The 72,089-nt window shown below is 42.7% G+C and overlaps 1 protein-coding gene across 1 annotated transcript; it reads right to left on the reverse strand.

Moving 5' to 3' along the window:
* Window positions 1-11,921: 11,921 nt before the first annotated feature.
* Window positions 11,922-42,455, reverse strand: LOC128733001 (octopamine receptor beta-2R-like). Its single transcript, XM_053826522.1, has 6 exons — window positions 41,905-42,455; window positions 27,578-27,676; window positions 27,134-27,232; window positions 26,748-26,869; window positions 12,311-12,779; window positions 11,922-12,240 (listed from the first exon to the last, which is right to left on the reverse strand). Exons 1-6 carry the CDS (start codon window positions 42,453-42,455, stop codon window positions 11,922-11,924), a joined length of 1,659 nt encoding a protein of 552 aa, XP_053682497.1.
* Window positions 42,456-72,089: the final 29,634 nt, after the last annotated feature.

The following is a 72,089-nucleotide window of genomic DNA, read 5'->3' on the forward strand; positions in this document are numbered from 1 at the left end:
ATTTTACTAAATATTAAGATATTTAACAGCACGTTTCTTTTTAATTAAGACAACCAGTTTCGTTACGAGAAGCAAATATATTACACACGCTTGTCAACTGCGGTAAGATAATTTCTCGTTCAGACTGATGCAGTCAATAAATCGGTCAACATTTCACGGCACTATTTTACTTCCCCGTTTCTTGCTCAGTCAACCATAACATAAACCATTCCGGGTAACAAAATAAACAGTGAAAATCTGAAGTGAGTTAATTTGCGGCTCCATCATTTTCGCCAGTGTCGATTCTAAACAAATATTTATGTTTATATCGGGTGAAGATGCCATCCATCGCAGTTGTGTAAAACCCCAACAGCAATCCAGTCATCAACATCAGCATCATCATCATCATCATCATCATCATCTACACCATCATCATCTGTCACGGGGACAAGTGACCTAGTTCAGCGCGCCGAGAATCGACAGTCCAAGTGCAATTCACATATTTCAAAAACATATTAATAATCGTTGACTTTACTAAACCCACATTCGACTGCTCTCCAGAGTTCGTCCCTTCCAGCCCATACCTACCCCTGCTGACGAAAGATTCGCTACACTTGTTTTCCCATTTCGTGCGCTTTGATGCCTTTTAATTAGTCAGGCATGTTTCGGTACGGCAATTTCATGACATCGTTACCGATTTGGCTTGACTTCTGGTTATATACGGTCACCGGCAGCTGCACACTACCGACCGCCTTGGCATACTCCATTGGTTTTTGGTCCGGTTTATTAGTGATTTCCCACCATTTCACGCCTGTATTCAAATGCGTGCTCCGCAGGTGCCGTTTTGATTTCAGCCTAGACCACACTCTGATTTATTTAGCCACGAAAGTAATGGTTGTTATTCGACATATAGAGCAAATAATGTTTTCTTTTTGTGTATTGGCAGGATTTCAAATCATTTTCCAATGTGTCGAGCAAAGCAAGTCAAATTTTAACGGCGTGCAAAAATACGCTCGATCTGAGTCGTTTAAAATTGCACTACTTAGAGCAAACGCATCTTGGAGCTGGTCGCTGTGTAAATATCGAGTGATTTATTACTATCTTATCCTCTGTTTGTCTCAGGCACGTGCAACGCGCGTAACGGTGTAGGTTCCCCTCTTCGACGGAAATACCAGCAGAGTCAAACATAAAGCTGTCACGTTTTGCTACAACATGGAATTGGTCTACCAGGCACTAGGTGCAGTCCAATACCAAATAAAAATTCCACTACAGAGTTTAACTATAGACGTGAAGAAGCTATTGGCACAAATCGTTAAGCAGTCGCCTTCATTCGACTAAGTCTAGGGCCGCTTGTCGCCAATTTATCTAGCGACTCAAATGTCACAAATCGTCTTCGACCTTGTTGAGCCATCTCGCATGTTGAGGTCCTCTGTTCGTCGTTACGACGTTCAGGTTGTTGAAGATACAGGTTTTGAACGCGTTATTATCCGGCATTCGTGTGACATATCCAGCCCATTGTAGCCCGTTCATTTTCACTAGATGTGCATTGCACATCTTCCCAATTAGAGCCTTTAGTTCGTGATTCATTCAAGCTTCGTCAGTTTTCGCTTTTATTTCATATTCCATCAAAGATCGCCAACAGCACTTCTCGCTTGAACACGACAATGGCGCGTATGGCCTCCATGATCAGTGTCACGGCTTCAAGGCTATAAAGAACTACCGATCTAGTAAGGGTTTTCTACATCTCCTTACACGTGTTGTTACCCGCGATGCTGCAAAAATATAAACTCATCTACTACTTATCGATGAAAAGCACACATTTGACCTTCTATTTTTCATGTACTTGGTCTTTGACGCATTTATAGTACGCATCCAACGCAACATTCTGGTAACGGAAAAGGCAAACAGTAGATGGTCGTGTGTTATCCGACTTCATAGAAGACGCTTACACTTCCATTACAGCAATTGCATCTCCTAGTCGACGTCGTCGTCGTCATCTTCGTTACCAGAGAAACAGTCATCTTCATTCAACTCAGTCTAGAGCTACTCGTCGTTAATTTCCCAGATGGCTCAATTGTCCCAAATCGACTTCGCCTTCGAAGCATCATCACCCGAGGTTGCTGCACATGCAGTGTACTGCAAGGCGTTTAGTGAAGTCGATTCTTAGCTGCTTTAAGTCATCTTCTATCTTATTTACCGTGCGTACTCTAACAGCAGCAGCACGCATCAACCAACGTGGGCGGAGTTTGAACCGTTGTCGTTGGCCTCTATTGATGTTTCTGCCAGGGACTGAAACGGTTGACACTTTTTCTATATAATTACAAGCTTGCAATGCCATGGTAAGCTCTTAACCAATACCATCGCTCCGCACTGGCTGTGTATCGACATCTATCCAGGGGTCTTGCACTCAGTGCACCCCTTTTGCTTATTTAACTGTAACACTTCAACTAAGCAAAACTCGAAAATATTACGTATGGGGCATTTGTAGAGTCAAATATTAACTATAAGATTGCTGAGCTAAGTATTGCTCTATCTTATGTATTAATGGCGCACTGCTAGCTCACACTGGGTGGTGCACCAAGAGCGCTTTCTGCGCAGCACTCAGTGTGAACTGGGAGTGCGCCGTAAATACATGAGATGGATTATAATTGACTCTAAAAATGCCTCATACATAACATTTTCGAATTTTGCTTCGCTGAGGTGTTATGGTTAAATAAGCAAAATAGGTGCACTGAGTGCAGGACAGCCCTGTGTCTATCTATTGTAAGTGTCGAAACATGACCGAATATGTACATGATAGTAAGCAAACAATCTTTTATGTGCGATGATCAGTCACACAAAATGTCATTCGTCGCTTTTTGCTTACAGTTCTAGCTGGAGGGGTATGGACAAACGGTAGAGAATAAGCTGTAATTATTACTCGAAGCCGTCCTTATTGGGAACGTTCTTATTTAAAACCGCATTGTCTGGAGGAAAACTGTATATTGTGCTTATGTGCAGTACATTTGACGATCTAGGTTTCAGCTAAATGTAGCTTTTGCTGGCTATTTATCAATCTTTCTCACTACATATCCACCCCGTTGCATACTGCCTAGTTTTATTCGTCAGACTTTGTCTGGAGGGTTGTGCGCCTGTTAAAATTCATGCTTCATACTCCGTAAGTGCGACAACGATCCGTTATCGATCCAGCGCCGAGTGAATTACGGCCCTCCAGTACTGTCGATCGTGGGCTGCTGTTTTCCGATCCCCTCGAACGCCAGCTGATCGTGCACTATCCTCGACAACCCACAGCCACCGAGTGCGGGGTCTGCCCCGAGTCTACAGCCTCTTCGTCCGGCACCACAAGCTGAACATTCCAGGTTACTACCCATACGATACGCAGAATTTGCCCGTCGGGATCCTATGCTGTCCATACTTCATGACCGTAGAGTGTCACCTGGAGATTTATCGTTTTGTAGAGCCCTGCTTTTGTATGGATTAGAGATCTTAGTTGTTTACGCAGTTCGATGAAGGCCAACAGGGTGGCCCTTCTTCACTTTTTTATTTTGCAGCTCAGCTTATTCTTTGTCATATGTCTCTAGTAAATAGAAGCGATGTCTGCTTAAAAACTTTCTGCATCAAATATCTTATTTGTTTATTTATTAACTGTTTTATTAGGGCTTTCAAGCAGTGGTTGGTTCGCCCCAAATAACATCAAATATCATTATAACACCAACATCTTTGGGGCAAACACGCTCTCTACCAGCCACTATGTTCTTCGTTTTGACAAAATGTTTATGACGATCTCAATTTTTGCAGCTTCTCCCCCGACGGCTCTCACAGCCTACCTCTTCCGCAGATCCACGCCAAAACGCCAATGATGTCATTATTGTTATGCGTAAAATCTTGGATCACTAGAGACTTGGCAATGATGAATCAAGCGGTTTTCCATAACCAGTTTGCCTTCACTTACTTATACGTCAATCAGCTGTAGTCGCGTGCGTCGTCTCGCGTCTAACTGAGATTAAATCGTAGGTATTTATTTAACCTATTTTTTATAATTTCGTCGAATAATTATTTTTTGATGTGATGATCTGTGTTCACTTCACAGTTCGAGGTAGTCGACAAGTTCGTATACTTCGTATACGTTCGTCGGTGCCTTGTGCACCTGTAGGCATAAAATAGACCCTACAGTGGTCCATAGCCTCTTATTCAGCAAATCCTATTCCTACCTCCTCGTGGTACCAGCCGGGATACGAGCAACTTTGGTGGAGATCGGGTAACCAACCCCGGTGGAAGCCAAGGTCGTATGCTGACAGGAAAGGAGGGCTCTTTCGAGCTTCGTTGGCCCTCCGGCGAAACAGGGGGTTGGGGTAGCAGGCTTTGCAAGCCGTCACCACGAAAAATACTAAAGCACGAAACGAAGAACAAATATATTCTTACTGGAACAATCGGAATAGACCCACACGACGAAAAAGGACTGTGGATTGGAAGCTCGGGACGTGGCACTGCCGATCTCTCAACTTCCAAGGGAGCACTCGAGTGCTCTCTGACGTATTGAAGAGCCGCAAGTTCGACGTCGTAGCGCTGCAGGAGGTGTGCTGGAAGAGCTCAACGGTACGTACGTTCAGAGATGGACATACCATCTACCAGAGTTGCGGCAACACACACGAGCTGGGTACAGGTTTCATAGTGATGGGTGAGATGCGGAAACGGGTGATTGGGTGGTGGCGAATCAATCCTCGAATGTGCAGGTTGAGAATCAAGGGCCGATTCTTCAATATAAGCATCATCAACGTGCACAGCCCTCACCTCAGAAGTACCGATGATGACAAGGATGAATTCTACGCGCAGTTGGAGAGTGAATACGACCGCTGCCCAAAACATGATATCAAGATCCTCATCGGGGATTTTCATGCTCAGGTCGGCCAGGAGGAGGAATACAAACCGGTGATTGGAAGGTTCAGTGCACACCAGCGAACCAATGAAATGGGCCTAAGACTTATCAACTTTGCCGCCTCCAAGAATATGGCCGTACGTAGTACCTTTTTCCAGCACAGTATCCACCATAAGTACACCTGGAGGTCACCAAATCAGACAGAATCACAGATCGACCACGTTTTGATCGACAGCCGGCACTTCTCAGACATTATCGACGTCAGATCCTATCGAAGCGCTAACGTTGACTCGGACCAGTACCTAGTGATGGTTAAGATGCGCCCAAGACTCTCCGTTGTGAACAACATTCGGTACCGACGCCAGTCTCGGTTAGATCTCGCGCGGCTGAATCAGCCAGACGTCGCCGCAAACTACGCGCATTTACTCGAAGCTGCGCTGCCGGAAGAGGACGAGCTGGACGAAGCCTCTCTCGAGGACTGTTGGAACACTATCAAAACAGCCATCAGCAGTGTAGCGGAGAGCACCTTCGGGCATGTGGCCCGGAATCAGCGGAACGATTGGTTTGACTATGAATGTAGGAGGGTGATGGATGAGGAGAACGCTGCGCGGGCGGCCAAGATGCGCAGTGCCACACGTCAGAACGTGGAAAGACATAAACAGAAGAAGATGCAGCGAAACCAAATCTTTCAGGAGAAGAAGCGCAAGCTGGAAGAGCAGGAATATGCAGAGTTGGAGCGGCTGCATCGTTCTCAGGAAACGCGGAAGTTCTACCAGAAACTGAACGGATCCCGCAAAGGCTTTGTGCCGCGACCCGAAATTTGTCGGGATAAGAATGGCAGTATTCTGACGGACGATCGTGAGGTGACGGATAGATGGAAGCAGCACTTCGACGAACACCTGAATGGCGCCCAGGCGGTAAACCATGGCGGCGGGGAAAGCGATTTTGACGGTGCAGCAAACGGGGAATAGGTGCCAGCCCCAACGATAGGCGAAGTTAAGGAGGCCATCATGCAGCTAAAGAACAACAAGTCAGCTGGAAAAGATGGCATCGGAGCGGAGCTTATTAAAATGGGACCAGAAAAGCTGGCCGTTTGTCTGCACCGACTAATTGTTAGAATTTGGGATACGGAACAGCTACCGGAGGAGTGGAAAGATGGGGTTATCTGCCCGATCTACAAAAAGGGCGACAAGTTGGACTGTGAGAACTATCGAGCGATCACCGTTCTTAATGCCGCTTATAAAGTGCTGTCCCAAATCATTTTCCGCCGTCTATCACCAATTGCGAATAGATTTGTGGGAACTTATCAAGCCGGCTTCGTCGAAGGTCGGTCTACAGCGGAGCAAATATTTACACTGCGGCAAATCCTCCAAAAGGGCCGTAAATACAGAGTTCCCATGCATCATTTATTCGTTGACTTCAAAGCCGCGTATAATACCATCGACCGGAAAGAGCTATGGAAAATCATGGACGAGAACAGCTTCCCCAGGAAGCTCATCAAACTGATTAAATCTACGATGGATGGTACACAGTGCTGTGTTCGGATTTCGGGTGGATTGTCAAGTTCATTCGAATCACACAGAGGGCTTCGTCAACGTGATGGTCTTTCATGCCTGCTGTTCAACATAGCGCTACAAGCTGTTATGAACCGAGCGGATATCAACACGCGGGGCACGATATTCAACAAATCTAGTCAATTCGTCTGCTTTGCCGATGATGGATATTATCGGCAGAACATCTGTGGCGGTGGCTGAACAGTACACCAGACTAAAGCACGAAGCAGAAAAAATTGGGTTAAAGGTAAATACGTCTAAAACAAAGTACATGCTGGCCAGCGGAACCGAGGCCGAACGACACCGCTTGGCCAGTAGTATATTTATCGACGGCGATGAGTTTGAGGTAGTCGATGAATTTGTCTACCTTGGCTCACTGGTAACAGCGGACAATGATACCAGCCGTTATATTCGGAGGCGTATTATCAGCGGAAGTCGTGCTTACTATGGACTCCACAAGCAATTTCGGTCGAACAGACTAAGTCCCCGTACAAAGTGCACCCTATACAAGACGCTTATTAGACCGGTTGTTCTCTACGGGCATGAAACATGGACAATGCTCGAGGAGGACCTGCGAGTGCTCGGAGTTTTCGAACGACGAGTGCTAAGAACGATCTTCGACGGCGTACAGGAGAACGGAGTATGGAGGCGGAGGATGAACCATGAACTCACGCAGCTCTATGGCGAACCCAGTATCCAGAAGGTAGCTAAAGCTGGACGGATACGATGGGCAGGGCATGTTGCAAGAATGCCGGACAACTACCCTGCAAAGATGGTGTTCGCCTCAAATCCGGTAGGAACAAGATGACCAGGAGCGCAGCGAGCAAGATGAATAGACCAGGTGGAGCGAGATCTGGTGGAGAGTACTCGGTGTCCGAGGAATTGGAGAGCGGTAGCCTTCAACCGAGTTACATGGAGAAACTTTGTTCAACAGGCTTTGTCTTAGGACGGCAAGTCACCTAAGTAAGTAAGTAAGTAAGCTAGTACGGTACAGGCTGGAAGCTCTATGAGAGGTCATCTAGCTTGTTATGTACATCGATTTGTCATTGGGCTAGCAAAACAATAGACCGTATGAATAAAAGAGTTAGAGCAAACTCTCCCAAAAGATTTACACGGGAAAAGCAAAGCAAACTGTTTTATTCAAACGGCTTAATGTCGTCAGCCAAATCAAGGTCATTTAGCTGCTCCATCGTCAGAGTACAGTGGACCCCCGTTCGTTTGAACGATTCCTCATGCAAACTAACGGGGTTACTTTTTAATTTGAACAACTGGTAACCCGAAATATGCTGAAAACCTGTGTGAACTGGCCGCCCTGCTCTTTGTTATTGTTTTGGTGGTTTGTTATAGTTGGCAGTTGCAAGTGCGAATATTGCATTTTCCGATCGGATTTCTCTCTTAATCGTTAGGAAAACGAAATGTGAAACCGATTAAACACGCTAGGTCAGTACAAACGAATCGTGTTTATGTGCATTGGCTGCATAAACAAATGATGTCATGTTGAGAATGACATTTGAACCATTTTTAATTTGCACGGCGTGCAAACCAACGGGGTTCAAATTAAAAAGTGTTCAGATTAAAAATGGTCAAACGAACGGGGGTCCACGGTATTCCACGATTTTGTCTACTGTCAATAGCTCTAACTAACATCTCATCCATTAGAGAAAATATTATTTCTCAGCAGCGAAAATAATACATACCAGCAGTGGCCCTTATAGGATCAGACAGGACGCCATTGTGCAACACCTTACACGAGAACTTCTCTTAGGGGGTCTCGATGAGATGAACTAGCTAATCTGGAATTCCTCTAAGCTTAAGTGTGCCTCAGATGTTTTCGTGGTTGAGTCGGTCAAACCCCTTTACAAAGTCAACGAACACCAGAAGAAAAGAGTCCTGGAAATCATTGACCCGGTCCATCATGATGTGGAGCGTTGTGATATGGTCTACGCATGGTCGTCCAGTACGCAAACCTACTAGGTGCCGCCGGAGAGTAACGTCGTCTTCTCCTGGATCCGGTTACTTACTCACTTCTACCAGCACAGAGCCGTGGCGGCACTGGCCGTATTAACAATTCCTCCCCATTATATTCGATCCCGAACTAGTCTTCGCTAATTTGTTGGGCATCTCAACACACGCAAGTCGGCTTCAACCTGGTCGAATCATCTATTACGTAGGGCCCCTCTATTCCTTGTGCCGGTGGAATTCTTGAAAAGACCGGATTTTACTTGTACAGTCGTCCGGTATTTTTGCAACGTGTCCGGCCCACCGTAGTCTACCAATTTTCGCTAAGTGTACGATGGGAATCTCTCCTAGCAGTGCCTGCAACTCGTGGTTCATACGCCTACGCCACTCTCCGCTTTCCGTTTGTGCTCCGCCAAAAGTAGTTCGTAACAGTTCGTATGTCCTCCGTAAGCAAACCTACTGTCTGAAGTCCATAGAGGACTGCAGGTCTGAATCCGGTTAAGAATAATCTTATAGTGTATGTTAAAAGCAATACAGATTCACGTGTTGCTACGCCTGTATTCAGTTGGGTTTCCTTTTTCTGGGAATTTGACCAATAGACCCTGCATTCAGTCCACCGGAAAAGTTGCGGTTTCTCATACATTGCTAATGCATCGTCTGGTCTTACAAACAAAAGTCATCTCTGTCTCTAATTAAATGCAGGCTATCCCCGGCGCTCTGTTGGATTTCATATATTTGAATGGTGCGCCAATTTCATCCAGTTATGGCGCCTCAGGGTTAACGCGAATAATGCGATGAGAACTATTAGCACTCTGCGCTACTAGTCTTGTCAAGTCAAGTAACTAAACAGCAAATTATTTTTGAAGCAGCGGTCTTCGTTAAGTCGACTGCAAAAAAATGTTCGTTAAGATACAGACAGAGTTAAGCCAACCAAGGTCCTGCTAGGCAGCCAAAGTCAACCTCAAAGCATTTGCGTGAATGAAACAGCATGACACCGCGCCGCTATTCGTTCAGTGCGTTTAACTCTGTAAAACTGGTATGCTGGTAGATGGGTATTATTTTCAAATCTTAACCAATTTTTACCAAATAATACCCATACTGGCAGTAGATGTTGGCTACTGTCAAACACACAGAGCAGGGATAGGATTGCCAGTCCAGGTATCCATATCGATCTTAACGGACAATGTTTAAAAGTCAGCCAGGGGTCGACTTAACCAAGGGCGCGTCATGGATTTGACGCTGTAAATAAAATGACATGATAGTGACTGTCTTCTTGGCAGTAGGAAAACTTTGCGGAAAAACGGCACATCATAGATATTTTTAGTGCCAGTCAAATTTTCCTAGCACTTGCATGGAGCTAATTTAAACCACATCCTTTACTTGTTAATTTAATAGACATCGCCGTACGATGATCCACAACTCAAATGTTTTAAGTGGCCCATAATATACAGTGTTTAACACAATCCCCTAACATAATGACAGTTCAGGGCATGTTTCCCGTAACTGCTACCAGTGTTGTGAGCGGCGCTGCAATCGCGTTTTCAGGCCGTCCATAATTAGTGATTCATTATTTTTATAGGAAAACGTTCACTTTTGTAGCATCATTTATGGAAGCAAAAGCTCATCTTGCGTGACATTTGAAATGAGCGTATCATACAATTTCACATTTATCTTGCTGATTGTGAATCGACAGCTTTTATTCTTGGTTGCATTTTTTATAATTATGCTAAAAGCATGAAAGTCGTGAAAACAATCAAATAGATTTTACCGAATCCAACAAAGGGCAAATATGCAAAAGTAAACAAACCGAGTGGAAATTTTTTGTAGTACCAGCGGAACCAGCAATCTTTTACTCGTTTTGTTTTCGTTTGCACATATGCCTTTCAACGAAAAAAGTCGAATGAAAGGGTAGATCAACTTTGTTGCAATAAGCAATTTTGACGATGATTTTGGAATTCCATGCCAACTTTTTTTAACAAATCTTGAGTAAAATAATAATTTCTAAATGGTATACTAAAAAAATTGCACGCGTATTGCATGAAAATTCATGCAATGTTATTTCGAGTTATTCGCCTCACTCGAAGGTTAGTAGTGAAACCAGGAACCAGTAATGGTCCCAAATTTATGCATGCACAAATATCTGTATTTATGGCAGCTCTGACCAGCATTTCGATGTACGTTTTTTATATATGGGAGCTGTCAGTATGTTACCCCGGTTTAATATCAATACTGCCTGTATTAAGCAAATATTTTCTAAACGTCACTTAAACCATTTAAGCAAACCCATTTTTCGTTCGTAACTTTTTTCTAATGAACGAACAGAGACAGTACCCACCTTGCTACCTTTAGCGACGGTTGATTTTTTTTTCTTTCAACAACATATCAAATAATTATGGCTGGCGCTAAATTTAGCACTGCCACAATCCAACCGAAAAAAAAAACGAGAAAGCTTCCTGCCAGCAGCGCTTCCTAATTAATTACAGCACTCATGTTTCAGTCCGAAAGCACACTTTTTTCCCACCACAATTTCTCCAAGCCGCAGACACAAATCCGGGGTGCCGAAGAAAACACTCATCACCCATCTGCTTCCGGCGGGTAATTAATTGCAACCTTCTAATTCTCCTTACTTTTCTTCATTTCTTTTTTTTTTTGTATTTTTGACGCACTTCACTTCATCGTTCTTTGAAATCGTATCGCGTTCCGACCTGCCACTTCCGCGCGCCCGAATATCAACAACGGAACGCTGCTGCTTCGGGCGAATGCCCACATTTGATTATGTCGAGACGGTATTCCGATTCAGGGCCGACTCAGACAGACTCGGTGGAAGAAAAATTTTACTTCGTTCAAAGTTTTTATTTTCTTTGTCGGTCCCTTTTCCTGTTTTCCTCGAAATGCGGTGGCTCGGAAGGGTCTGGCTGGCGCTAAAATGCAATAACAACAACAAAAACGGGACAAAACAAACCCGGAAGCAGAAACGTAAATAAATTAACTCTATCCTGCCGTACACGCTGCATGGAGCTGTCTTTCATTCGACTGTGCCAACCGGAAGCACTGTAGCGTATATTCCGAGGCTTTCCTCTTCCGCTCGGTTGGAAAAGTTTTTGTTTTCTCATTTAATTTTTGTTTTTATTTATTCTAAATCACTACGTTGTTTCAGTTTACTTTGTGTGCAGTTTTCACAAGCGTTTATGGAGCAGTCATTCCTTCGATTTAGCCAGCGTTGCCAGTCTTTTCGTCTCATAATAAACGAGTGTGAATGTTAATCGAGTAGTACTTCGGCGAGGAAGTAGTACCGACTTTCAGAATGAACACATTGCTAAAATTATCGCGAGAAATCTATCTTTCGTTTAAGGACAGTTCTGGCAGCACTGGCTCGTGTCATGCTGGCATGGCAATGATACAAAAAATCATTATGTAAATCTTTCGCTTTTTGTGCTAATTGTTTTGCAAGTGGATTCTTCGTTTAGTTTACCTTCCGCTTACCTTGTTCAAACTGACTGACTGGCTGACTGACTGGTGGGTTCATTGTGGTGACTGGCTTCGGGAGGGCGGTATTATAGACTTTCGCCAACTTCGCTGTTGAAGCGATCATTTTGCGACGGCCTGAGATAGCTTTCCGAGTACACACTTTTTGCCCGGCAGTCGTACCTCAAACTTGATCGTCGCACGTTTATGTCCAGTGGGGACGTTTCCCGTCGCCACCAGGCGCAGAACATGCAATCCAGCGTGTTCCTGAACGCTTCCCGGAAATCTCGGTTGAAGTAGGCGTAGATGAGCGGGTTCAACGTCGAGTTGAAGTAGCCGACCCAGAAAACCAGAACGACCACAATATCTGGATTGGGACAGGAGTCGCAGAGCGACGTAATGATGTACCTAAAAATACGGATATGTTATTTTAAAATAGACCGTTCAATAGTTTGCTAATAGTGAGAGATCAATGAACCATAGAAAAAACGGGAGCCAACAGAGTATAAACGTCCCCATGATGATCCCGAGCGTACGTGCAGCCTTATGTTCTCGTTTCATTTTGATCAGATGTCGATCCTTGGTGGGCGTCTGCTCGGCATCCACTTCGTGCATGGTGAGCGTTTTGGACGATCCGGAACCGCTGAGAGCTTCTCCGTTGGTTCCACCTCCACCACCACTGCCACTGCCTCCGCCACCGCCACCGCCACCACCACCGCCGGTGTTGTGCTGGTGCATCAGCATAGCCGTCCCCTGGCGCAGTGCTAGCTGCTTCTCCTGCCGGTTGGCCTCGCGGAATATCTGGAAGTAGGTGAACACCATGATGGTGCAGGGTATGAAGAACGAGATGGAGCTCGAGATGACGGCGTACGGTTTGTTCACGATGAACAAACAGTTGTTCGGATTGTTCAGTACGTCCTCCTTGTGCTTATCCGTGGTGTACCAACCTGCGAATTGGAAGGACTGTTAAACCGATTGAAGTACCGATGCCTGGTAAGTTTAACCTTCTGATAGCTGAAGTGCAAGTTTCACGGAAAACGAAAGCTAGATTTCCTGTCAGTTTGTCATTTAAAGTTATCATAAAACTTGGTAGAAATATTCTTACTCCCAAAAAGGATAACTAGTAAACGTCACATCATCAGTCACAGAAGGTTAATACTGGCCTGATTTGCAAATAGATTCTATCTGCAAACGCACACAAAATAAGTGAAAATTTATTTGCCTATGTCAGTGTGGCAGAGAATACAGCAGTCCCCCGAATAACGCGGTTTCGAATAAGAACGTTTCCAATAAGGACGGTCTCGTGTGATTCCATTAACGCGGTCGAACGTGCTTATTGGAGTCTATGTAGGATATGGGAATTGACTTAATTTGTTCCAACATGAAATAACTCGTGATCCTGACCGTATAGATGGTTGGTGTCTTCGACAGAGTTGTTCAGTACGTCAAGGGGCCGTGCAATAATTACGTAAGGCCTTTTCCTCATTTTGGAACCCCCCCTCCCCCCTATATAAGATTTTGTAAGATTTTGGCCAATCCCCCCTCCCCCCCTTAAAAATCTTAGTAAGATTTTTTGAAACATCAAAATTCAAGTTTTATTTAAAGAGCTAGACGTTGAAAGAATATTGAAACAATCAACAAAGTTCAAACAAGTTCTTAAAAACCAAAGTTCAACCACATATTCATAAAAAAAACAAACAATATCAATTATCCGTAAATCCCTTTATGGCCCACTCGCGAACAGAACGTATTTCAGCATTGAGGTTGTCAATAAATGTTGGTGTATGCTCAGAAACTCACTAGCGTTCACTTAATTCGCATTGATCCAATCTAAATCGTCTGAACACGTGTCCTCGTCAAATAGTGTACAAAAACTTCTTGGCCTCTTCTAAATGACACGCGACATGGTCTTATGTTGGAATTGGCACTGCGTTGCGTCTAATGTACAGATCTGTAATGACCATCCGCGGTTCACGCTATGTCCAAAGGCACTTATTATTAAACTTACATGCACCTCAGATTTCTCTTCACAGGGTGTTAGTATTAATCGAAACAATTAATTTAGAGATGGTCTTAAAATATTCTATCTTGGGTTTTTTGAAAAATTCAATTTTCAAGGTCATTTAGGGGTCATCCCCTCTCAAGTGATCATATTCGTTGTATTCGACCACCTCCGATTTCAACCAAATTTGATATAATTGCTCATTCCGACCCCACATTCATTTTCCCAAAGTTTTATACGGATTAATCAATCCCCCTTGCAGTGACACTTTTCCATTTTTCTCAGATTTTCGAAAATACTAATTTTTCAATGCATGTCACTGCAAGGGGGATTGTTCAATCCATACAAAACTTTGAGAAATTAAATATGGGGTCGGAATAAGCAATTATACCAAATTTGGTTAAAATCGGAGGTGGTCGAATACAACGGATATGATCACTTGAGAGGGGATGACCCCTAAATAACCTTGAAAATTGAATTTTTCAAAAAACCCAAGATAGAATATTTTAAGACCTTTTCTAAATTAATTGTTTTGATTAATACTAACATCCAGTGAAGAGAAATCTGAGGTGCATGTAAGTTAAATAATAAGTACCTTCGGACATAGCGTGCGGTTTCCTTTGAAGCAAAATAATTAACCCACTCTGGTCACATGCGGCAAGCAAGAGCTTTGGGAACAGAAGAACAATACCTACCAAGAAACATTTTTGTTGTATAGTAGCTTATCAAGCACTTGTTCCATTGGTACAGCTATACATTAGTTGAGTAAGCTACTTTTATACAAAATCATGATATCATAAAGAATTGCGATTGCCTTGCGGAATTGGGATAGACAATTGCAACGAAATATGTTGGAATAATAGCATAAACCGATGCCATCAGAGCCTCTGGAACAACTAGGCCAACTGCTGTTTCCTTGAGTGAGCAAGGCTAAAATACTCAGCAGGTTGCTACGCATTTCCTTGCAGCATGAAAGATTTTGATACTTCACAACTTAACTCATCAATTTAAAATTTTTTGTAACAAATAACATGAGTTACTATTAAAAATGTGACTTTTTCATAATTTTTTCGTGTGTGAAAATCTTACATAAGAAATGATTATGCCCCCCTCCCCCCCAAATAAGATTTTGTAAGATTTCGCGGAACCCCCCCTCCCTCTATTATGTCGTACGTAATTAGTGCACGGCCCCCAACGGGTTTTCATTGGATTATATTATTGTGGAATTGTCACACTACGTGGCGCTAGCGTATATGTAATACTCTTCTACAGGCTATATCTTGCGATGCTGACTATCTAGAAAGTTGCGGTCTTCCGGAAGGTTACTCAAATGACTGACACCTTCAAGATGGTATGGAAAATCGCACAGAACTGACTCACTACGTGGCGCTAGCGTATATGTAATACTCTTATACAAGCTATATCTTGCGCTGCTGACTATCTAGAAAGTTGCGGTCTTCGGGACGGTCACTCAAATGACTGACACCTTCAAGGTGGTATGCAAAATAGCGCAGAACTCACTTGCGGCGCGTGTATGTAGTATTCTTATGCAGGCTGTACCTTGAAATGCTGAACGCTCGACGCTCAATTTTATTCTCTAGCAACATTTAGGCCATTGCATTGGCCCCCGCCCTTTAAAATTGGCTTTAAAAATCGGGAGGCAAACAAATTTTTGTTAAACTTGAGTAATTTTTTTTTTTGTATAAAATCAATGATCTCTGGGTTTTGCAGCCTAAAGAACTCGAAAAAAGAGTGTACGGAGAGTTGACGCTTCTAGCACGAAACAAAAGTATACAAAAAGTACAAATAATGTAATTTCCGAAAATCGACAAAAAAAATTCTTCCGATTTTGACCCTATTTCGGAAGGTTTTTGCATATAAAATAATAAGGTATACACGAAAAGTAAGAATAGATTCGGGTTTCACGATTAGACTTCAAGTAAAAATTCCTGAAAGTCTCAATTTTTTTTGCGTGATTAAAAAAATTTTTTTTTCGCCTAGTTACTAGTTAAATAACCGCTGTCACTTAAACAACCTTTCCGAAGAAAGCAACTTCTTGTACATTACCAAAATCATGAGTCTTATGGCAAACACAAAAAAATCACAAATACACTAGCGCCGTCTGTTGAATCAATTCTGCATTATTTTCCATACCATCTTGAAGGTATCAGCCATTTAAGTAACCTTCCTGAAGACTGCAACTTTCTAGATAGTCAGCAGCTCAAGATACAGTCTGTATAACCATATCACATATACACTAGCGCCACGTAATGAGTCAGTTCTGCGCTATTTCCCATGCCATCTTGAAGATGACAGTAATTTGAGCAACTTTCCCGAAGACCGCAACTTTCTAAATAGTCAGCAGCGCAAGATACAGCCTATACAAAAATATTACATATACACTAGCGCCACACAGTGAGGTAATTCCGAAATCCTACAATCCAACGAAAAGCCCTCGATCTTCTGAACAACTTTGTCGAAGACAGCAACGTTCTATACGGTCAAGATCACGAGTTATTCCATGTTGGAACCAATTAAGTAAATTCCCATATGCTACGTAGACTCCATTAACACGGTTTCGATTAACGCGGTCTCTATTAGCGTCCTTATTGGGGGGAATACTGTAACTCTCACGAGGTTTATTTATTTTTGCAGATAGGAACTCTTCAAAAATCAGGCTAGCATTTGTTTTTACCTACATTTGATTTGAGTGGTGAAAATAAACTCGAACAGCAACAGAATAAGGAATGATGACAATTTTGATATTTATTTATGCATAGGGTATGGTAAATGGTAAAATATTTTTTATGGTAAAGTATTTTGTATGGTAAAGCGAATGGTACGTGGATGGATAATGCGCACCAAAACCTCGCGTTCTATTTTATATATGCAGCTATAAAATAGATCAAATGGCGGTCCTCAGCCTTGTTACCGGTCATTTTTAAATGAAACGGTACCAATGCCACGGCGTCAAAGTTTTGTTTTTTGTAGTGTGTAAGATTAGTTATTAAGTGTAGTTTGTAAGAAAAATCCATAAATTAATTTTGTTAATAAATAATTTTGTTAATGTTGTTTGTTGATAAACTGGCTCTTGTAAATTGTCGTTAGTTTACTTTGTTTGATTTCAAATTTTCTTTTGTATTTTTGTTTAACCTTTAGAATAAGTATACTAACCCATAAAATCCTCCAACCGATAATTAGGCTGCGGAAAATTTGCGGAAAAATGATCTAAGTGAATGTTACCATTTAATGAAGGGAGGAGACACTGTCTGATTGACGACTTAGGACCCTAAAAGAGACCTTCGGCGTCCACCCCGGAACATCCAGACCAGGTGTTGGGATTTAGCACGGAGGCTCTTAAAGGCTCCGTAAGAAACCACCTAAGTCAGAGACAGCCTCACTCATTAAATGGTAACATCCTGTTAAAACCCTCTGTAACGGAAAAACCGCAACGAAAAAGACAGCAAAAAGTCCGCACTAAATGAATAACCCCTTAAACGTTCCTGATCATCAACAGCTAAAATTATACCACTCTCGTCTGCACGAAAAAGTGGTACCCGGTGGGGATAACAGAGGGAGAGCGAGACAGGGAGAGTGGAGACAAGAGGAAAGGAGGGGAGTTTGTTCGGGTTGATCGCAGGGAGGAGAGATCAGCTCGAGACAGTTGCGTATGGATCGTTATCGTGCGCGGAAGGAGAATAAGTGAACTCCCTATCAGTAGTCTCGACGTGTGTCCAGCGTTACCAAATGAGCCTGGAGATCCGGTGTAATCCGGACAGCCAAAAAGTTATGAGGCAGAGTGACCACGAACGCGAATGAGTTTCGACGAGCTGGAGTATCCACTGTTTACGGCAACGAGCGGCCAATTCCTGGGTGCCACCAGGTGGGCCAGAGCGAAAGCGGCCGAACAGTTTATTTCGACGACAAGTCCATCGAGGCAACCACGTGAGTCGCACATTTCGAGACCAGAACCAGATTTGGTGTCCCGTTACTCACCACGGTTATCGTGGTCCTCGATTGAGACATCATCCTCCAGAATCATCCTCGAACTAGTAGCAGTAACTACGACCATCCCTGGAGCCATGGGATTGTGGATCCAGAAAGAGCCGCCATCATCCAAGTAGGTCTCCTGTCTCTCCGTTCGTCGTTCATCAATGGGCCCCAACATGTGACGTCCAGCGCTGCATCGAAGAATCGGTAATAAAAGCTTGCATGCACGTAAAATCCTTTCTTTTATATTTAAAATAGAGCCAGTATTCCATTCTTCTCCGTTCTTTGACGCCATCTGGTGGTTCCGCTTCGTTTCGGGTAAGTTCCGGGTTGCTTGAGTCCTCCGAAGGTCGGTTGCCAACCCTGAGATAAAGCAAAATTTAGCTAGCTGGGTTGAGTGTGAAAACCAACACTTATAGCCTCTTATCCTATCCGTATCTCCTAGTGGTACCATCCGGAATACGTTCCTTATTGGTATGCGTACAGAGAAGGAGGCACTCATACTCCACTATAATGGTAGAAGCATGTTCGAATGAACCGAATGAACCTGAAAATAATAAGAACCAGAGCAAAGGTGGAATCGCGCGCAATGAGTCAAACAGAGGAAAAAGAACTAGGAGGGAATCTGCAACCTTAACGGCGACTCGCTGTACGGAAGGTCTTCAGTCTCTTCGCTGATCTTGAGTTCACCAAAAGGGAGTGTGAAGAGCCGAACGGACAATCTTGCAGTTCCGGTGACGCGGCTGATGGGGCATCAACGTCGCCTCACGTTGCTCTCAAGCGGCTCTTCAGTGCACGAAAAAGGCGGCACAAGCTGTATCTCAGCAAGTGATACACACAGGAGGAGACCCGGGAATTGGCCCTTCGCTCTGTCGACCAGCAACCGCAATCTCTCGAGTGGTGCAAGCGGCAACGGTTTACGGAAACTGTGTCGCCAAACACCAGCGCAAAAGTTCTAAGTACTACACGACCTACAGTGCGCCCTAAAGGACCATCTGCGCCCAAACCCTAAACAGAAGTTTCGTATAGTGAGATGATGGATGACTCCAGTGTCGCAATCACGTCGAGTGATTACCCATCCACTGTACTTACCGCGGATTAGCTTGCGGCTATTCGCAACGAAATCCTGAACTGCATTGCGAAACATGGTTCTCCAGCCATACAGCCAAAGTTCAATAGTTGCCAGCACAAGAATGGCTACCTGCTCCTCATTTGTGCTCGTTCTGCTAACCTGATTGTCAAGCAGGGCTTTATGTTAGGAAAGGCTTGCATGCTACAGGGAATTCTAAGCCAGGAGCAGCGAACGTACGCGTGGGGTACCTTCCTGAGGAAGTTTCGCAACCACCTACAACGGCAACGGTTGCGCAGGTTCGCAAGGTTTCCCGAAAAGGAGCTCTGCGTCAACTGCCAACCACTTGCATAACGCAGAATCGACCGAAAAGCGCCGGCCGTGATTCGGTCTCCAGTCGACTGCAGCCACCGAAGTCCTCCGATGTAAGGAAGCAGGCGTTCACGCCACTCACTGGTAGCCGTCCGTCAGTTTCCGATTCTAAAGACTCTGCCAAGGACGGCAAACAAGTAACATAGCGGACAGCCATCACGCTGCGAGCAAGCGAACCTTCACCATGCCAAAGGCGCGTCCAGTGTCCTTCATCGAAGGTTCGTAAACCAGCAGCTAACAGCTGCCTTCGTTCAAGAACCTTGGGTTCACGGCACGAGAATTCTCGGCAAAGGAAATTATGTTAGGTTAATGAACTGTAACACGCAGGCCAAACCGAGGACTGCAATTATGTTAACGAAAGAAATACAATTTCCTCCCATTACAGAATTCGTTCAACGCGCTATCGTCGCTGTCAAACCGAAAGTGTCGTAGCGGCTGCATACTTCGCGGGTGACAAGGACGATATGCCGCCATCCGAGGTTGCCCCTCTCTTGCGGTACTGCAGGGCCATCAGCGTGCCATTCCCGATCGGCTGCGATGCCAATGCCCGCCACATGATTTGGGACAGCACGGATGTAAATATCAGGGGTGAGTACATACTTGAATACTTAACTACTAACAATGTTAATGTTTGCAATGTAGGCAATGTGCCCACTTTTGTTAATGCTATCAGAGACAAGGTCTTAGACCTCACTCTGTGCAGCACTTCCATAGCTGGCAAGTCTCTGATAAACTTAGTTTATCAGACCATAGGTGTATGATTTTTGATATTGAGGCAAACTCTCGCAGGAGATAACAATACAGAAACCCGAAGAAAACCCACAATTATTCGTTCTGAGAACATCTGGAAAACTTCCATAACTTCTGTCATATCAATCATATCCGCACACCAGCTGAGTGGAACCTTGCAGCCAATGATCTATAGAGTCGGATCATTGATGCTTTTACCGCTAAATGTCCGTGGAATGAATCGCTCAGCCGTCTTCGTCGGAAGGCTAGACGTTTATTCAACAGGCCAAAAATCATATCCAATTGGAAGGCCTAGGCCTAGGGGCTACATTCCCTTATCGAAAGTTGACTTTCTGATTTTCAGTCGATAGACTTCGCAGCCTGCTGTTAGAGAGCAGGACAATGGCGGGGCCAGTGCAACGATCCTATTGACTCTAACAGCCTCTCCCGACCGAAATTCGAACATACGATGACTAGCTTACTAGACTAGAATCGTACCTCGAGGCCAAATGGGAGACACCCCTACAGGGCATCTCTCACCTAGCATTGGGCAAACTTCCCAAAAGTATCGATAATTGAATGTCGATATCGAATCCACCGCTTTATCGATACCGTCGATATATCATTCGTGAAGTATCGGTATTAGCTTCATCGATACTATTTAAAGCGGCATTCTGGGATTTGAAAATGCTACACAAAAAAGGGATTTATAAAAATTAACCTATAAAAACATGTTGAGCAAAAAGAGTGCCTCCAAAACACACACGCAACACATCACTCGCTCCAGTGCAGCTCTATTTCAGCCACATCAGTTCGTTCGGAAAACCGCACTTGTGCATCACCTGCCAAAGCTGTTCGCGCCTGACTGAATCGTATGCTGCTTCGGAATCCACAAAAATACGATGAGTGGCACGCTGTAGGAGGAGGAGTTCTCTCCTCCTTGCCTTGATCACTGGTAGTCGACGCACCTTGCATAAGTTATCATAGCATGGTTATAAGGCCATTGTGAACGCCGACGACACAGTACTTATTGTCGGAGCTCGGAGGTTAATTTAACGCAGTGCTGTCTAGTCGTATGCAAGAAGCTCTAAGTACCACTACTTCGTGGTGTTTAAGAGAGGGGCTTAGTATAAACTCCATCAAAAAAAGTTTCTTTACAGATGGATCAAAAATTGGAGCACAACTTTAAGAGAGCTATCCCGCCAGAATAAAGTTTCTGGGTACCTGGGCATCGAGGGAATCGCGGAATCGAGGGTTGGGCTAGCTGACAACCTAGCAAGACAAGGATCTGCTCAGCAATTCATTCGCCCTGAACCGTTTCTGGGCACCTCCATATCGGCTGTAAACGGCGAATTGTTGGTCTGGGAAAAGCTAGAAATAGCATCCAGTTGGTACTAAGCGCAGAGTGCTATACAAGCTAAACAGTTTATCTACCCTGCAGTAGTTCAAAAGCTACTTACCTTAACCCGTAGTGAACTGCACATAATCACGGAACTTCTCACCGGACATTGTCCCTCTCTTTACCATTCAAAGAGAATTGGAAAGGTCTCAAATGATATCTGCCGCTTTTGCAACTTAGAATTAGAAAGTTTCAGCGTACTTGCTCTGCTGGTCTGCTCCTGTGGAGCTCTTGCATCTTCCAGGTACAGTTTCTTCGGAAGCTACCTATTAACTCCATACTCTGACGGAAACTCAATCCCAAGAGGATTATTGGATTTATCAACCATGTAGTATCTAATTGGTGCACAGTCTGAAATCAACCCCGCTTAATTCCTTGAATGGGCATGAGCAATTCATAAACTTCGTACAGCAATCAGGGCCAGCTACAAAAGACACCGAAGTAACAATTTAGGTTTTATTACACTCTTATGATGGCATTTAAGACCAAAATTGGTCATTAAAACCGCCATAAGAGTATAATAAGACTCACATTGTTGCTTGGGCAGTCTCCATGACTGTCGCAGTGAAATGACGCAGTTAGGGTTGAATATGAACACCAACGTAGCAGACCAGACCGCAATTTAATTCTTATTTTGCAAGCTGATACTATGGTAATACCTAGACACAGTCCCTTCGACTCTGATAGTACAGTCAATGCAACTACGCCGTTATCCATTGTTTTCCAATCGAATCATAGTTTTCCGAATACAGGAAGAATCATTGAAGCTGCACCGGAACCCACCACAAGTGCCACAGGAAACCCTGGAACCCACGGCTACAGTCGTTTAGTTGCAATCAACATTTGTCAGTCATCCCGGCTCTGTATGTAGGAGCGGTGAAGGAGTTCTCCAAGCTGCCATGTTCACACCTCAAATCATCTAAGCGTTGATCTCTTTTCCTTTTTTAGTCTTTCCTCAGGGTGTCCGGTGAACAGTTTCCGTCCATCAGAGCCTTTTCAAGCACTATCTCAGTCGCTGGTCTTTTTGTAACAATATTCTACCAGAATGTTCGTGGATTAGTTTTAATTTATTTATTATATCTTCAACATAGTTGCAAAGACAATTAACTAATATAATGATTGGATTCAACGTCTATAAACAGTCTTACTTATTTGAAAATCGTAGGCTTCACCAACTTCATTGAAAACACGGCAACACATGGCCCAAGGTTCATTGTATTGGTAGTTTGTGCGATGGGAGGGCTGCCACAGCAGGAATGCTATACGAAGCTGCCTTCGGGGAACATGAATGTCTACGTGGCTTAAGAGAGAGCTGTAAGCGACATCTCCACTCAGTGATCCGAAGACAAAAAGCCTTTACAGTAATATTCTTCTGGCAGCTAATGAAAGCAGATAAATATTTTTGCAATGTTCATCGTAGGCTGGTAGATTTGCGGGATCGTTCCAGGGCAGAAGACGCAGAGCTTATCTCAAAAAATTCTTCTGGATGGCCTCTATCCTGTTGACTTGCACAGCATAATATGGTGCGCACACAACAACTGCGGACTCCACAATGTAATGCTGCGAACAAGTGCGCAATACAATGATTTAAGCGCGTATATATCCTGGAATGCGCCCGTGTTTCTTTTCACGAATCCAAGTATTGCGAAGGCCTTAGCAGTGATCGTTGAAATGTGTTCGTTGAATCTGGCTGTGGAATCAAAAGTAACGCCCCAAACAACCAAAAGTTCTAATGTCACTTAAAAAACGAACTTGAAAGTTCATATTTGGTACCAATTTAGTTCCGCAGAACTTTCTTGCTGAATAACCAGACACTACTTTGTAAACCGAACATTATTCTCAATAAGGTACCGTTAATATTTGTAGCAACTCAAAAGTTCAACACGCAGTTTGAAATTTCAACATGTAACTTGAAAATAACTAAAAGTTCGGATAATGGTGTCAAAGGAAGGTTAACAAGCTTTATGTCTATGAATCTATAGCTTGCTAAGCAGTTTTACCTGTAATTAACCAAACTTCAAAGTTGCTCTGAGTTCGCTGCATAGAGCGCTAAGCAGCTTCTAAGAAAACCTGGTCGAAAATTTATAAAATAGCACTTTGAATTCTATACTTTTTTTACTTTTTGCAAGCCTATCCTGATGCATTGCGCCATCTTTAACGCCGCTAGTAACATGAATTTTTCCAATTAGTTGTTCTTGAGTGTAAGTTCGTTTCAGGGCTGTGGTAAATGAGAAATTAGCACATCGAGTGAAATCGCATATTCCAGCAACGGAGCAGTGGTATGCATCCAAGTCACCGAAAGGGAGTACTCGAGTTCAAACCCCGAGGTTTTGGTAGGTTGGTGGTGTGTGGTAAGTTACAATGAATTAATATATATAAAAAAACAGTCGATTATCCTTCTGATGACCTTTCATTAAATAAAATAATTTATATTGGTTCATCACTATTACCCGAAATTAAATGCCGTAGTTTAAATGGGAAACGTCATGAATCTATGAAACAGGAAGAGGTAGGAAAATTACCCCAATCTTTATTTTTAAGCTCATTGGAGTCTCTTTTTGAGCTGAACAGTGTTCTATATAGCGACCTAAGTGGACTTTTTGCGAACTTTATAGTTCTGTTCGCAGTTGCTTTGTAATCCTTTCGAAGTTTCATCATCAAATATAAACTTGAAAGTACGGTTAATTACTTAAAAATTAAGCTGAATAAAGTTCTATTCATGATCATTTCGTTTAGGTCAAAAAATCTCCTTTTATCGGAACTTTTGGTTACTTGGGGCCCAAGTCCTTTATGGTCTGCGCTCGGCGTATATGGCTCTGCTCGATAGAGTATTCGTTTCGCAGGGGTTCACGTTGTCGGCTAAAGGATATGACGCAACATTTCGTGACATTAGCTTGCATACCATTTAGAGTACACCATCGTGGAAGAGAACCAATATCGCTTTGGAGAGTACGGTAGTCAAGTGTAGTTTTAATTTCACGGAATATCTTTAAGTCGTCAGCGTACATCAACTTAGATGAGCCTAAAAGGCTGCCCAGCTCATTAACGAAAAGTACAAATATTAAAGGCCCTATATGGCAACCTTGAGGCACACCAGATGATATTTCGAAGCAAGTCTTTTTAATGCGGACAAAGACAAAAGCGGAGCGTTTAGTAAGATAAGATTAGATCCATAGTGTCGCCCAGTTTGGTAAGCCCAAGCATCTCAGTTTAACTGCGAGTGCGTGTGGAACTTTGTCGAATGCCTTACTGTAGTCAATGTATATTGCATCCACCTTTTTTCTCCTTTCTACACTCTTGATCAGCGAGTTGGCGAATACCATCAAATTAGTTGGGAAACTACAGAGATGGTGTCGCTAAAAGCGTATAAAATTCTTCGAAAAGCTCACAACAGCTAGCTTCAGGCGTTAGCGGAAATGTTTGTAAACCATGCAGCAAGAAGGGAAAGTTGTTGTTAGTATGCAAATAATTTAGTCTAGAAATGAACCTTTTAGTTTGGAAACTATAATGGTCACCGCTGGTATATTAGGCGATTTTCATTTCAAATTTTATCCAAAAATTCCAGAGAAATTTGTTCCTGAATGAATGTCTGTTCTCTGTGCTGTGTGCTACCGATGACCTCTTGTAAATTCTCTGAAGGGAAATAAAAGTTTCCAAATTCTGCTAATTCACGTAATTCAATTTGCAAATGCTACATTTATGGTCGGCGAACGAAAGCCCAAACTGCAGCAGCAGCAGCAGTTCCACAATAGTTCCACTGAACAACCTTCAGACATGCAATATCACCGTAAACGGAGTGTGTGTGTGTGCGCGCGCTGAATTTGCTTGACCCATAAAAAAGTCCTCACTTCCGTCGCCCTGTCGTTTTACGATGGATCACTATGGGATGCAGTGCGAAAGAACCTCCTAGCCAAAAAGGCAGTTTATTGTTAGTTAACTAAAAGACTTTTCCAAACTTCTACCAACAAAATAAAAAAAGTTTGTTCTAATACTTTAATTAATTACCGCGTTTTTACAAGAGCGGCGATTTATTATGACAAGATTGTTCAGCGCCTCACTGGAATGCTTATGTGTATGATTGTTTTTCATTCATTTACCGTGGGCGGATCTTCGCAAAATAAGTTTTAAAATAAGCGCAAAAGTCTTTAGAATCCAAATCTAAAACAGAAAAATTAGAGATTTTCAAAAACTTTTAGTCGTTTATGGCCCTCCAAGAATAAGTTTTCTTTTTCAAGACTTTACGAGAGAGTTTTATGGCAGCTTTATTCAGATAAACCCATCCATTAAAACCTGTTAAAAACCAAGCATCCTTTAAAACTGTTTATAAGGTGAATTCCACTTATTTGCTTACGGATTGATATACAGTGGGGTTTCGTTTATGACATGGTTCGATTTTGGCATGTCTCGATTTTAGCAGCAAAAATATTCGTGTTTAGCAACACAAAACATATTACTTCCAAGAACATGCTTAAACATCAATCAGGCTCCAACGCTCTTTCGGTTGGTTCCCGAATGTTTTATTCACTGTAAGGGGAATGACAGAATTGGGAGAATAAAACAAAAATAGGAATAAGAATAACTAATATAACGGGCGGCAGTAGTACAGTGAGTAAAACATTCGGGTACCAACTGAAATACCGTGAATGCGGGTTCAACCAGCCATTGCACAACCCGATATATATCTGGTCTATATCGAAATTTTCCAATTCATTCAACTAATCATTCTTCGCCTCAGATACTTTCTCCCTTTCCAGAATTTGATGCACTCAAGCAGTTTGACAATCTCAGCGACACTTTCGGTTAAACATTTGAACCGTCTGTGCCTTAGAAGCACCCTTTTTCATCAAAAAATGTTCCTAAATTGATGATTTCAAACAGAAGTTTTACCTTCGGAAGCACATTGTTTACCAACGTTAAATTTTAATATGTCTAAATTTTATCCAGTATGCTTATCGTGAAACCCCATTGTGTATGTGACTATGTGTCAACCATAGGTCCCTTCGCAAATCGTTGCATGTTTGCCGAACACAGTCGCCGTGTCGATGTCGTACGATTCATCAAACCACTAAGCAGGTTTGCAGCTTAATCGCAGCCACAAGAGCAACAACATAAAAAAATACCCGACCCAAAACGACACAACCTTTGGTGTGGAACCACAAAGGTCAATGGAGACGATGGCACACGTGCAGCTGGTAACTATTTTTGTCACCCCGCCCGGTGTGCCGTTGAAATAGCTTTGTTTGTGAAATAATAAGCTGCTGCTTTTTTCGTCAATGGGGTAGTGTTTTTTGGCTGTGAAATGTAGAAATGAGTTTATTTTCACCACGACAAAGGAAACAGTTCTAATAACTTACCGGCAAAGATTGGTACGAATGACAACAATGCTGGTGATATCCAGGTATTGAGTAACATTATGGCTACGACTCGTTTTGTCATGCTTATTGGATACTTAAGTGGTTTCACTATTGCATAATACCTAGAAGATAGTTAGTGAAGAAAAAGAACAGTCCTGTTTACCAAAGTTCAGTTCGTCGTTCGATGCGTTTCAATTACTGTTTTCGTACTAACGATTACTTTCTATAGAAACGTTACACACTGTTTTTTGTGAATAATATTTGAATTCATTCTAAACCCGTCAGTGTGACAAATTTAAAATGAATCCAAATAGAAATCAACATTCAGTTGAAGCTCACTCGATCCTAAAAACAAAGTAAACCCTCCAAAAATGTTGGAGCCCTACCTATCCACTGATATACAGCACAGATGCAGTATACTGGCGGTCGAAAAGTACACATCCAAGCTATTCCACACGTCACACATGAAGGATCCAAACTTCCAACTGCGCAGCCAGTAGTAGCCCAAACGACACCGACCGGGTTAGTGCGAATGGAATTCCATATCCCGGCAAATGGAAAACAAAGTGCAACGAAACGGAATATCCCACACGAGTTACGTTCGGTTGGGCGTTGACGATTCCCACGACGTACGGTTGGACACAGGTATACAGCAAAAATGCAATTCCAAAAAATAAAGAAAAAAAAATTGATGAAAATTTTTACCTTACCGAAACGAACGACACCCACAAGGGCGGCACCCGCAACGCTAGCGTCCGATGTCATCAACATCAAACGCAAGCCGATGCACTCCGACCATGCCGCACGCCGTGGCAATACATTGCACTCACCTTCCCGAAATTTGTACACTGAAATTAAATGTCATGGCCATCATCGCCACCATGATGTCAGCCATGGCAAGCGATACCACAAAGTAATTTGTTATAACCCTGTGGAAGAGAAAATAGGAGAAAATTCGTTAGTTTAGCGTTAGTTAACGGTTCGGTGCAATGAGTGATTGGTGATTGTTGACAGCTGACAGCTGGTTGCGGTTTGGAATTTGCTGCAAATAGCGACATGGAATTTGCATGGGTAGTGCAAGTAAAACCCTAGAGTTTTACTAGAAAGTTTTAATTGGGTTTTCAAACATTGGACTTGTCAGTATTCACTATATGAGATATTTTAAAACAGATCGAGCCCACCATGAACCGTCAGATGTCACAATAGGAAGCAAAACAAACACTAGTGCCCCGCAATTTTCAGGAGAAGTTTCAAAGGAAGTTTTATGATTCTACGAATTCTTACTCGTATTGTTCATATAGTGTAAGTTGTGTTTCACTCTTATTACGGTTTTCATGACCAATTTTGGTCATAAAAGCCATCTAAGAGTGTATCAAAACTCAAATTGTTACTTGGGAGGTGTAGTTACTATTCTCCTACCTGGATGATTTGACTTCTATTGAATAAATTGTTGTATCTTAGTTTGATTCGCACGATAGATATTGGCTTTGATTCAAAGAACTGGACACTTTCACGGAGCTATTCGAAACTTGCTCGGATCTGGTCATTAAAGTCGTAGGTACTTGACTTGACTTGTCATAGAAATCTAATGTTACTCGAGGTACTATATGATGGGTTAAGTAAATTTCCATTTTCATTTTATATTTCTGTTTGCTGAAATTTGTTCAGAGGCTCAAGGCACTCATAAACCGTTAAATTTTGAGCCCTTTCGGATTCTAACCATAACCAATAGTGACATATTGGACATTATCGCCATTCATTTGTTGGTGGTTGTTTACTAATCGGTCCAGTGATTGTCGAGTGCTGGTCAACGGGTGGATAATGCGCACCATTGGTGGTACGCCTGCAGCTGACGGATCTCTATAGATTTAAGCTGAAGCTATTTCGGTATTTCAGTATCCAAAATTTGGTCGATATTATCGGTTCCGATGTTACCGGTAAGGTAGCCCTAGTACGACCATTGTTGACTGAAGTATATAGTTTGGTATGGCCATAGATAATTTAAATGGTTCGGTACGACCAGAGCCGTAGCGTGACATTGTGGCACCCTTGGTGGAAACCCAATTAAGCGCACCCTCGTTTTTTAAATCAGTGTTCCTTCCAAAAATGCTCCAACGCCCTTCCAGGTGGCTTAACAGCGGTTCACCGGAGCCTTCGTTATGGTCGATCAAAAGATAAATATCGGCGTATTCAACTCTTTCGTGGTCTTGGCGATCAGCTTCTTCTCCGTTTTGGCCGCAAAATTATTGGAGTAAGTGCTTCGTTTAAGCTTCACCCAAAAGCTTTCGATTGATCGCAGTTCGGGGAGGTTGGGAAAGTTGGTGATCGTCGGTACAACGTGCATCTTCAGACGGTTTATCTCCTCTTGTGACCTCTTGGCACGATGGGTCAAGCCCTGATCCGGCCAAAAGACCGCATCCCTTCGCGCGATACTTCTTGATGAACGCGGCAACTTCCGATAAGTACTTTGTACTACATATTCCTATTTCCTCGTTCACCGTAGATCCCAAACGATGCAACATCGACTTGAATATTCTCTTCGCGCTAATCATCAGCCACAGAAAGATCTTCTTCGGGAACTTGGCGCGGAAGATATTTAACATCATCGCTTGCCTTCTTGGTGGGGAACGTAAACTACTCGGTCCTCTGCCAGTCGTTGCTGCCCAGCGTCATGCAGTTTTCATCGCCCATCATAACCATGACATCGTGCTTCATCACACCTTCAGCTGTTTTCTGTCCTTTTGCTTTTTAAAAATGTTCATTTTGGCTAAGTACTTCTTCACTGTTTAGCCGGTTGCTCCGAGCTCCCGGCCCAAGACACGAAACGATAAGGCTACCTAGCTCCTTGGTCTTCACCTTCAGCCTCTGCTGCACGTTGCTTCACCATGTCCAACTTCTTCGCTACAGGATGCAACTACGAACCAAACATGGAGCGTTGTTGTTTGACTATTTTCGCCATGGCTATTGCATGCAAATGAACTGATAAGGTGGATAAGGCGGCGCTGGGTACGACTATCGAGAAGTAAAAGGATTCGGTACGATCATTGCTGATTAAAGTATATGGTTCAGTACGACCACAAATAAACAAAAAAACAAATTTAAAAGTAAAATGATTGGGTACGATCATTATTGAATACATGGTTCGGTACGACCATAGTTGAATTAAATGGTTGGGTACGATCATTCATAAGCAAAATGATTCGGTACGACCATAGTTAAATGAAATGATATGGATTGGTAAGATCACAGATGAATGAAATGGTTTGATACGTATTGGAAAATAAAGTGATATTGTACGATCAGTGTCGAAGAGATACTTTTATTCCATGTGGTGGTCCTAGATTATCACCCCTATTCTGTATTTCGAACGGGTTTATGTTTCGTTCGAAACTGACATTTCGTTCGAAAAAACAGCGGCTCGAACGAAAGATCTTCATATGAAAAAACAACTCGAACGAAATATTTGCCAAGTCGATCGAAATATTTCAACTCGTTCGAAATACAGAATATGGGTGTATGTACATAGGTAGTTGTACTGGCTTAAACGGTCCATTGTAATCAGATTTTTATAGATGTATTGTATTCAAAAAACTGCAATGCATGTTTTAGTGATATCCTTTTAATGTATAGCATGGAACTATTTTTTCCTCTTCTAGTATTACCGCATTCATAATGCCAGAATGCAAATATGTACGGGCTATCATATCGGCGTCGCGGTGACCGTTCTATTAAAAAACTCAGAAGAAGTTTTGCCGTATTACAGGAAATACGAAAACACCATTTACGTGCAAACCACCCAGGTTAACGGTTAACCCCACGTAGCTATAGGCGGTGCCTGGCGTAGGGTGACCATATCGATCCAACTAAAAATCAGGACATTTTTTGTCCAAACATGCCGATGAATATTTATTTACCTACTTAAGTATCTTGCCGTCCTAAGTCAACGCCTGTTGAACAACGTTTCGCCAGTCAACTCGGCTGTGGGCAACTGCTCTCCAATTCCTCGGACACCGAGTACTCTCCGCCCGATCTCCACCTGGTCTAACCACTTTGCTCGCTGCGCTCCTGCTCGTCTTCTTCCTACTGGATTTGAGACAAACACTGGATTTGAAACAAACCTCAGGGACTGCAAACGTTCGCGACTTATTGTCAAGAAAACACCTGAAAACCTTCTGCTTAAACTGTTCCCTTTATTAACGGCTTTCCCTTGGTAACTCCTACCGTTTGACATTTAGGGGTTTCACTTCCGGTGGAGTTACTGACCGGGATCCGTTTGCGGTCAGGTCAATAACTTTTGGCACGGAGCTTGATGGTCTACTCCCGGCTTTCCGGCTACGGGCGCACTTGGGGCTCTGAATAAGCGCTATGGCGACGATGCGGCATAACTGCGATGGCGTCGTTGGCAGGGACGCTCCTTCAGCTTCAAGATTGACCGATGTGGTGGTAACGGCGGATGTGAGGACCAAATTCGGTTGGTAACCGTCAGGTAAACGCAGGAAACTCAGGGGTCCTAAGAGCGAGATGGTTTGTTTAGCGTCGAGTTTTGGAGCGGTCATAGTCGGGAATATGCCGTAAGAATTTTCTGATAGCTATATCTGTTGTTTGCTTTGCAGACTTTCATTTTAGTTTTGTCTTCACTATCCCAGTTGTGCGACTATATTTCGTTTTTCGGTACCGTACTGTTTAACTTCGGACAGGGTAATGATTAAAGCTATCTTTTGTCCAACGTTCTATGACCTTTTCGCGCTAAAACCTCCACTGTCTATCGCTTATCGTTTTCTTGACTCTTTGTCGCCACCCGCAATCCATGTTAGCTTTGCTCCATTTTCCGCCACCTGGTAGTGGGTGGGTGGAAGCCGTTGACGTATGGCTGCGTACACGTCATCGGGGAAAGCTGTTCGCAATAGAGAGTTCCAACTATTCTCTTGACAATTTATTGCGGGACATTCAGAAAATATTTTGCACGCGTACCAGTCTCCTAAACCTTGGGCAGAGACTAAGCCGACGAGTACTCTCGCAGGTCATCCTCGAGCATTGTCCAAGTTTCATGCCCGTAAAACAACCGGTCTAATAAGCGTCTTGTCTATGTACGGGAACTTAGTCTGCTCGACTGTAATTGCTTATGAAGCCCATAGTAAGCACGACTTCCGCTGTTAATACGCCTCCGAATCTCACGACAAGAATCATTGTCTGCCGTTACCAATGACCCAAGGTAGACAAATTAGTCGACTACCCAAACTCATCGCCGTCGGCCTATGAAGATTTAGATTCGATAAATCGACCATCCTAACCTTCCGCTCCTTGTGTTTAGATGTACAATTCTCACAACAATGCTAGACAAATAAGATCGTTATGATGTACCACTCCAACCATACAGATAACCAAATTAAACTCTAGTGTGGAGCCAAATGCTTTCTTGTATAAATGCTATGGTGAGTTTCAGTGAGCCAGCTAAACCTAACTACCGTCGAAATGGTACCGGAAATCAAATGAAAGGCCCCCAAATATCCTGGCAAGCTCCAGAAAAACATCAAATAGGAGACCAAAAACGAATAAGGCATACCATACGGACCCGGGGTTGCTCATGCTATATCAAGAGCTTTTCTCCATTGTACTCGTCCTGGGCTATTCATCGCCAATACGCTGAGCATCTCGACACTCGCAAGTCAGCTGCCATCTGGTCGAGCTACGCAGCACGTAAGACCCCTCGTTTTCTAGAGTCGCTGGTGCATTTTTGCAACATGGCTGGTCCACCGAAGCATCCCGATTATCACCACGTGTACGATGGGAATCATATGCCTGCGCTATTCTCTGCTTTCTACTTGTACTCCACCAAAAACAGTCCTCAACACCTTTCGTACAAATACACGTCTATCTTCCATAAGCAAGGCTGCACAAATCTTGCGGAGTGAAAAGAAAGTCCACCTTAAATGCATCCTTGAATGCACCTTAAATGCATCGCAAACCAGATATTTAGCGAGACCGCTAATAATGCTTAGCTGCATTATTAGCGGTCTCCCTAAATATTTGGTTTGCGGCGCATTGATTTTTTACCCAATCCTCTTTACCTCCGTTTTTGGACTAGCGTGGATTGTAATGAAGTAGTAATGATATCAAACTCGTCTACAAAGACAAGGAGTTGGCTACTTTTGCTGAAGTTCGTCTTATTCGTTCCGATGCTCGCTCGTCAGATCAATCACACTTCCAATAACGATGCTAAACAAACAGTCCAAAGGACAATTCTAAAGGAGACAACCGCGTTAGTCGGTCTGGATAACCGTTCTTGTGCACTAACTGCCATAGCTCTTCACGTTTAACTGTATCGTATGCTGCCTTGGAATCCACGTCAATATTAACCGTGGGCATGCTGTACTCCTGACAACTCTGGATAAATTGTCAGAGCGAGAAAATTTGACCCGTAGTAGCACGGTCTCTCGTACAGCTCGGCTGGTACTGCCCACGAAATTTCTTGCTATTGTAGAAAGACGCCGCAACAAAATCTGGGAGCACTTTGTATTCCGTCGGTAGGCTTAATCGCACAGTTACTGGTACTATTCAGGGTGTATCCGCATCCCGTAGGGAACGCATATTGATGATATTTAAGAAAAATCGGCCATCGTTGAGAATTAAACAGATTAGGCTCAATATCCGTTGGTCAGGTGATCCCAAGGGGGGGCTTGTGGTTAGCTTTGCTTGGAAAAAAGTGCTTTCGATCATCATGCCTCGAAAAGCTGCAAAGTTCTCGTTCGTGTCGGTGTGTAGACAATAGACGCGTTCATAACCCCGATGACGATCTTGATGCTCCATGAAGATCAACTGTCGCACGTCTCGTCGTCGGGCCTACAACAGTTTAAACAGTTGCAAGTATGCTATATTTACGAAACTGAGAATGTAAAATCAGGCATCGAAGATAAGATAACCTAAGTTTCTAGAGGAACTGACAAAGCAGGACTTTAAAAACATTTGTACTTAAATTTATTTAGTAAAGCAGGATTTCATTTTAAAAATCAGGATTTTCCGCTGTAAACCAGGACACCAGGATAACGGCCGTGAAAACAGGACATGTCCTGGTAAATCAGGACGTGTGGTCACCCTATGCCTGGGGGACCAAGCCCCTCCAGAATTCTGCCGGTCCCCTCCAGAAACTTTCCCCATTGGAATTCAAAAACCGGAAAAAATTATAGGGGTTGTGTACAAGACACGACCGCATATACAGGTAACGCAGTACTACGTAAAGTTTCTTTGTAGTAATAGTAGCATGTATCCATGCATGTAATCGTTCGATTCTTCATGTACATATATATACTACTAGTTGAGCCCGAACCTTACGATCCAGAAAATATAAATGTCTGTTCAGAATTCATAAAACTGCGGATACATTCCATTAGCCAGTATTTGCGAAGATGTTTAATCTTTGTATTAGTTCTTTGAGTTCTTATATTGCTTAATATAGCTCTAAGACGTTGTACATAAAAGAGTCATAGCCGGAAACTGAAACAAATAGTTTTATGGTCGTATTGGATTTTATTTAACTGAATAAAAACATTATCTCCACTGTGCTGATTCTATAGGCGGGCAATATGGTTCTTTTGTGTGAGTGACTCTGAACCGTCGGTGGTGAAATGGTCGGTGTTAAATCATCTTCTAACTGTGACTGTTTGCAACATTTATGTAACCTGATTAGAGTAAAATATTGCTTAGAAAATTCTTGATCGTTTGCTATCAATAACTCATTTTTTAAAATTTTGCGACTTGGTCCGGTCTGATTTAACAGCGACCATATGATATCGCGACAAGCAATCGAGTTGAGCAGGCGAGTCGAGCAGTCAAATCAAGCAATCGAGTCAAGCAGTTGGGTCGAGCAGTCGAGTCGAACAGTCAAATAGAGCAGTCAAATCGAGCAGTAAAATCAAGCTGTTCAGTCAAGCAGTCCAATCGAGCAGTTGATTCAATCAGTGTAGTTGAGCAGTCAAGTCGAGCAGTTGAATCGAGTGGTAGAGTCAACCAGTCAATTCGAGCAGACCAGTCCAGCAATTTAATCGAGCAGTTAAGTCGAATAGTCCAGTCTAGCAGTTGAATCGAGTAGTCTAGTCGAGCACTTGAGTCGAGCAGTCCAGTCGTACAGTTTATTCGAGCAGTTGAGTCGAGTAGTCCAGTTGAACAGTTGAACCGAGCAGTCCAGTCGAGCAGTTTAATCGAGCAGTTAAGTCGAGTAGTCCAGTGCCCAGTCGAGCAGTTGAATCGAGTAGTTGAGTCGAGCACTCGAATAGAAAAGTTTAGTCAAGCAGTCTAGTCGAGCAGTCGGATCAAGCGGTTCAGTCGAGCTGTCGAATCAAACAGTTAAGGCAAGCAGTTGAGTCTAGTAGTCGGGTTGAGTGGCAGTTAAATCGAGCAGTCTAGTCGAGCTGTTGAATCAAGCAGTCAGTTGAGTCGAGCAACCAAATCGAGTAGTCTAGTCGAGCAGTTAAATCGAGCAATCGGGTTGAGCGGTTGAGTCGAGCAGCCGATTCGAATTGTCCAATCGAGTAGTTGAGTCAAGCAGTTCATTCGAGCAGTTGAGTCGAGTAGTCCAGTTGAGCAGCGGAATCAAACAGTTGAATCGAGCAGTTGAGTCGAGCGTCGAATCGAACAGTTGAGTAGAGCAGTCTAGTCGAGCAGGTGAATCATGCTGTGCAGTCAAGCAGTCCAGTCCAGCAGTCGAATCGAACAGTCCAGTCAAGCAGTTCAATCGTGCAGTTTAGTTGAGCAGTCTGGTCGAGTAGTAAGTCAAGCAAATGCGTCAAGCAGTCGAATCGAGTAGTTAAGTCACAGTGAAGTTAAGCTGAGTAGTCCAATCGAGTTAAATCGGGCTATTCAGTCCTACCCCGTAACAAAGTGACAGTTATTAACAGTTTCCCATAACACCCACCAGTGTCAAAAATGTCGCGACGATCGTTTTTACGTGCCGTTCAAAATTGACGCACCTTCGATTTCCAAAGGAAATGATAATATGTTACGAAATGTTACGTTAAATGTGAACGCAAAAAGCTGTCTGGACAACGATTTGAAAAGTGCGTATTGATTATTTCATGTTTTCGGTAAAACTGCTTGAATTCTTGGTGGGTTGTTTGATTGCTTTGTTTACAAGATAAAAAGCGGTATTTATTACAAGATTGTCACTCTTGTGTACGAGTTGTCTGCTGTAAAGTATTTAAATATTGCGTGTATCATTGAAAGTTATCCGCTGCGCAATTCAAAATGAAATGCTCTTTCATGATTGCTGGATCGATTTTGTCGTTAACATAACAAGTTAGGCAAAATTCAAGAGTCAATCCAAGCAATAGAGATCGTTGCAGTTGTACAAAAAACACTCTGTTACATGAATGAACCAAATAGAGCATGTTATTATGACTGAAGAACCAGTTATGCTGCTATTGTCATTACCACGGAAACGTTTTGATACTTGACATAATGTTGTCAGTTCGTAAACTGCCCGTAAATGGAAAACAGTCACATATGCAAAAACTTGCAGTGGCGAAAAACGCATTTGAAACCGCTACATTTTTTCTTTAATATTGAGTAAATTTTGGAAACAAATCGTCCAAATCATTATAATATTACTTGAATGTACATTATAGAATACTTTTACAAGCAATTTGTTCACAAGTGACCTACAATTTGTTCCAAAACTTATAAAAACTACCGAAGTTACTGATATGCGTTTATTTGTGCTTCAATAAGCAAGAATAAACGCATAACAGTCACACTCACAGCATGCCTTGATTCTTGCGTTGTCGGTGAGCCGGTGACTGCCGGTGACCGCCGGTGGAGTATTTTCAAGACCACGTGTCGTTGTTATCTTGATAATTCACGTGCCCGTTTAATTCATCTGTTCCAAATGTCTGTACGAAATTGAAGTTTTACGGGAGTAAGGATAAACTTCCAGTTCCTAGCATTTTCTGCTCTGAAGATAAACTTCCAGTTCCTAGCATTTTCTGTTTTTATTTGTAATTTGTTATCGTGGGGTCGCATAAGGGGTTTTGTTCAACTCAGAAACTGGTCGCTTTCCTGTGTCAGGAACACTCCCAGAACGTGTCCGAGTGTGACCAATGTGATCCTGGACATATTATATGACGACAAATGAACTATTCTGAGGTAGTTTTGCACTTTTGCGTACTAAGAGATATCACATGTTGTATTTTAGTTCTATTCCGAAACTGATCCCCGTAGGGGTATCCGAAGCATTTCCGGATATGTGGTTAGATATGGTAAATGACGTCTTGAACACTTTATACAACTACCAATGGTCTAGTTTTGCAAATTCGAGTACTAAGAGGTGTCGTATAATGGAATTATTGTGCTTCAAGGTGGTTCAAGTTCTGGATATTCCGGAACTTATTCCGACTATAGCTTCGGAACCGTCTATCCGCTCCAAATTTTCTTCAATAGTGTTCTTGTAGGTCATGAAATCTTTCGTTTGGTAGTTGTTGCAGTCAAATCGGTTCAGGAATTTCCAAAATCAAATGCTTATTCATATACTTTCACTACTGTGACTGTTATGCGTTTATTTGTAATATAGGACTGACATAGTTTAATATGTTTTTCAACATTTTGTGAACAAACATAGCTTTTTTGTTTGAAATATTGAAAGAATAGGTAATTTAAAGACGATTCCCAGGTTTATCTCAAAAATGGTGAAAAGTCATATGGGACTGTTATGCGTTTATGGGCAGTAAAATACTCTATTGAAATAATAAACCAATTCAAATCTTATATGCACAAGGGATTTTTTGCCAAAACAAATGATAATAAACTCTTTCTTCGATATTTACGCCGCTTTCAAACATCTGTCGTGAACCATGAACCAGCAGTTTTAGGTACGTTTGATTAGTATGGGAGCTGTTACATTGTTACCGGGTTGATTCAGTCAAGCAGTCAAGTCGATCTGTCCAATCAAGCAGTTGAGTCGAGCAGTCGAATCGAACAGTTTAGTCGAGCAGTTCAGATTAGCAGTCCAGTCGAGCAATCAAATTGAGCAGTCTAATCGACCAGAGCAGTCGAACAGTCTAGTCAACCAGTTGAGCAATCGAGCAGTCCAGTAGTCGACCAGTAAGGTGGCTGAGAATACATCTCATTGATACGAAGGCATGACGTCCTGTTAGGGACCTGTTTTTAGTTACCGATAAGACTCTTATGACGTCCTGTCAGAGACCTGGTTTTGGGTACAGACATAAGCGTCTTATATAAATAAGAATATGCAGCATATATATAGGGGAGTGTCGTCGTGGTTGGGCCACGTTTTTGGAATTCGCCCATAACTTTCGTTTCAAAAGGAATTTTGGAAACCTAATACATCGCTGCAAAGGTCTAATAATAAGCTATGTTTCCGGAAAGTTTTGAACTGATTGCTTGAAAAATAAAAAAGTTATAGGCATTTACGTGAAGACCAAAAATGTTGTCATAGTCGGGCCATGTGGTACCGGTTGGGCCACCAAAGAAAATCTAAGATATACGTATTAAAATTCTATATAGAGACATGAAAAGAATGAATTCCGTGAACAACGGCTCATATAGGTACAAATACCCTATTTTTAATTGCATTTTTGCGAAATTTTGGCGATCTTGTAAAGTCAATATTGCTACAATCGCCTTTTCCGAAGTGTTCAACTACAATGAAAAAAACAACAAAAATTTAGGTTTTTATCGTATTAAGTTTGCTTTATTTCATCACATTTTACGTGACTGACATTCTCTAGCGGTTATTGCGTTTATGCGCTTAAAATTATGGTGGCCCAACCATGACTTCTCAAGTGGCCCGACCTTTACAAATAGCGATTTTCTAGTATTTCACCTTAGCCTTTCCAAACACCTTAATGGGCGAGATTTTTCTATAGTCTTCGTGTGCAGCACAACACACTTCATACATTTTCAACATTTATCTCGATAATTGCATTTTATGAATCATTTCTTGAAGAAAAGTTCATTGCGCCTGGAAAACTTTTTTTGTAAGATTTAGTCACTGAATTCAGTACGGGTGTTTTGAATACACGATTGAAACTCACAATATTGTGAAAAGTTAGCTATCACAGTAAGAAGTTTTACAATGGTTGTATTAGAGATATCATGTGTTACTAAAACTGTAGAATCGTGATGGCCCGACCATAACAGTGGCCCGACGATAACGACAGTACCCTACTTGCTACATGAGTTGTATGTAATATTTATCAAAGTAGTATCATTGTATATGTCCGATCCTCAATATATTCTAGAGTTATTTCTATGTGCATTCCCAAGTAACAAACCAATAGCAAATTGGTCTTATTCATTTCTTATAGTAGTTTTATCAGAGTATTGCAAAGTCTGTTAGGTTTTATGATGTTTCTTCTCAAGTAAATTTTATCTTATTTGGTTAACATTTCTGAAATATAACTGAAGGAGACATGAAGAATCACCCGTAAAACTGCATCATCAATAAGTGTAAAACCGGTTTTAAAGGTTACTTCATTTCTGCTTAAAAACGACGCTCGTTAAAACTTAACAATAGTATTGACAAAAACTTATGACATTCTTCAGCAAGATTCGTTTATCTTAACAATACTGCCATTAAACTCTCTTGAAATCGTATATTCTCTCTTCCATACTCTTAAATAAGAATCTTCAACAACTAATCTGTCAAAATGTAGACGCCCATTTTGGAGAACCTGGAGAAAACTGAACAGATCTTTTAATCGAAAATTAAGCGAAAATCTGTCTAATATTTCGAAAACTCTTTCGTATGAACAATCAGCGAAGACACAAAACAATAAAGATCTCAGGACTAACTGAACTGTGAAAGGACGGTGCCGGTAATGATGCATTTGCCTGAGGTGGTGTGGGTTTCCTCTAGAGTTTTTCGAATTTTTTGAACCGAATATAGGTAGTAGTCATAAGTCGGGTGTCTTTGTCTGGAAAATGTTTGAAGGCGCAGAAGCAATTGAAGCATATTTTTTAAAAGCGGTTGTAACGATTGTAAATTAAACGCATGGAACTGTCGTGCAGTCCAAACAGCACAAACAACACGTTACATCGATACTTCGTTGACGTTTTCTTTGTTTATACTAGAATGGTTATCTTGCAAAAAACTTGATGCCCTCAAATTATTCAAGCAATTCCTATTGAAGCGCAACTTGTCTTCTTCAAGAATACAATAAGTATTGATGAACTTATTGCCCTCTTGGGAAAATTTTCTTTGTCTTGTGCAAGAAATGTAGAAATAAATTTGGTAGTTAATCAACTGCTATCATGAAATCATTGAATTATTTTTATTAGGGTTTATTTATAATTCCCGTCGTAGTAAGGAAAGCCACTCTAATTTTCATCATTTCTTAGGTAGATTTAATGAATACTCCAAAAGTTTTGCTGCTGATTTGACTCAAATACACTTACTTTCCGATCCGTGCACTTTGAATTCACTAAAAAGCGATTATTAAAGCGTTTTATTCAAATTACGCAACTGACTTTATATCTTAAATTCGTCGTACCGTTTTCAAATCCGTCCTTCAAAATTTTACGTCGTCCGAACTAAAAATCACAATAATGTTTACGAAGCTAGCGCGCATGTATTTGTGTAGGACGGCATGACAAATGTTATTCTGCAAAATTTCTGCCTGTCATGCTAGTTTTCCCGACTGCAGAATAACAACAAAGCGTTGCGTGGGTTATTTTCATTTTATGAATGACGGAAATTGAAACGCTTTGTCGACATTTTCTTCTTCGTCACACGAAGAAAAATTTAACTGATACGAATTCTTTAATGAAAAATGACATTTAAATAAATAAAGCTCACTTTGATTGATCGCGTCTGATAGTCAACAAGCTAAAATATTAGGAAATAACTAATTTTGCATTGTGTGTCATAAAAGTCGCTGATATTTTTAATAATGTGTGTTGGATAGGACGGGAATAGGCAATCACGACGAAGCAGCAACACACCCTAATTAAATTTTCCAATAATCTAGCAAAAATAACTAGCGCGTTAAAATTTTCTAACTTTCATGTCACAAAACATCGACAAACCGAACGTGGCATGAAAAATGTCTCATTTATGGGCAACAAAGCAGCTGCTTTTATCACCGTGTTTATTTACAATTTTCATTCATATTCATTTTGAAATAGCAATATCTGTGAATGCTTGTAGTTTTCAGCTCTTGGTCAATTTGAAAATTTAAGTGTATAATGTCTTGCAAGTGTTCTTTGAAAAGATAACCATAAAATCATCAACACTTGTGGCGGTTTTCTTTTAGTTTCAAGCGACTATTGCAAGTCATTATAAATAGATCGTGTTATAAGGGTTTTATGGCTGTTTTATCGCAGTTTTGTAGAATTACGAAACGTCTTTTAGTCTGTGGCTGAAGCGTTCAATCTCACTTCAAAAATGTGCTATTAATCTCCTTCATCCATAGTTGTCTGGAAAGTCACGAATGACCGAAGCTATTAAAGTGACTATAATCTAACAAAAACAAAAAAAAAAAGGTTGTCTGGCCGACACAATATGTTGAGTTCAATGAGTCATAAAATCAAACTTATCTTACGTATCAAGCGGAATCCTGCAAGCAGCGTTGCGAAGCCCACTGTCGCGTGGTCTAATTTTCTCTTTCAAGGGTCAATTTCAGGACAGGGTCCAAAAAACATTAGCATCACCTGGTGCAGTCTTCGCGCTATAAATTTAATTTAGCTATGCTATAAATTTACTCGCATTTTATCTGATGGCAGCACCAGCGCAAGCGAATGGCGTTCTCGTGCAGCGACTGTTTTTTGAGTCTTGGCTAGAGCGGGGTCTTGGAGATGGGATTATGCTCCAGTGTTACGTCTGTTAGTCTGTGGATGCACCTTCAGAAAGATATAATATTAATATAATAATATTCTACTGGATATAACGATCAAGATCCAAGGTTGAAAGTCCAAATCAATAAATAAATTAGCGCTTTCCGAGAATATTCAATTTAAAAAATTTAACCCATACCAATGTTGAAAAGCTTTGATTTATTAAATGAAACATTAGTTTTTATAAACGCAACAGTAAAGTAATATGAAATGGGGAATGTTAGATGAGATGTGCAATACTTCACGTTTTTGTTAAATTGATAATTTTCACACTCTCATACTGATACAGTTTTACAAAAATATTAGGTCCAATTACCTTAATTTTCTATGTCGCTTAACCGATATAATGACGAGTAGGTTGCCGAAAATGGCAGCCACGATGATGAACATCATGATCGATGCCTTCAAAACCGTCAGCAATACGTCCACCCAGCCGCTGACGTTGGCCGCGATATCTTCGTCTAGAATACTCTCTGTGGCAGCCATGTCCAGCGGGCTCAGCGATGGCAGCCCGGTGCTATACCCCCGGTAAATCATGTGATCACCGGTCGGATCACCGGGCCCACCACCGACCGCCCGACCAAAACCGCTCGAATCGACGCCGAAGATGGTCGTCGTCGCGGAAGATCCGGTCGCAGCCGCTGAGGCCGCCTTAGCCGCCGCCGATGCCAGCGCCGAGCCGCTGCCATTGAAGAACAAGCCTCCGCCACTACCGGGATCCACGGGATTATCCTGGCTGTAGGACGCTCTCGAAACCGCTGCGGACAGCGAGAGTGATGATGAAGATGATGCAGATGACGATGAAAGTGGTGATGACGCTGCTGAGTACATATATTTCGGAAAGTCATCTTTGGAAGGATACATCATACACTACACGGAGCACCAGTCAGCAAAATAGAGCGCACGAACTGGCCTCTAAGCTTCAACACACTGGATTAAATCAATTAAGGATTAATTAGCCAACGGATACCTGTGCAAGCACCTTACTCTAGAAATCACAACCACAACTTTTCGACTTATTTCTGCTTTGCACAACGGGAATCGGCACTGATTGCGTTAAATGGCACCTACACTCGACGGCCAGAACGTAACGAAACGGGCTTCACTCTTCATCTTTCATCAGCAGCGTTAGCCGGATTATTATTTCTAATTATACTCATCACTATGGAATTTTTAGTTTTTCACCACTGCACTGCCGAACTCACACTGTCCGTTGCAACCCGTTTGTTTACGTTTTTCAGCACCGGAAAAAAAAATTCCCTTTCTCTATACGGAGGAGTGTGTGTTTTACTTAAGCACGACGCTCTTCCCCAAATAATTAACTGCTGGCAGCACTCGCGTTCACTGATGCTTCAATTTCGATTTAATGGTCATTAATTTTCGTATAAACTCCAACTTTTTGACAGTCATCATGGTTTCGATTCCACACTGCTTCCGGGCTTATTCCGATGCCGCTGCCACCACTACCACCACCGCCACCACCACGGTTAGCAGACATGCGGAAGGTCCTCCTAGCACACACACCCCACGCCGACGTGACTCGCCACCGTACCGAGCTGCTGCTGGCTGCTGCTCCACCGCACACCGATCGGATCTGAGAAAAAAGAAAGTAGAAGATGGAAAAATAAACGGAAATAAGTTCTTGTTTGTGTATACACAGGCATCGAGGCATCGGGAAGATATAAAAGCGAGTTTCAATGACGGAAAAGGAAGCGCCGGGCTATGTACATACAAAAGACTTGCTTCTGATTCGACGTTTGTTTTGATCTCAATGGGTATAGCGAAAAGGATTACGATTGAAAGTTTGCGTTTCGCAAATGGAAAATATTCTAGCTTTTTTGAGATAGCAATAAAGTACGCAGCTGTTTGTTGTGCACAACTGTAGCTTTAAAGAATAATTTTTCACTCTTTTTATTGTAAATCTATGGATGGCAATGTATTGAGTTAATGACAAATTCAATTAAAAGGTAATCTGAGATATTTTGGCTAAAAACGGTCACTCACTTTATCAGCTGAAACCGTGGGAAACAACGCGCCTCCTTTAATTTACAAGAATATGGTGACGCATGGTTAATTATGATCTTATCGCTAAAACTCACATACATATACGTACGTGAGGAATACTAATATCTTTCCTTGCAAGCTCCCCACACATTTGTGAACTACAATATTTTGATTTTTTTATGGTATATCTGTACTGTTAATAAATGCATTGTCTTTCATTGTCAATTTATTTAGAGGGAGTTTATTAGAAATTCAGTCAAAATATCCGAAACATAAACATCCCAAAAATTGTATTTAAAGATAAATTAAAGATAATATTAAATTTTCTCCTAATTTTGATAGTAAATTATTACAAACTGATTCATTAAACCTGAGGCTATGATGTATTTTTTTGATTCGCCATCTTTGACGGGAACTATAAAATATACTCTTCGTATCCTTCTAGCCTGATTGTGGCTTTACCATTCCAAGTATTTTTCTATGTAATATTAAACTTTTCAATAAAAAAATAGTTCATTCGTGCATAGCATTGAGTGCGGAACAAAAGACATCAAGCTAAGCGATCTTTCTGTTGCTTCTATTCTGCCGGCTGTTCCACCGAACAAATTTTGACTATATTTATCTGGCTTAAATCCGCTTGCAACGAACAGTGATGTTGTACCTAAGGATAAAGATGGCAGCAACCGGTCGTTTGTTTCATATAAAGTTGCCCAAGAAACATTTATGCGCTGTTTAAACATTTTAGCAGCCATTATTATTCAGCTATAGCTGAATATGCATCGAATAAAATTTATGTAAACAATTCTACAAGACTTATTCAGCCGAAATTGGAGAACTTATACAACCCACCTCGTTTGAGGCAGAAAAAACACTTGCTGAACAATTATATCACCCTATATATAACCCCTGTGCGCCTTGTTTCCAGATTTGCGCAAATTGGTTATTTAAAAACGCGCAAAAGCCTCTATTAAGCTTCATTGTAGCTTCGAAATCAGCTATTAGCAAGCCCGAAGCTTGAAAAAAATCTCCAAATTTACATGTTCAAGAGCTGAAAAAAGGTTTCTTCATTCCTAAAACTAAACCATAGTTCAGTTACAGGTAGAATAAATTCAGCTATAAAAGCGTTTGATCTGCTTGAAATTGTCACTTGGGTAGCTGCTTTCAAAGCTGCAATGGAGCTTAATAGAGGCTTTTGCGTGTTTTAAATAACCAATTTGCGCAATGCTGTCAATTCTATTTTTAGAACGAGAAATAGTTTTGCAATGCTTTTTCAGTCGCTTAACCAACGTCTCATCAACCTTTATGCAGCCAAAAAATGATCTATTTTTAAATTTAAAAAAAATAGAACGCGTCATATTTATTTTACTATGGCGTCGTATGCTATATTCTAAATTTCGGATAACTTGAATTCGTTTATGTAAGCCAATTAAAAATGTGTGTCGTCACCTTTCGACAATTGAACCGCCATCATTCACAAGCACTAACCGTATGATCCGCCCCATCTGCATCTCAGAACAGACAATGAACATATCTTTACACTTGAAGCAGTCAATAATGTCGATAACGGACATATATTTTTGCTGCCAGTCGAATTGCGAAATTCTATGATCTGACAGTATATGTGCCGTGAACCGAATGAAAGCTTGGTATTAGTTTGTAAAGCCACTTTAAAACCCTTAAGCAGCTTTAAAGTAGCTTGAAAGCTATGAGCCTAATGAAAACCTCTACTGATTTATAAAGCCGCATTAACACCTTTGAGCAACCGTAAAACGGTTCGATGTTTATGGCTGTTTAGAAGCGCATTGTTTAGCAGAAAATCCGCTATTAAGCTGGTTTATCAGCTTTGGAGAAAAGCTGGTTTGGAAAAATTTAAAGCAGCTTAAACATTGCTTGGTCAAACACCATTTTTTATTGTTTTGTTTATAAAAATGTAAATACTGCATTCTTCTTGCCAATCTCAACACAGCGAATATAATTTCATGAACAGAATTTTTGTTTCAAACCAAAAAATTGCTTTTGAAATTGGTAGAGTCGATGAAGACTAATTTCACCTTAAACCAACTTGTAAACAGCAATTGCTCTTACTGTTTACGAGTTGGTTTAAGGCGATCCAGTGTACGAGATTTTTCGAAAACAGACACTGATGAAGCCTGCAAGTAGTAGGCGAAAAATATAAATAGCAGAATTTAATTGGAAAGTTTTTAATTTCAGAAGATGGCGGTTCAATTCCCAAAAGATGACGACATGCATTTTAATTAGCTTGCATATACGAATTCAAGTTATTCGAAATTAAAAATATAGCTTATGACGCCAAAGCAAAATAAATATGACGCGTTCCATTTTCTAAATTTAAAACTAGTTTTTTTTTGGCTGCATAAAGGTTGATGAGACGTTGGTTAAGCGACTGAAAAAGCATTGCAATACTATTTCTCATTCTAAAAATACAATTGACAGCACTGCGCAAATTGGTTATTTGAAAACACGCAAAAGCCTCTATTAAGTATATTTTTGAAACGATGATTCTACAATTGATGGAGGGACGGTAAGGGAAAGTAATGAAGAAGGATTTTTTTTTCTGGGAATGAAGGGGAAGGGTGGAAAGGAAGGGGGTAATAGGTAGCTATGCTTAACAAGTTGTCGTTGTGACTCCTATCTTTTGTCCAATGCTGGAAGGTGCATGGGTCGAACCAAGCTGTAATCAGAGATTATAACCGGATTTGAACCCACAAAACACAGTTTATCAAGCTTCGGGCTTGCTAATAGCTGCTTTCGAAGCTGCAATGAAGCTTAATCGAGGCTTTTGTGTGTTTTAAAATAACCAATTTGCGCAAACCTGGAAACAAGGCGCACAGAGGTTATCTAATGGGCGAAATGCACCAACCTTTGCAAGCGCACCCAACACGTACCTGGACACTCGACCCAATGCGCCCACCTATCGTCAGCTTTACGCCACAATCAGCTGGCGGAGACGGACGGTTCCTGAAGGCGCGACTGTGAGATCCGAAAATTATGTATCTCGTTCGCCTTTACCTGGCTTACATGTACGACAAGGAACCAGCGTTCTGTTACGAAGGTATGACGAACACCAGCATAAAAATGAACTTAGTATCTGAAGGATTACACGTCGCGGCACAGGATCTCCTGAAAATCTTTATAGAGGTGCATGAGGAACTTGGAGTACCGAAACAGGCGGCATCTGAGGACTTGGAATCTTACCGGCGGCATCTCCAGAACCAGCGAATTCAGTATCTGCAACGCGCAAGGGAAAGCGCCGACAAATTCAACAATCCGGTACGAATTTCCAGACAGAACGTCCAGAAGTAACGACTCCTTTCGATGAGAAAGAGGTAACTAATTTAATTATTTCTTCAACCGACCCAGACCCACTTCCATTAATTTCTTCACTAAGACAGGATGCGACTGAAATTTTAATTTATTGTCAAAATTTCAATCGCATGAAAAGTCCAGCAAAAGTGAAAGAAATCTATAAAAGTTTACAAAGTTCATTCTTTTCTATTATTCTGGCAACTGAAACAAGCTGGGACGCAAGCGTAAAAAGTAAAGAAATTTTCGGAAGTGCCTTTAACGTATTGAGAGACGACAGAAATTTTCTTGAGTCTCAAAAGAAGTCGGCTGGCGGGGTCCTCATAGCTTTGTCGTCTAATTTCAATTCTGAAATTATAATGACAACAAAATTTAAAAAATTTGAGCATGTCTGGGTGAAATCACGTATAGCAGGTGAAACACATGTATTTGCCTCAGTGTATTTTCCTCCAGACCATGCTCATAAATCGTCTTACGAAGCATTTTTCCAAATTGCCGAACAAATCTTATCGTAACTGCCTCCTGAGGTTAAAGTTCACATCTATGGAGACTTCAATCAACGCCATGCAGACTTCATTCCGGACTCTGAAAACGAATGTATCTTACTTCCAATCGTTGGGGAAAATGAAACCTTGCAGTTCATTTTGGACAAAACTGCTAATTTGGGTCTGAACCAAATTAGGCCATTGCAAATCATATTTAAAGTTTTTGTCACCCCCCCTTGGAAATTGGCTTGAAAAATCGGGGGGCAAAAAAATAATTTGTAGGATATGAGTCAAATTTTCTTTTATAAAAACAATTGTCTGTGAACTCGAAAAATGAGTCTCCGAGTTGAATTAACGCTTCTAGCACGAAACAGAAATGGAAATTCGAACAATGGAATTTCCGAAAATCCTCCAAAAAAAAATTTCTTTCGTTTTTGTCGTTTTTCGCATATTTTTGCATAGAAAATAGTAACGTATATATTATAAGCAAGAGTAGATTCGGTTTTCACTTTTAAACCTTAAATAAAAATTCTTAAAATCCATGTTTTTTTTTTGCTCGATTAAAAAATTCACTTTGTTTTTTTTTTTCGCCCCCCCTTCAGTGGCCGAACACCGGAAGGACAAAAACTTTATAAAATATTTGTAATGGCCTTAATAAAATTAAAAACCAACAAAATTGCTATCTAGACTTTTTGCTCATAAACATTTACGAAGACTTCTGTGTGACTGAATCATTAAACCCACTTTGGAAAAATGAGGCATTTCACACAGCAATTGAATATTCTTTATTTATAAACCAATACCAAAGCCCCAACGATTGCGAATATGAAGAAGTTTTTGAATACGATAAAGCTAACTATGAAAGTATTAGAGGTGTGTGTTAATTGGCAACATATTCTCAAGAATGAAGAAAATGTCGACACTGCTGTAGACATATTTTATAAAATTTTGTTAGAAATATTGATACAGAACATACCGTTAAAGAAAAGAAGACGTCACAAAAATTCAAAAAGCCCAGTCCGGTATAACAGCCAAATTAAGAATCTAAAAAATCGCAAACAAAAAGCCCATAAAATTTATAAAAAAAACGCCAATAGTGAAAATTTAGCAATATACTTGGACATATGCAACCAGCTTAATTTAGCAATCAGCAATGCATTTGAAGAGTACAACTCAAAAATTGAACTTGAAATAAAGTCCAGTCCTAAAAACTTCTTTAATTACGTGAAAACCAAACTAAAATCTGACAACTTTCCATCCATAATGCATCTTGATGAAAGTGTTGGGGATAAATCGGAAAAGATTTGTAATCTCTTTGCAAAATTTTTTCAAGAAATCTATACAACATTTTCTGAAGAAGATCGCGATTGCGACTATTTTGCATTTTATCCGGAATTTTCAGTGGACATAGATGTCAACCAACTTCATGCCCAGGACATTTTGCAGGCCTTAAAAAATTTAGATGCCTCAAAAGGACCTGGACCCGACGGAATCCCTCCAGTTTTCATAAAAAAATCTTGCAATGGAGTTTACAGCTACTTTGTTTTGGCTTTTTAACTTATCACTGGAATCCGGAATCTTTCCAAAAATATGGAAAAGCTCTTTTCTAGTACCTATCTTTAAATCAGGTCGGAAATCTGACGTACGTAATTATCGTGGCATTGCCATAATCTCTTGCATTCCAAAACTTTTCGAAGCAATTATTAATGAAAAATTATTCCTGCAAATTAAAAACAGAATTACAGAAATGCAACACGGTTTCTTCAAAGGACGCTCGACCACGACAAATTTACTGGAATTTATTGACTATTCATTGAATGCAATGGATAATGGAAACCATGTAGAAGCACTTTATACGGACTTTAGCAAAGCATTTGATTGCATTGACATACCAATGCTGCTTTTCAAATTGCAAAAAATTGGAATTCAACCAGGGCTCCTGAAATGGCATGAATCGTATTTATCTAATCGCCAACAAATAACTAAATTTAACGGAAAGAACTCGAATCCAATTCAAGTCACTTCTGGGGTCCCTCAAGGCTCTCATTTGGGAGCTCTTCTTTTCATTTTGTATGTAAATGACATTTCCTTCATTCTCAAGAAACTTTAAGTGCTAATATATGCCGATGACTTGATGCTCTTTTTGGAAGTAAAAAATGAAGAAGACATCAATGTATTCCAGAATGAAATACACATATTCTACACATGGTGTAAAAAAAGCCTATTAGAACTTAATGTAAAAAATGCAATCCAATAAGATTTACCAGAAAAAAAACTACACCAGAAGTCTCAATTAGATTAGGAAATCAAACAGTAGAAAAATGTGAAAAAATAGGGATTTAGGAATTATCTTATACTCCAAGCTAAATTTTATCGACCATTATAACGCAATAATACACAAGGCAAATAATATGCTAGGTTTCATCAAACGTTTTAGCTACAATTTTTTGGATCCATACACAATCAAAACATTATACATTGCCTATGTGAGGTCAATACTGGAATACTGCAGCATTGTATGGTCACCGTTTTCCATCACGCACGAAGAGAGAATAGAATCAGTGCAAAAACAATTTCTCTTATATGCTCTTCGTAAATTAGGTTGGACAACATTTCCTCTTCCGTCATACGAAGCACGCTGCATGCTTACACTCAAGTACTTTCTTACACGGTTCGTTTTTTCGAAGATGGAGAACGGGGCTATTTAGGGACCATTAATTTATTTCTCAATACGTTTGGGAGAGGCCCGACATTCGTCACGTATTTTGTAAATGGTCCCTAAATTGCACCGTTCTTGAGAAATCGAAAAAAACAAACCGTGTAAAAAAAGACTCGAGTGTATAAATATACAATCATTAAAAGAGCGTCGTAAATATGCAATGGTCTTATTTGTAAACGATATCGTTTCGCCGCATATTGACTCAGCAACACTTTTATCAAAACTGAACTTTTATACCGGGTACCTACTCGCAACTTCGTAATCGAAATTTATTTGCCATAAGCCATTATCGCAAAAATTATGCAAATTTTGGTCCATTAAATCGTATGATGGCCTCGTACACACTTAACAAAAAGCATCGAATTCGGCAAAATTTTACCGAAATCTAAACAGCTGAACGCTCGGTAAAAATTTCGATGGTGCCAATCGACGTTTACAGATCATTAGTAATGTTTAGTGCAATAAAAAATTTTACCGAACGTTCAGTTGTTTAGATTTCGGTAAATTTTACCGAATCGTTTAAGTGTGTATAATCAATACTGCGAAACCATTGACTTTACAATATCTCGGCATAGACTTAAACATCACTTTCAGTCAACACGTAATCGGAACGCGTAGCGAACGATACAAAAGAATAAGTACACTTTTTAATCTTCATTTAATTATAAGACTTTTATATGAGAATTTTGTATATATTATACTAGTCTACATCGGTTGACGAAATAAATAAATAAATATCCCAGAAATAATTGCTTAACAAGTGTTTTTTCTGCCTCAAAAGAAATAGGTTGTATAAGTTCTCCAATTTCGGCTGAATAAGTATTGTAGAATTGTTTACATACATTTTATTCGATGCATATTCAGCTATGGCTGCTAAAATGTTTAATCAGCGCATAAAAGTTTCGTGGGAGGGCTGTTTATTAAAATGACAAACCGTTTATTCAGTTAGTATAGCACAATTACTAAGAATATTGACGGGTTGTGGAGAGGTTGAATATGCGCCTAATCTGTTTGTAACACTATTATGAACCTTCGGGTTTCCACCAGAGGCGAGTATTTGTCTGGACAGTTTTATTCCCTCTGCATTGAATGATCCCGTCACGTTGCAAAGTCACTTATGGAACTGGAGTCCGGATCACCTACCAGAATGATGAGCTTTTCCTGACGACCTGTGAGTGCAATCTAGACATCATCATCTTTACGGAAACCGGTCTGGATGACCGAATCAACTCACTGCAACTATTGGACTCATCATTCAACGGTTTTCGTTGCGATCGTAATCCGTGCAATAGTGACAAATCGGTAGCGCAGTGCCACCCTAGTTCAATCATCGAGACTGTAAGTGGAAAAAAATTAGAGCTGATTTGTGCGAGGGCTACTGTTAGAGGCACGACAATCCTGCTGTGCGGCGTTTACATTCCACCAGATCGGAGCCAAAAAATTGACATTATTGAGGTACATATTTCTACTGTTGACGGGTTGCTTAGTAAATGTGCAGAGAAGGACGTTTTACTGATCTGTGGTGATTTTAATCAACCACGACTTGTATCGAATGCTGACCCGTTTGCTGTTTCTGCTCATCTTCCAGCTGCCGGTGCGCCGTTGCTAGACGGTATGGATTTTTCCAATCTAAATCAATGCAACTTCGAAACAAATCACCTTGGACGCACACTGGACTTGGTGTTCTGTTCTTTCGTTCACCAGCCGTTGGTTGAAGGCACAATCGCCTCGCTACTCCCTGACGACCTTCACCGTCTGCCTCTTACCATAACAGTACCGTGAGGAACGTGCTGCTCGAGCCAAAGATGCTGATAACAGTACCTACTGCCCACAATAACAGAGCCGATTTTGCTTATGTAGGTAACGAAATAAGATCGTTGAATTATCGCAGAATTGATTTCGTTTCATAGACGGATTACTTATCAAGTTATGATTGGGGAATCTTGCATGAGCTCTCTGACGTTAGCGACATGACTGAAACATTTTGCAATGTCATTGTGCAGTGGTTAAATGCGAATCTGCCTCTTTTGAAGCACCGCAATTCACCTGCAAGGAGTACTGTACGTTTACGTGAACTGAAACGGCGGAAGAACAATTCTCAGCGTAAACATCACCGGTAGAAAACTACTGTGACCAAGCTTAGCTTCAAACGTCATAGTGATGATTACCGTCGCCTGAATAGAGCACTGTACAAATCATATGTTTTACGCGTACAGACTGACCTTCGTAAGAATCCAAAAAAAAATTGGAGCTTTGTTAACTCTGCTCTTCGGTACCTTATGGTATTCAATACCGTATAGTATTGAAGCAATATCGGAATCAGATTCATACGAATTGTTTGCGAAATTTTTTGCTTCTGTTTTTGCCGACCGAATTGCATCGGACTCTGTAGCTGAGATTACACAAGTCCTTTACACAAGGGAAATTTCCTGAAATATGGAAGCAGTCACATATGCTCCCAGTATTTAAATCAGGGGACCGGCAGAACGTCAGAAATTATCGTGGCATCACTAGCCTATCAGCAGGCTCTTAACTATTTGAGATTGTAGTGAGTGGCGTTATTCTTTCTCGTTCAAAACATTGTATCTCTACCTCACACCCTCTACCTGTACCTCGTGTCAGGTCGTTCCGTTTGCACCAACTTGCTTGAGTTTATATCTTCGTGTATCTCACAAATGGACCAGAAAACTCAAGTTGATGTCATTTACACTGACCTAAAAGTCGCTTTCGACCGTATTAATCTTGGAATACTTTCGAGCAAAATTTTGCGACCTGGTAGAGTCTTACGCATTAAGCTTGGTACTTGTATATCTTCGCAATTTACAAATAGTCCTGGAGTTCCGCAAGGAAGCAACATAGGGCCTTTATTATTCATGCTGTTTTCTGACGACGTCACTCTGTTATTAGGATCTGACTGCAAGTTAGTATATGCTGATGATTTAAAATTGTACCTGACAGTTCGAACTGTTGAAGATTGCCGCCGTTTGCAAACTTTGCTCGCTAGTTTTGTTGGCTGGTGCCGGAAAAATTGGCTCGTTATCAGTATCGTGAAATGTGAGGTTATGACATTTTACCGTATTTTGAAGCCAGTTTTATTTTGATTATCATGTCGACGGACTAAAACTAAAATGAGTCGACCATGTAAGTGATCTCGGTGTTCTTCTGGATTCTAAGCTCACGTTTCACCTACACCACGCCACCTTGATATCGAAAGCTACACGTCAGCTGAGTTTCATCTCCAAAATTACGAGTGATTTTAAGGACCCACACTGCCTGAAAGCTTTTTATTGCTCCTTGGTCCACCCATTACTGGAAAATTGCAACTTGGTTTGGTTTCCACATGAGTTGTCGTGGAATTTGCGGATTGAACGAATCCAAAAAAGGTTCGTCCGACTTGCACTGCGCAACCTCCCTTGGCGAGACCCTGTTAACCTGATCGATGCAGTCTACTCGGAATCGATACGCTGGAGCGCCGTCGTAATATTTGCACCAAGCAATATTTATAGCGAAACTGGTAAATGGTGATATTGACTCACCAACGCTGCCATCTCTCTTAAATTTCCGTGCCTCGCAACGTGCCCTTCGTTCAACTGGATTGCTACAAACTGCCTACCATCGTACGTCTTTTGGCTGCCAGGAACCTATCACCGCTAGTATCAGGACTCGAAATGACTGAAGAATTATTTGATTTTAATCAACCAACACAGAGATACGTGACGAAATTGAAGAAATCGAATATTTTATAAATCTGACACTTGTTTGTAGCATTTATTTAGGACTTTGTTCAAATAAATCTTTGAAATAAATAAAAATAATAATAATATCACAAACTGTCGCAGTCAAAATCCATCGTACCCAGCGCCGGCCGCAAAATAACTTCCACTTCCGCTCTCTGTCACCGCTTGTCTTTGCGCGGCGCGATTTCCAAGTGAAAATCAATAACATTTCTATTAAAATTCCATCCCCTGGCACGGTACGCGTTGGCTCATTTATCCCGCCGTGGTGACCTAATTCATCAGGATCATCATCGGAGGCATCGCAGCCGCCCGGAAATACCAGCATATTCAGAAGGTTGAAGTATGCCGGAATGAACTTCAATAATACGCGACGGGCTGAGAAAGGGAGGGGGCACCGTACCAGGCAAGCAGGCGGCGGGTGTTTGGCGAAAAACGGAAGCAAATCATCTGAGAACGATAGAATGCAAAACATTCTCTCATGTCAGCGCTTTCCGGTTCGGAAAAGATATTCTCTGCTGTCGATTGGATGCTGCTGGATCTGAACGGGATAGAGGGATAAATGGTATTCAGTGCCATCTTTGTTTTGATAGCATAAACAGTGGCAAAAGCTCTTCGTCCTTGGATGCTGTGAAGGATAACAGAGCAGCTTTTTGGTCTCATCCTGTGGGTACTGACAAAGTCGTTATTATGCTGTTTTCATAATGCTAGGCAAATAAATCCGATCAACTAGAAACATTGTGGCTAACATCCGCAGAACGTTTATGGTAATGAATGCCCAATTTTAGCTTACAACTACGTTTTCACGATGTTTCACTTATTGACGAGAATGTTCTTAGAAAAGCGAGACTTTGATTAACTGCCAGATCTGAAACGATTTACATATCTCGCCGAGTCGAAAAGTCTGGCAATAAACGAATAGCTACAAGGTCAAATGTGTAGCAGCGAGAAAAAAAACCCAAATCACCACTTCATCGTTAACCTTCCTATCGAGTTCGATTGCGTGCTATTTATAGGACAGGCAGTAGAAATATTGACGAGTAAGAAGTTTTCTTTCCCTTCTCCTTCCATACGTGCCATAAGCTTTCCCGCCTAATCGGTGGCCACACAATACTGGCGATGCGGCCGCAGCGCGTTTCAGAAATAACAAGCATTAGTGTTGCGCCGGATTTGCGTGTCCCGTCGTAGACACGCTGGGGAAAATAATTCCCACTAATCAATGATTTATTCGATACCGAAAGTGTACGGGGTTAGACGAGAGGTTAGAACTTTTCTATCCTCAACAGTTTACATGTCATGGCATATCGTAAAACTTTACGGCGAACGTGTGCTCTTTCAGTATTTTCACTGACATAAACGTTGAAGCGTAGTTTTACACAAACGTTTTTACTACTTTTGCCATATTCTACACTCGGTGAACACATCTAATGATACAACCAACGTTTTATTATGTATGTGACTGTGTCTGCCACCACCAAAACAGCTGATATTTGTTTTCTTTTAGTACTGTTCACTTTTATTTAATTTATCTATTCCACCTGCTGGCGGAATTATGTAGTCAGATTGTTATTTCTATAGTTGGGAAAACCCCAATTGAGAAAACAACTCTTAAAACTTCAACAAACATTCATAGTTAACGGACAATATTTAAAAAAGTATGGAGGCCTAGGGGGACGAACGAGAGGTTCACGTAGGACTGCGAATGCGGGTACAATTCGACAATGCTTGACAATTTGAAAATGTTCAGCAGTTTGTTACGCAAATTTATAATATACCTACTCTGTTGTAATAAATATCCTAAAACATTTATGTACATTTATTAAATGAAGTAAGGTTTAAATATTCTAAATGTCTGCACTCTGCATAGAGTTTGTATTTAGTCCCACTAAGAGTTAAACCATCAGGCCACAATTCCTCATCTTCTAATGAGGTCTGATACATTCATAACTATAACTGATATTTCTCGAACGCATGGTCAGAATGCTGTAATCTTGTTTCCAAAATATTCAAAGTAAAGTTTCCACATATTCTACAAAAATATGTAAATTAGCGCTGTCTATAACTTTGCAGAACATTTCATGTTTATAAGAGTTGAAATAAAATGTGAAAAGAAAACAATATTAGGGGGAGGGGGAGGGGAGTAACCGCAAGTTTTGCTTCATATCTTTATTTACCTTAGGAGATAGCCACTTTCTTTCTTCAGTGAAGTTGCTCAAAACAATATTATCTGCAAATATTTTTTACCAATCGAGGACGTAAAGATTGAAACTAAAAAGTTATTTTTTATATCTGTTGTGTTATCCCCTTAATCCTTAATTTGGTAATACTATTAGAAAATTCTCACAAATCGAAAAAACATCGTAAAAGACAGTAAGTTGATATCTTTAATAGTTTCTTCACAATTATCGATGTCCGTCTTCTTTTGAATCCGTCCCACTGTACGCCGCCTACAAGTTACTTTCGCAGATCCTATTACGTTGGAAAACACCGATAGTACAGGGTTTCGTAGGGAATTACCGGACGGGTTTCATGGAGCCTCGCGTAACTTCTTCTTCTTCGGCAGCATAGAGCAGTAGTGGCTCGTGCTGTTTCAAGCACTCGTCTCCATTCAACTCGATCTTGGGCCACTCGTCGCCATTTTCCTAGTCGTCTCAGAAGTCGCAAATCGCTTACGACCTGGTCGAGCCATCGTGCCGTAGCCTGCTAACTTTCGCTAGATGTACGATGGGAGTCTCCTCAAGCAGTGCCTATAGCTCGTGATTCGTACGCCTTCGCCACTCTCCGGTTTCAGTTTGTACTCCGCCAAATATCGTCCGCAGCACTTTCCGCTCGAACACGACAAGGGCGCGTATGTCCTCCATGAGCAGCGTCACGGCTTCAAGTCCATAAATAACTACTGGTCTAATAAGGGTTTTGTACATTGTTAGCTTCGTGCGGCGGCGTATGCTTCCTGATCGTAGCGTTTTACGAAGGGCAAAGTAGGCCCGATGTCCCGCTTGGATGCGCCGCTGGATCTCCTTACTAGTGTTGTTGTCCGCGGTCACCAGCGATCCCAAATACACGTATTCTTCTACCACTTCTAGTTCGTCACCATCAACGGTTACGGGCCATCCGTGGGAGAAGCGCGTTTGTTTCCTTTGAGCTTCTTCTTTTCATGCATTTGGTCTTCAGCGCATTTATTTTAGCCCAATTCTCCTAGACTTCGCTTTCAGTCTGGCGTAGATTGCCTCCGCCGTCGCAAAGTTCCCGGCTATGACATCGAAGTCATCTGCAAAGCCTAGAAGTTGGCTACCCTTGGTAAAAATCGTGCTTTTCGTTTCGATGCCCGCTCGTCGGATCACCCCCTCAAAAGCGATGTTGAACAGCATGCAGGATAAACTGTCGCCTTGTCTCAACCCTCGCCGCGCCGCGTCTCGAAGGGACTCGAGAGTGCCCCAGAGATGCGTACGAAACACATCACTCGATCTAATATAGCTCTGAGTAGTCGCGTCAGTTTGTCCGGAAAACCGTGGTCGTGCATTATCTGCCATAGCTCTTCTCGATCGACTGTGTCGAATGCTGCTTTGAAATCAATAAAGATGTGATACGTGGGCACGTTGTACTCCCGACATTTCTGCAAGATCTGTCGGATAGTAAAAATTTGGTCCGTAGTTGCGCGAGCCCCCATGAAACCCTCAGGATAATTCCCTACGAAACCTTGTAGGCGGCGTTTACCAGCATATTACCGCGATAGTTGCAGCAGTCTAGTCGATCACCCTTTTTGTAGATGGGACAAACCACTCCTTCCTTCCATTCCTCCGGTAGCTTTTCTCCTCCCAAATCCTTGAAATAACCCAGTGTAGAGCCTTTGCTAGCGTTTCTCCGCCATGTTTATAAAGCTGTGCCGGTAGGCGGTCTTTCCCAGCGGCTTTATTGGTCTTCAGCAGCCCGATTTCTCGTTTGACTTCTTGGAGATCAGGTGCTAGAACATTACTATCTTCCATGGGCGCTCCTAGGTTAATTTACGTTTCGCCTCCTTCTGCGACTTCACCATTGAGGTGTTCATCGGAGAACTGCTTCCATCTGTCGACCGTCTCGCGCTCGTTTGTGATTGATTCCCTCCCTCGTCTCTACACATGTCAGGTTTTGGTGTGTAGCCCTTCCGAGTTTGGTTCACCTTCTCATACAACTTGCGCGTGTCATTAGCTCGGAATAGTTGTTCTAATTCTTCACGATCTCTGTCCTCCTTTTGGCGTTTTTTCCTCCTCAGGATCGTGGTCAACTGGTCCCTAGCTCGTCGGTATTTGGCCAGGTTCTCTCTAGTGGCAATACTTAGATAATTTTTCCAAGCAGTTTTTTCCCCTCCACCGCTTGTTGGCATTCCCCATCGAACCAATCATTTTGTGTACTCCGAGGCTCAACACCTAGTACCCCGAGCGCATCCTGCCCCAACCGTCTTCGAGATTTGAAGCACCTGACTCCTCGGAAGAAGGCAGTGCCTCATTCAGTACTCGCGCGTAGTTCTCGACAGCTTGCGGGTTATAAGGCTGCCTGATGTTCAGCCGAGGAGGGCGGCTTTGACGTGTCCGATATACGGTGGACAGCTTTGAGCGCACATGTACTGCTACTAGGTAATGGTCAGAATCTATATCCGCACCCCATCGGGAACGTAAGTTCGTGATGTTAGAGAAAAACCGGCCCTCTATGAGAACGTGGTCAATTTGGTTCATAGTACGTTGGTCAGGTGATCTCCAGATGTCTTTATGGATATCCTTTCGCGGGAAAACGTGCTTCGGATCACCAGGCCTCGGGAAGCTGCGAAGTTTATACATCGTTGGCCGTTATCGTTCGTGTCGGTGTGCAGGCTGTGGGGTCCTACCACCGGTCTATACATTTCTTCCCTACCAACCTGGGCGTTCATATCCCCGATGACGATCTTGATGTCCCGTGACGAGCAGCTGTCGTACGTTGCCTCCAGTCTCGCGTAGAACGCTTCTTTCTCATCGTCGGGTCTACCTTCGTGCGGGCAGTGCACGTTAATGATGCTATAGTTGAAGAAACGGCCCTTTATCCTCAATACACACATCCTCTCGTTGATCGCCTTCCAATCTATCACGCGATCCTGGTAAAACTGGGCCTTTCCGCCACGGATCTTCAATACCTTCTCTCCTGCAGAGCTACGATGCCGAGTTTGCGGGATTCAAGCTGTTCAATCAGCACCCGCTCGCAACCTGCTAAATTTAGCGATCTGCAGTTCCAAGTACCGAGTCTCCATTCGTCTTCCTTGTTCCGTCGCCTCCGGCCTCCGGCCTATTCGATGCCAAATATTCCGCTCCGAATTTGCTTGAATTTTGTTAGTTAATTAATTTAGGTGTGTAGCCGTACTGGGGCAACACTACCGAGTCTCGCGATGGCGCTGCCATCTTATAATGTCGAGACTCACTATACCTCCTTCCCGGTTAGTATACGACCTTAGTTTCCACCGAGGCTGGTTACCTGATCTCCGCTAAGGTTGCTCGTATTCCGCCTGGTACCACGAGGAGGTCGGGATCGGAGATGCTGGATAAGAGTCTAACGACCACTATAGGGTCTGTATTCCGCATTATCCAGCCATTTAGGATTGGGCGATACCGTATCGATACCCGCGATATCGATATTAGAAGGCCGATATTTCGATATATTTCATCGATACCTACGACGTCGATATTATGCTAAATCGATAATCTCATCCCGATACTGTTTGATAAAGCGGGATATGCATTTGAAAAAATAAAAGCTAAAACTAGGCCGGGAAATGCTGAAGAAAGCAATATTTTAGGGATTTTTTCTGGCGCTGTTTTCTTCAGGTATATACTAAGCTTAATTCTCAAATTTACTTTATTGGAATTGACTCTTATGCAAAACCTTGAACAATGTCACTTACATGTTTAACGCTTATTGAACAGTAAGTGCATACGATACGCGATTTTCAGCAATTCAGAACTGACCAGAGAGCACAGAGAGTAGTATTGGGCGTTGACTGCATTGACAAAGACTTTCCAGCTTTTTACGCGCCATAATAGCGGTGAAGGAAAGGGGTGAGACAAAGATCGAGAAGAGCTAGAACCGGAAAGGAGCAACTCCCGGCGGAACTCTGCAGGAATTGCCAAGAACCGCCAGCAACGACACATCACTGAGTTTGAGGGGTTTGGGAGAGGGCTGCCGGACGAGTGGATTGAGTGCATGGTTTGTCCCATTTCGGATAGATTGCTGTAATTACCGCAGCATAACGCTGGTCAAAGCCACCAACAGGGTGCTCTCCCAGATCTTGTTGCTGGTGGCAGGAGAGTTCGTAGGGTAGTACCAGGTGGGCTTTATGGAGGCCCGTGCTACTACCGATCAAATTTTTACTCTTCGGCAGGTCATCCAGATGTATCGGGAGTACAACCCATCATATTTTTGTGGATTCCTGGGCAGCATACGATTCAGTCGAGCGCAAACAGCTGTGGCAGGTGGTGCACGAGTGCGGTTTTCCGTACAAAGCGTGCTGTTTTTATTGATTAATTTTTATTAATCCCTTTTTTGTGTAGCATTTCCTAATCCCAGAATGCCGCCTTAAATAGTATCGATAAATCTTATATCGATGCTTCAAGAACGATATATCGATGGTATCGATAAAGCGGCGGATTTGATATTGATATTCAATTATCGATACTTTCGGGAATTTTGCCCAATCCTACAGCCATTTACCGGCCTCGTGTAACCATGGATGTGATTTTCATCATCCGATAGATTTTGCAGAAATGTCGCAAGTTCAACGTACGCCCGCATCACATCTTTATTGATTTCAAAGCAGCATACGATACAGTCGATCGAGACTAGCTGTGCCAATCATCGACATCACCTTCTGCAGCCCAACGTTGCTTGACAACATGGGCTGGAGGGTGTCAGATGAGTACACGCATAGTGACCACCAAGCTATACGGTACACGATTGAACGACGGGCGCTACGGCCACGCGGGGCGAAGTCGACAGGGAGGAGGTGGAAAGTGAAGGCCTTCGACAAAGACCTGTTCGTTGAAGCACTCAGTGCAGAGAGCACCCGCTCGAACCTGAGTGCTCGTGAGCTGACCAACGTCCTAGTACGGGCATGTGATACCACTATGCCTAGGACGGGGCAGCCAATGAACGGTCGTCGCTCGGTATACTGGTGGAGTGATACCATTGCCCAGCTCCGTTCCAGGTGCCACAGAGCGAGAAGGCTAGCGCAGAGGGCCCGGACCGATGCAGATGCTGAAGCTCGGGGAGTTGATCTTAGAGCGGCAAGGTCGGCGCTTAAGAAAGAGGTTAGGCGTAGCAAGAAATCCTGTTTCCAGGAGCTATGTCGCGATGCGGATTCAAACCCCTGGGGTGGTGCATACCAGGTGGTAATAAAAAAGATGAAGGGTACATCTGCGCCGCAGGAAACCTGCCCCCAAAAGCTGAAAGTCATCGTGGAAGGGCTCTTTCCGCAACACGATCCAGTTTGGTGGCCTCCGACCCCGTACGGTCAACTATTGGATGTCCTCACTCCGGTCACGAATGAGGAACTCATCGTAATTGCCAGGGGTTTGAAATCGAAGAAAGCGCCCGGTCCTGACGGGATTCCGAACGAGGCACTCAAAGCGGCGATCCAAGCGTATCCCGATATGTTTAGAGAGACGCTTCAGAGTTGCCTAGAGGTATGCGAATTTCCAGACAAATGGAAAGTCCAAAGATTGGTACTGCTGCCAAAGCCGGGGAAACCGCCTGGTGATCCCTCGTCGTACAGGCCAATTTGCCTATTGGACACGCTAGGCAAATTGCTAGAGCGGGTAATCCTAAACAGGCTGACGCCTGTAGTGGAAAGCGATGTCGGACTGGCAAACACGCAGTTTGGCTTCCGTAAGGGGAAGTCCACTGTAGATGCCATAAAGTCCGTAGTGGAGAGGGCCGAGAAGCCTATGAAACGGAAAAGGCGAGGCGACAGGTATTGTGCTATAGTCACAATCGATGTCAAAAACGCCTTTAACAGCGCTAACTGGGGTGCAATTGCGTTAGCGCTGCATAGGATGAGGGTACCGGATCATCTATGCAGGTTGCTTAAGAGTTACTTCGAGAACCGGACGCTAGTGTACGACACGGCGGATGGGGCGAAGAGGTACAAAGTGACAGCGGGTGTTCCACAGGGTTCGATTCTCGGCCCCACGCTTTGGAATGCCATGTACGATGGGGTGCTGAGGCTTGAACTACCCACCGGGGTCGATATTACTGGCTTCGCCGATGATATCGTCCTTACGGTGGTAGGCGAGTTTCTAGAAGAGGTGGAAATGCTGGCATCAGACGCCATAAGCATAATAGAGGGTTGGATGGCGGGCGTCAATCTGCGATTGGCCCACCATAAGACGGAAGCTGTGATGGTCAGCAACCGAAAGTCGGCCATAGAGGCAAAAATAATCGTGGGGGGACAGGTGATTGTCTCCAAACGAAGTGTGAAGTACCTGGGTGTCATGACAGACAACAGGCTGAACTTCACCAGTCATGTGGATTATGCTTGTGGTAAAGCGTCAACGGCGGTCACTGCTCTGTCTAAGATCATGCCGAACGGCTACGGTCCTAGCAGCAGTAAGAGACGCCTGATGGCCAGCGTTGCCATGTCGGTGCTACGATACGGTGCACCGGCGTGGGCCCCGGCTTTGGAGAGTAAGCGCAATCAGGCATGCCTGAACAAGGTGTTCAGGCTGTTAGCATTGCGCGTTGCGTGCGGCTACCGTACCATATCGTTGGATGCGATTGGGGTTATTGCAGCCATGATTCCAATATGCATACTCCTAGGTGAGGATATCGAGTGCCATAGGCAGAGGAACGTCAGGGGCGCTAGGGACAGAGTTAGGCTGGACTCTATTAGGCGTTGGCAGGCGGAATGGGATCGCACCGACCATGGTAGGTGGACCCATAGGCTGATCCAGAACATATCGTCCTGGATCGGCAGAGGTCATGGTGAGGTAAACTTTTTCCTTACCCAGTTCCTGTCGGGTCATGGATGCTTTAAGAAGTATCTACATACGCGCGGGCGGGCAGATTCACCCTTTTGCCCCGTTTGCACGGTAGCCGAGGAAACGGCGGAGCATGTGATCTTTCACTGCCCGCGGTTTACGTCCACTCGGCAGGTGATGCTTGCGGTCGTTGGAGAAGACACCAACGCCGACAACATCGTGCAGAGAATGTGCGCTGAGCAGCGTGCATGGGGTGCCGTCGATAGGGCGGTAACCGCGGTGATAACGGAGTTGCAACGGCTAGAACGTTTGCAACGACAGGGCCAACATAGCTTGCTAGGGTCAGTAACGGGCTGATTGGGCAGCCCAGGCCCTAGGTGAAGGGTAGTGGCGGTATGAAATGGCAAGGGTGTTGTGTGGACCCACACACGCAACGGACAAGTCGGAGTGCTTCGGCACGTCCTCCCTCCTGAAGTAAAACCTAACGGTAGTTCCGGGAGGGGTTCAGGAACGGGCAGCAGGAGAGTTTTTAGTAGGTAGGCGCATGTTGGCACCATGTGAATCCTATTCGGCATCGCGAAGGTGCTGTCTATGAAGATTTTCTCCCTGCATAAACAATACAAAAAAAAAGACTAGCTGTGCCAGATTATGCACTAACACGGTTGTCCGGGTAAACAGACGCGACTGACCAGAGCTACATTGTATCGAGTGATGTGTTTCGTGCGCATCTAGGGGACACTCTCGAGTACCTTTGAGACGCGCATACTGCATACTGTTTGCCATCGCGGTTATCAAAACGAGAGGTACGACTTTCACCAGGCTTTGCAGACTTTGATATCAAAGGTACGAATTTTGTGAAGACGGGAACAATCTACGCCAGACTAAAAGCGTAGTTTAAGAGGTTTTAACTAAAAATAAATGCGTCTAAGACCAAATATGTGAAAGGAAGAGCCTCAAAAGAAACAAACGCATGCCTCCCGCGGATGATAACCGATCTAGATGGACGGACGGCGGCGAACTAGTGTGGTACATGAGCTCGTGTATTTGGGATCGCTAGTGACGGCGGACAACAATAATAGTCAGGAGATCCAGCGAACCATTCGCTTCTTTGCAAAATGCTATGATCAAGAAGCATACTCCGCCGTACGAAGCTGACATTGTACAAAACCTTTATTAGACCGGTAATTCTTTATGGACTCGAAGCCGTGATTCAGCTCTTGGAAGACATAGGCGCCCTTGCCGTGTTCGAGCGGAAGGTATACTGCGGACGATACTTAGCGGAGTATAAACTGAAAGCGAAACTGGCAACCGTTCAATCATAAGTTGTACGTCTAGTAACAAATATTTTATGTTTTGAGTAAAATCCTTAAACCAGTTATAATTCGTTTCAAGCCAGTTAACTTAAGTTGACTAGTGCTACAAGTCGCACACAACTTTACTGGTGATTGTCGCCGATCACCAGAGGAAGCGTGATTGTGACCTGATGAAACTCTTAGTTGAACTAAAAACTCTAAAAAACAGTTAAAACTGATATACAGAACTCGAACATTTAGGAAATTAAGCTTGTCTTGTATCAAATTTATCGAAGCGTTTCTGAGCATTTATTACAATACGGTAAATTTAGAATTTGCATGACAAACATTCAATTGAAAAATGCATGAGAACAACCAGTTAAATTTACATCAATCAGTGATTGGAGCCATTTCTCTTCCGCTTCTGTTTAAGGATAAACCGCAGTATATTTTAAAAATTTGTTTCATTGTTTTGAAAACTAATGAAATAGGAATTGAAATGGAGAGGAGTACACTTCCAATGTAGTTTGATGAGCCTAGACGAGAATTATGCTTCAGTGGTTTTTTGCTCGAATTATTCCGAAGCACAAACATTGCAAATACATATTCCTACGATCAATAATATTTTTATTTGCATTCATCTCGATGCGAAATCACTGCTTTGAATATGCCAATTAAAAAACCACTCTAGAATGCCACTCATCATGCCATCTGCAGCAGTTTGTTCAATCATTTTGCCAGTTATCGACAATCGGGGCTGCCTGTCAGCATGACAGGCGCCCGCATGGACTAGTCCCGATGGACCAGGTGCACCGTACTGCCAGTGAGTGGCACCGTCAGTGGTGGGGTGGGATGGTCTTTTTTGGAAAATTGGCTTCCGCACACGTTGGGAAACCACATCGCATCGCAATCGAAGCTGTAGAGTGGATACGAAAACCGTAGGGAAAAAATGCCTTTCGATTGACTTTTGCCTGCTCGGTTTTCCTGATGTGACTGTTGAATTCAATGCGGTTGAAATATGGTTCACGGCAACGTGTTTTTTCGGGACCGTGAAAATATGTTGTTGAAACACTCGGTGATGTGATTTGTTTGATTTGATTATCTACCTACTAAAGTGGTAAGCTGATGAAAAATTATAGCGTAATCGCAAATTGGCGTCCCAGCAGAATTTTCTTCTCACGCTGCTGCTCCACCCTATGGGAGTGGGACCGCGTGAAAGCCAACTGAAGCAATTTCGATTCATGTCTGTGGCAGTAGGACGGTGTGCAACGGTTGCACTTCGCAGTAACTGGTGGATTTGTTACGGCAGGCAACGTCCAGAGCAAACGTGAAATTAATTACTCTTGGGAGCCGCAGCAGACGGTCCGTCCGATCGATGGATGGTATGGTAAACGGCTGTTAAATATGCATATGCCCGAAGAACTGGGATATCTAACTTATGCATTCGACTCCGTCCGTACGATGCTGTGGTCCGAAATACGTGAATGCATCTGGATTGAGAAAATGATAAATGAGAATACTGATAACCCTTTATTTCAGTAAAGTACGTTTGTTTTGTAAGGACACACTCGATTTTGATTCTGCCGTAATGTAATCCCTCGGGTTTGACACGAGATCTTTGAGCAAATTTATTTAACAATAATAATAAGTAAGCACTTGTAAGGAGGAAAATAGTATAAAACGAAAAACTAGACTAGGAAGCGTTCGTTGGTTCAAACTATTGTTGGTAAAGGTTTAAATATCTCGTAGTATAAGACAGTAGCTTATTAAAGGAACATCCTATTTTCAACTCTAAAACTAAAATGTTTTGAAATGACCGAATAGGAGCTGCCCCAGAAAACTTGCTATTGGACACCGCAAATTTAAAAATTTAATAAAAGAGTTTCCAAAGCCTAACTACTTGATAAAAATATTGCCAAGAAATCTATCACAAATCCTTTTGAATCGAACAAAAACCGCTCAAGTAACTATTACTAGAAAATCAAATAGGTAAGTGTATTCCTTCACCGGCAAAGCGAAAACCTCTCTGCATGTTTCTTCCGTCCTGCGTCCTGGTATTGTATAGCCCAGTCACGAACATTTCCTGCACTATCGTCAAACAAATTTTCGTACCAATTTGCCGGAAACTGCCGGAAGTAGCAAACGTGCAACTATTCGAGCTATCCAATCGAAGTCGGCGTAGCTGTTTGCGATGGAAACCGAAATATCGTCCAATCAAAATTGATAAAATTGCACTTCTGCCAAATTTCCACAGTCGTCGGCGCTGTAAACAGGCAAACTACCTACCTGCCTACCTACCTTCCTGGCTTTGCACTAACCGGATAAGTTTAGCTTCGAAGCTAACGATAGGCAACAACTCGGTTATTTATACAACCGACTGGTTAGATCGGCAAATGTTGAAATGGACAGGAGGGCATCGCCTCCCGCTTCAGGTCGTCCACTTGCAACGGACGGGCACTGTAAGGGGCTATACCAGTTTATAAAATAGTGAACTATAAGCATGCTGAAGATAAGAGACCCCACCCCCCACACCTCCCCTTCGTTCAACTAGTGGATGAATGGCATGCCATTTTGGTGGTGCTGAGCGTTGTTGATTAAAATTGCATTGATTTGTAACAATCGTTCCACATCGAATGCCTGTTGGTGGCGCTGATGATCGGAACGCTGAGGTCCTGTACCTTACATCAACACCACCATTACCGCATCGCCGTCACTCGGTCACCCGGTCCTCCCGGGCAGAGCCAATAAGGTGAAAATTGTATAACAAATTCAATCTGCGCTCTGCCGGAGGATGCTCGGTGCATGGGAAGCTCATCAATAGGATTTGAATAAATAACGAATCCTGGATTCAACTGGAATGCAATAGCGTGGCATACTGCAAAACGAGTGGCATAATGGTGGGTTTATCTGGCTGTGGAACTGCGGATAATGCACTGCACTTCAGCGAAGTCACACGGATTAGGTACTTGGTTTGGCCAGGCCCAGTTCATTAGCTTGCGTGAAACAACGATAACAATGTGTTCCGATTGTTTAATTCCATTAGCGACGAATTGTGCGATGGAATAAGAGCAGATTTTTATCTATTCTGTACATCCACCAGGTCCCATCTAACTTAGAGAACATTATTGAATTGGTTAAAATTGGGTCTCAATGTTCTAGCAATTTCGACATTCTCCATCGCTTTAGAAGCTGGAAAATTGTGAAAACTATCCCTAACTACTTGCTTAATTAGCTCTCCACTCCGAGACAAAGTCTGATGAACAAAATTCCAGCAATTAACTCGCTTGTGGGCTTACTACTCGGCTTCTGTACTTGGTCCTAGGCTGCTCGTCGCCAAATCTTTTAGCGTCTAGACACACGCAAGTCGCCTTCAACCTGGTCGAAGTATCTAGCGCGCTTGGCCCCTCTTTTTGTTGGGCCGGTGGGGTTGAACCACCCTCGTGTTTTTGTCTTGACCTTGAAATGCGGTCAGGTGGTAGTGGGGTTCTTGAAGAGCTCGGACTTCACAGCATAGTCGTTCGGCATCCTTGCGACGTGCCCGGCCCACCGTACTCTCCCAACTTTTGTCAGGTGTATGATGGGAACTTCTCTAAGTAGTGCCTGCAACTTGTGGTTCATACGACTACCCCTCTTTTCGCTATTCGCTTGTACTCCGGTAAAAATAGTCCACAACACCTTTCGTTCAAATACGGTAAGTGCACGTATGTCTTTCGTAAGCAAAGTTACTATCTTAAGTCCGTAGAGGACTACCGGTCTGATTAGCGTTTTGTACATCGTCAGCTTCGTGCGGTGTATACTTCTTTTTTGAAGTCTTGTGGAGAAAAAATAGGCTGGACTTCCAGCTTGAATGCGTCGTTGAACCTCCTTACTTATTATTGTCGGCGGTCATCAGAGAACCAAAATATACGAACTCATTAACCACTTCCAATTCATCACTGTGAATAGTCATTGTCCGTGGAACGCAAACGTTATTTTCTCTGGAGCCTCTGCCTACCATATATTCAGTTTTCGATCAATTGATTTGTAACCCTATCCTCTTAGCCTCCATTTATAGTCTGACGTAGATTTCCTCCGCCATCCCAAGGTTTCTAGTACTGATATCGAGGTCGCCTGCGAAGGCTAGGAGCAGGCTACTCTTGTTGAAGATCGTTCTTCTCGTTTCGATGCCCGCTCGACGGATCACACGGTCAATAGCGTTGTTGAAAAACATACAAGAAAATCCAATTCCTTGCCGCAACCCTCTGTGCGATTCGAGGGAAATCGACAGCGCCCACGAAACACGCACGTGACACATCACGCGCTCCAAGGTAGCTTTGGTCAACCGCGTTAGTTTGTGCGGAAAACCGTCCTCGTGCATTATCTGCCATAGCTGTTCGCGCTTGACTGTATCGTTTGCTGCTCTAAAATCCATGAAAACCCGCCTGGTATAAATTCTACCCTACCCTACAAATTCTCTTGCTGTTGGGGATAGACGACTTAACAAAATCTGGGAGAGTACCTTGTACGTAGTGTTAACGACCCGATCAACCTTTTTGTAGATGGGACAAACCAGACCTTCCATCCGCTAGGCTGTTGCTCTCTAATCTCTTGGACACCGGGTACTCGCCGCCAGGTCTCGCTCCACCGAAACTAACTGTCTTGATCGCTGTGCTTCTGATCGTCTTGTTCCTACCGGATTTGAAACAGACACCATCACTGCTGGGTAATTGTACGTTCAGCTGTATCCATCTTTAGAATTTACCGAATTTACCATCTTTTGAATTTACCGCGAGTACGGGGTTCATCCTTCGTCTCTATACTTCCTTCTCCTGTACGCCATAGAAGATCGTTCGCAGCACTCGTCTCTCGAAAACTTCGAGGCCTTCTCCAAGCATTGTCAACGATTAATGCCCTTAAAGAACACCCGGCTTTTTTTCACGTGTGGACTCATCACTACAACCAGTATCGTTGACCTCTTGTGATATCGCCCGGGTATGACCCGCACTGCATTTATTTTTGCTATAATCCCTATTAAATGAGCGATATGCTTATTAATTTACTGTACTGGGGTTTACCCTTCCTTCTAAAGCTTGCTCTACTTTACCTGCTCGTTCCTTGCTGTCAGTACTATCTATACATCAATGACGAGGACTTATTTGTTCCTTTGATCAGTACCATAGGAGGAACTTTTGCACTGCCAAGAGGCTTCAGCGGATAATATTGAACTCAGAGTGAAGGAAGGGTGAATGATAAGGGCCTGAGAATAAACCCATGCTAAAATTACTTGACATCGAATGGTCTGATTCTACTAAGATTCGAACCCACGTAGACTCGGTAACGTTGCGATCACGGAGCCCCCTCCCCCAAAACCCGGCTTAATGAGCGGTTTGTACAGGGTCGATTTGTGAAAGAGCGTACCGCACTGCAAGCCGTGCTGCTGTGTTGTTTCTAAAGAAGTAAAGAGCCGCAAGTTCGACATCGTAGCACTGTATGCTGGAAAGGAACGATGGTACAAACGTATAGAGATGGTCATACCATCTACTAGAGCTGCGGCAATACACACGGGTGATGGGCGAGATGCAGAAGCGGGTGATCGGGTGGTGGCCGATCAACCCTCGAATGTGCAGATTAAGAATCAAGGGCCGATTCTTCAATATAAGCATAATTAACGTGCACAGCCCTCACTTCGCAAGTACCGATGATGACAAAGACGAATTTTACGCGCAGTTGGAGCCTGAATACGACCGCTGCCCAAGACATGATGTCAAAATTATCATCGGGGACTGTAATGCTCAGGTTGGTCAGGAGGAGGAATTCAAACCGGTGATTGGACGGTCCAGCGCTCACCCGCAAACGAACGAAAACGGCCTAAGACTTGTCGATTTCGCCGCCTCCAAGAACATGACCATACATAGTACCTTCTACCAGCATAACCTCTACCATCGCTACACCTGGTAATCACTCAACCAGACAGAATCACAAATCGACCACGTTCTGATAGATGGTCGGCACCTTTCAGACATTTATCGATGTCAGAACCTATCCGGGCGCTAACATTGATTTGGATCACTACCTAGTGATGGTAAGGATACGTCAAAAACTATCTGTTGTAAACAACATACGATACCGGCGCCCGCCACGGTATAATCTAACTCGACTGAAGCAACCGGAGGTCGCCGAAAACTACGCGTTATCTCTCGAAACTGCGCTGCCGGAAGAGGGTGAGCTGGATGAAGCCCCACTTGAAGACGGGTGGAATGCCGTGAAAACAGCCATTAACAGCGTAGCGGAGAACGTTCTAGGCCGTGTGGTACCGAATCGGAAACGAAACGAATGGTTTGACGAGGAATACCAGCAGATATTGGCCGAGAATAACGCAGCGCGGGTAGAAATGCTGCGTGGAACCACCCGTCAGAATGTGGAGTGATACAAACAGAAGCGGAGGCAGCAAACCCGACTCTTCAAGGAGAAGAAGCGCCACCAAGAGGAGAAGGAGTGCGAAGAACTCGAACAGCTGTACCGCTTTCACGACACACGGAAGTTCTATCAGAGACTCAACGGATCTCGTAAAGGCTTCGTGCCGCGGGCCGAAATGTGTAGAGATAAAGATGGAGGTACCTTCACTGACGACCGTGCGGTGATCGAAAGGTGGAAGCAGCACTACGATGAACACCTGAATGGCGTGCAGGCGGAAGACCATGATAGCGGAGGAAGTGACCACATTGGTGTAGCAAGCGACGAAGATGTGCCACCTCCATCGATAAGGGAAGTTAAAGAAGCCATCCTGCGGCTGAAGAACAACAAAGCAGCGGAAAAGGATGGCATTGGAGCGGAACTTATTAAAATGGGCCCGTACAAGTTGGCCGGCTGTCTGCATCTACTGATTGTCAAGATTTGGGATACGGAACGACTAGCGCAGGAGCGAAAAGACGGGGTTATCTGTCCTATCTACAAAAAACGTGATAAGCTGGATTGTGAGAACTACCGAGCAATCAATATCCTGAATGCCGCCTGCAAAGTGCTGTCCCGAGTTATCTTTCATCGACTATTGCCAATAGCCAATAGATTTGTGGGAAGTTACCAGGCCGGCTTCATGGAGGGTCGGTCTACAACGGACCATATCTTCACCCTGCGGCAGATCCTCCAGAAGTGCCGCGAATTCCGAGTCCCCACGCACCACCTGTTCATCGATTTCATAGCCGCATATAATAGCGTAAACCGACAAGAGCAATGGAAAATGTTGGACGAAAACGGCTTTCCGGGTAAGCTTACTAGACTTATCATGGCTACGATGGATGAGATCCAGTGCTGTGTGAGAATCTCGGGTGGATTGTCGGACCCATTCGAATCTCGCAGGGGACTTCGACAAGGAGATGGTCTTTCCTGCCTGCTATTCAACATTGCGCTTGAAGGTGTTATAAGACAAGCGGCGATCGAAATGCGGGGCACGATTTTCAATAAATCCAGTCAATTTATCTGCTTTGCTGACGACGTGGATGCTGTCGGCAGAACATTTGAGGCGGTGGAAGATCAGTACACCAAACTAAAACGCGAAGCAGAGAAGATTGGATTGAAGATAAATACGTCTAAAATGGATTATATGGTGGCGGACGGGACCGATCACGACAGGGCCTGCTTGAGCAGTACCGAGGTAATCGACGGGGATGAGTTTGACGTAGCCGACGAGTTCGTGTACCTCGGTTCACTGGCAACAGAGGACAACAATACCAGCCGTGAGATTAAAAGACGTATTATCAGCGGAAATCGGGCCTACTACGGACTCAACAAACACTTGCGGTCGAACAATTTGAGTCCCCGTACAAAGTGCACACTGTACAAAACGCTAATTAGTCCGGTTGTCTTTTACGGGCACGAAACGTGGACATTGCTAGAAGAGGACCTACGAGCACTCGGGGATTGCGAACGGCGGGTGCTAAGAACCATCTTTGGCAGAGTGCAAGAGAACGGTGTATGGAGGCGAAGAATGAACCA

This window comes from Sabethes cyaneus, chromosome 1 (genome assembly GCF_943734655.1).
Source record: "Sabethes cyaneus chromosome 1, idSabCyanKW18_F2, whole genome shotgun sequence".
Lineage (NCBI taxonomy): Eukaryota > Metazoa > Arthropoda > Insecta > Diptera > Culicidae > Sabethes > Sabethes cyaneus.

Excerpts from the sequence above, each read along its gene's own strand:
- LOC128733001 (XM_053826522.1), bottom strand. The coding sequence starts at position 42,455 with ATGATGTATCCTTCCAAAGATGACTTTCCGAAATATATGTACTCAGCA. Across the intron at positions 27,233-27,577 it reads AGTGTACAAATTTCGGGAAG|TTGGAAGTTTGGATCCTTCA; the intron begins GTGAGTGCAATG and ends CTGGCTGCGCAG. Across the intron at positions 12,780-26,747 it reads ATTCGTACCAATCTTTGCCG|GTTGGTACACCACGGATAAG; the intron begins GTAAGTTATTAG and ends TCCAATTCGCAG.